At 49.1% G+C, this 60,948-nt stretch overlaps 1 protein-coding gene and 1 non-coding gene across 2 annotated transcripts; one reads left to right on the top strand and one right to left on the bottom strand.

Annotated features, from left to right (window-relative positions):
- Window positions 1–1,670: 1,670 nt before the first annotated feature.
- RNF180 (ring finger protein 180) lies at window positions 1,671–44,110 on the bottom strand (the record flags this gene model as incomplete). Its single annotated transcript, XM_029047101.2, has 5 exons — window positions 1,671–3,139; window positions 9,393–9,518; window positions 11,880–12,105; window positions 40,888–41,850; window positions 44,060–44,110. Coding segments are annotated over 5 exons (1,566 nt in total), but the record flags the coding sequence as incomplete, so codon positions are not given.
- Window positions 19,233–19,370, top strand: LOC114817340. The gene has a single exon (XR_003765198.1). It is a non-coding gene; the product is annotated as a small nucleolar RNA SNORA7 (small nucleolar RNA).
- Window positions 44,111–60,948: the final 16,838 nt, after the last annotated feature.

Below are 60,948 nucleotides of genomic sequence, written 5' to 3'. Positions count from 1 at the left end.
GTAAGCAAGGAATGTGTCTACCAATACTGTCATACTGAACTCTCCCAAGCACTTAGTACGGCAAGTACTCTGAATACAGTACCTGCTCAATAAATATCATTGATGATCATAAACACCTCTGATGATAAAAGGCACACACAGTTACTCCCATTTTACAACAGAGCCCACCAAAGGCAGAGAAAACATAGGCATCGCGCCCCACCACTGACCTGCAATAAGGCCTGAGAATGTCTAAGTGCCCAGGGTATGGGCCATGGTGAGAGAAAGTGGGGCTCCAACTGGGTGACCATACTCAGGTAGACAGAACAACCATGTTACTGGCAGAAAAATTATACACTTTTTAAGGGGACTGAGAAATGATTTCCCGAAGGTCTTTTTCAGAGCAAATACCCATACTTATTACTCCTGTGTGTGTGTGTCTGTATAGATATAGATATGTCTATAGATATCTATATGTCTCTATAACTAAATATACCTCCATACATACACATAGCTGTAGATGCATCTGTATCTATGTATATAGACACATATATATATATCTATGTATATGTATGGAGGTATATTCATTTATACAGCGAGTCATTTACTCTGATCCCACTGCTGATGATGGTGGTGGGTCTACCTCCCCCAGTTACAATGGACGTTCCTTGTGGGCCGGGAATATGTCTCCAGCTTCCGTTGCACACCCCCTCTCTGTTCCCCCTGACACTCAGTAGAGAGCATCACACTCAGTGAGCATTCAGTACATGCCAAAGTTACTGCTACGGGATGGAGAAAGGACCATCTGCTGAGTTGGACTGTGATTCCTGTATCGGGACCAGTCTCGGTGTTAAAATGTGTGGCTGCCCCCGGCGCTGATCTCTGGGTCCGCTTCCATACGTGAGGCCGGAAGAATACCTCAGGAGGGGATGGCGGCCCAGTTCACACACCTGAGGAAGTGGTGGCTGGTTACCAACAGGTTCCACGCCAGTGAAGGGGAAGTCATTGTAGCATTGACCATTAGCGGGAGAGCCATTAGGGGAAACTTTCCTAACAGCAGAGACTGTGACTGTGTCTGTCCCTCTGGCTTCCTGAGCCCACTCACTGCTCACTGGACCCCGGAACGATCTGTTCCTCAGCATCTGGCGTACCGGGAAGAATTTTTTGTTGGATCTTCACAGACGCAGCCACTGCGGATGGAAATCTGTGGGTTCGAGAGTGGCCTCCAGGCAGGGGGTGATGGCGTTCGGTCTGTCCTACCTTTCACGGATCCCAGAATCCGTCCATCCCAGTCATGTCTGGCTTAGCTTTCTGGGGCATTTGTATTTCCAAAAATGGGATCTCCAGAAAGGCAACATTCTGCGGGAGTCTTGTGGCAGGCGCCTGAGGTCGATGGGAGGAAGAGTTGACCTGAATTTGCATCGTGCTTTTCTTTTTCCACTGTTCCTCCCGTCTATTTTCTAAGCAGCACCCTGATTCAGTTTGCCCACCTGCAAACTTGGGAGTGCTCGCCCCCAACTCTCACAGTTGTCGTGAGGACAGAATGCAGTGTGTGTCAGAGAAGAACAGTGAGTCATTTTTGACTTAGTTCCAACCACTGTGCCTCATTCTACCTAGTGCAAAAGAGGGCCCCTCACACTTGAAAAATGACACAATTCAGAACCCAATTCAAAAAATGAAATGAAAACGCATTTTCTTTTCAAGCTCTTCAATGTTCCGCTGGACACTGCTTCACCACTATTTTCTCAGATTTTACCACAAAACAATATGGTTACTTCAGAAGCAAGAAAAAAAACCCAGGAATATTAAAAAGAAGCATGCAAGGGCGGTGTCCTGGCTTCCTCCCTTTAGGGGAAGAGTTCTGCATGGCGTTGCGGACCCAAATCTGGGCTATGGCTGGCCAGGGGTGTAGTTACTTTGGGCTGGGCCAACCTCCACTTCTTAAGGGCCTTCAATCCTTGTCTGTTGGCCCCCTCGCAAACGAACCAAAACTGCTCAGAAGCCTTGTGTGAAATTGAGTGATTTGGAGAGGGAGAATGGAGGGTCTAGGCCCTGCCTGGCCATCCGCAGAGCAGCTTGAGTCCTTCCCAGGCCACGGTGCCTGCCTTATGGGCTGGGAAAGAAGTGGTGGCTGGGAGTCTTGCCATCAGGAGCCCTGGTTCTGGTCCGGAGCTCTGGTCAGGCCTGCAGAGGGACTCTGGGCCGGGCCCCTAACTCTTCTGGCATTTGGTTTCCGCGTCTGGAAATTGGGATTGTTCCTGCCTCAAAACCCTCCCCGCTTCCTGTGACACAGAGAGGATGAATGTTTTGAACCAAGAGGCATCCTTTTACCCTGTGGGAGAAGATGATGCATAAAACAAAGCGTGGGCGGTGGTGTCAGGAAAGGGCTCGGGCTACACGATGCTGGAAAATCCGGCTGGACTGATCCTGCCCAATTCGAGGAATTCCTGATGCCCAATGCCTTGGCTCCCTTGAGCCTCCGGGATCCATTTTCCCTCCTGGTGCCTGGAGGGAACCAAGGGATGAGTTTGTCCCTGCTCCTGGCCAGAGGCAGCCAGTGGTTTGGGCCACTTTCACTGCGGGGAGACAGCCGAGCCAAACCTGGCCACCAATGTCATCATCACAAGACACTGCTTTGCTGTGGCCCGAGCCACTTAAAACTTGAGAAAAAACATCTATTCCAAAGAAGAGCAGACCTGGCAAAGAAACACACTTAATAGTACCAGGTAAGGGTCCAAACAGGGCTCTAAATACTTCAGAAATGAACCACCCTCATGAAAATGGCGGGCACTCGCGCTCTCTCTCTTTCCTCCCTCCTGGTAAACCACGACACACGTTGCTCACTGCTCTACAAAAACCCCAGTCCCATTGGCAAAAAGGCTCTCATTGAGCCACGGCTCACTCCTCCATCCCCTTGGCTCTAGCTGGCTGCTCCTAAATGCCCGGGGGTGGGCAGGATCCTAGAAGGGAAAGAAAAAGTAGCAGAGCAAACAGAAGACCACGAACCCGAGGGCCCAGTTCACAGAGTAGATGTAGATGATGACCATGTCCATGTCAAGCCTCCAGCCCCGGCCATCCTCCTCAAAGTGCAAGTAGTCCATCCGGTGGGCCCCGTGCGGGAACTGCCTCCTCGTGACCGGGTCTGCCCGCCCGGGGAATCCTGGGACAAAGCAGAGATGCACACGTTAAATAAACCGGGAGCAGAAAGCAGTGTTAGGCACACAGTGGGCCCTCCATACCGAACCCCAACTGCCTGACCACGAAGGGGCCGGCTGGTCTAAAACATCTTGTGTGTCTCCACCAAAAGGACAGGTAGTGCCTCCGTTCTGTCTATTGTATGCAAGAACTGGCACTTGTGATCAGTAGAGAGAGAACGAGAGAATCCACTTGGCTCTCTCCATTTCCTCCATGGCCAGACACCAGAATGCCGAGGAGCACCAAAAGCTCTGTGCAACACATTCGGCTCTGCACAAGTTCAACTCCAGAGAGGAGAAGAGCAACAATGCATTTCACGGCAAGCAGCTGCCTTTCGGAGTGTCTTATACACATATTGCTCTAAATTCACAGCCTAGGCTCTTTGGGCCAGATTTGCGACCTCTTTCTGGCTGAAGTTTAATCAATGAACACGCAGAGGGTAACTAACAGACTCATCACGCAGGAACAGAAAAGGAAAGCTGACACCAGACACGGCGGAAGATTCAGGGTGATTGCCTATCTGAAAAAGGGAAGCACACTTTGTATTTCCAAGGCAAGAGTCATTGTGGAATTGGATGTGCTATCTAAAAACTGCTCTTTGAGAATGCAGAGTGATTACATTATAAAGTCTAATTTAAGATATGTTTAATGTCGGCTTGCTTAAAGTAAATCTCATAGACAGACAGAATCAGGGATTGTATTTATTTGTCTAAATCTTCTAGGCTTCAGCAACTATCCAATCATAACTAATGTCACTAAATGTTTGCATAATTGGGCTCTGATTAAATGATGATGCCAAGTGGTGGAGGCAAAAATAGCCTTCTGGTGGTTTTTTTTCCTCATGTATTTATCACAGGCGGGGAAATAAAAAAAACTAAATCACACATAACAGTCTGGATTAGGTTCCTCCAAAGAGAGAAAGAGAGTAATAAGAAACTGCGGATTTATAGATAAAAAGCCAATAATTAAACTAAATGCAGCATGGCCTAGTGGAAAGAGCCTGGAGACCTGGGGTCTTCTGATCCCAGCTCTGCCACTGGCCTGCAGTGTAATAATAATGACTGTGGTGTTTGTTAAATGTTTACTAAGTGCCAAGCACTGTACTAATTAAGTGCTGGGGTAGAGACAGGATAATCAGGTCAGATATAGTGCCTGTCTTACATAGGACTACTAGTTGAAGGGGAGGAGGGAGAAAAGGTATCATCTCCATTTGACAGAAGAAGAAACTGAGGCACAAAGAAGGTCACATAGCAGGCAGGCGGTGCAGCTGAGATTTGAACCATAGGCCAGCCACTTAATCTCTCTGGGCCTCATTTTTCTCATCTTTAAAATGGGGATTAGATAACCTGCTTTCTCCACAAATTGCAAGCCCTGTGTGTGTTCCGGTTACCTTTTTATCTACCCTGGCGTCTAACACGATGCTTGGTAATTAGTGCTAAATAAGTAACATTATTATTATTCCAGCTAAGATGAAATTTAACAGCAAATATTAAATCATTCAAGCACTAGAAATCACAGTGGAGAAAGCCGGCTTTCAGTTGGGCAGTTAAATTTTTAACAGACAGAAGTTGTAGTATTTACTGATCATCCACTGTACTAAAGTACCTGAAATACCCTCAAACCTCTCCCAGCAAATCCTCACTATATGTTTTTCTACAACATTGTTGGGGAACGAGGGAGCACTTTGCTCACAGCCCGTATCTGCCTTGGTACAGCACGCTCCGGTGTCGGAAGAGATGGTTGTGCCCATACATGCCATTTCAGTAAAGGCGTGCATACTCCAAATTTTCTTTCTTCAAGAACATCACTCCTAGTTAGAGAACTGAATCAGAGCCAGGCGGCACCGGGTGACCAGAAATATCTGAGCTGGTAAAATCCAGCGAGCGCTATGCTATGAGGTGACCGGCTGAAGCCACACCCCACCGGGCACGGCGCAGACCTTGGACTCCGCCAGCCTAACGAATCTGGCTCCGGTGGCTCTGGTTAATGGCTGAAAAGGTGTCGGAGTGGCTACTTGGCATTGATTTTTTTTTAATATAGCCACGCTCTGTAAAAGTCCTTCCGGGATCCCCTGCTGAAGATCGATCTTTTCCATTATAGCATCAATCAGTTGTGTAAAAGGAATCCGGTGGAAGAAAAGTTGGACTGGAAACAGGCACCCGGGGGCTACACGGTTGTTGGGGAACGATGTCGCTGTTACCCGTGCTCCCCCCAAAATAATTTTCTGGGTTTCCAAATGAGCGCCGTGAATCCGAGGAACCCTCTGTGGGGAAGCAAGGCAGGATGTTCTGGGGAGGGAGATCATCCAGCCACCTGCTTTTGGCTTCGCTCCAACCAGGAGAGACTTGAAGTAAACATCCTCACAGTTCCACTACATGTCTCCTCCCCTACCCTCCAGAAAACGGGGTAAGATGCAATGAGAAAGACCTAGACACAGCCTCATCCAAAGCCCTAGAGGCAACTGTTCAAGAATTGCTCTGAGCACCCTACAGGCACAGTCTTAAGAAAACATGTAAATGATTGTAGTAACGGTTTCACCGCCTCAGCCAAATGATACAGGCTGACGATAAATCTGAAAAAAAAAAACTAGGGAAGCCATACGTACAACCCATAATTGGCACTGGGCACACAGAGCTCAACACAGAGTCCTGTGGCAGGGACCGGGTCCTGACCAATGAAGAAATGGTAGGTGCATCTTGCAGTAAAAAAATTCCTGTTCGCAAGGCCTCAACCTAACTCTTTCAGCCCTTCCACGCTGACTAGGACCAGTGTAAAATGCTCTTAAATGTAGCCACTTCTAAGGCAGACCCCGCAGCTGCCGATAAGACCCCCAAGGAATCTGTGAAGTGTTTTCACTGTCAGGCCATTAGTTTAGCCCAAGTTATTAGGCCAGTGAACAGTTCAGCCTGGTTTAAACAACAACGATCGATGTCACAAACTACAATTGGCTTGGCCCTGCACCTCAGAATAGACTTGACTAGACAAATTTATTAGAAAATTGGCCTAATAAGGTTTTTTTTTGCACTAAAGTCATGAAGAATTTCAGGCATAACTAGCCATTGTGGGATTTGTTCACTCAGGAACCCAGTGTTCTTAAGAAATATCATTTTTTATGGAGATTTTTTTTCCAAGAAAGGAACTAACTCTCCCTTCCTCTGTGAGCTTTCTATTCCCAATACTTTATTTCAGGTTTGGGGTGAAGACCAGCTGAACTCAAGAGCAGAGCCAAATCCCTGCTTTCACCAGCTGATACACTAACACTACATTTCCATAAAAAGGTTTATATGCAAAAAATAAAAGCTTTGTATTAAACTATGGCTGCCTCAAAATCTCTTTCCCCTACCATTCTACTCTGGAGAACTTCCCACCACTGAAATCTTCCATTCTTTTGATCAGCAGAGTCAGCGGTGTGGAATAAGGAATGCTTCCTCTCATTACAGTCCGGTTTGGCTACAGCCAGATGAGTCGCCACTCTGCGCTAGGGAGCGTCCTGTCGAACCCGTGGGTGTTGGAAGAAACAGCCTTAGCGCATGAAGGTGGTGTCACTTAGAGTGCACGTACCATAGCATGAGGTTTCCTCAGTATGAAGATTGTCACCAGCACAGACCCCCGGGCCACTGGAGAACTGTTTCTGAAAGACCACACGACTGTGCTCTCGGAGGCCGTGGGAAGGTCAGAGGCCAGAAGTAATGTTTCTTTGCTTCCACACAGGGTGATGCCCCAGGAAAGCTGTCTTCCCATTTGGCTCATTCCAGTTTCCCAGCACTCCTTGTGGAGCTCAAAGTTTAGTTTGGGAAGGAGGGTGGGAAGAGAGGCCCAGCTAGACTCACCATGGGGGCCTAGATCAAGACAGACCCTTGGCTGTGGTGTAGGTAGAGATTTTTCAGAACCTGAATCTACTCAGTATTGAATCTCTAGTCATTTACCCTGACCACTGCCTAACTGACCAATGGCCCTAGAATTGGAAAGCAGTGTGGCCTAGAGAATAGAGTCCGGGTCTAAGAGTCAGAGGACCTGGGTTCTAATCCTGACCCTGCCACTTGCCTGCTGTGTGACCTTGAGCAAGTCACTGAACTATGCCTCAGCTTCCTCATCTGTAAAAATGGGGATTAAATCCTACTTCTTCCTATTTTGAGCTGTGTGTGGGATTGGCACCGTGTCCAATCGCATTATCCTGTATCTTCTCCAGTGCTTAGTATAGTGCTTGGCACACACTTAAATGCTTAATGAGTGCCATAATAATAACAGCAACTTTCGAACCTTGAAAACATCTGATACGGCCAGGGTAGCTAGGAACTCTTTCTCCACCAAAGAATGGCTATTCCAAGCCCGGATCAGTGTCGAGGCTCCAGAGCTGATGGCCGGGAGGATTTCACCGCACTTTGCAACAGTGAAGTAAGATGATCTGGACTGGTCCATTTATGCAGAAGGTAAGAGTGAACTTAACTTCCCAGAAACAAGACTTCTAGATTGTAAGCGCGTTGTGGGCAGGGATTGTCTCTCTTTATTGTTGAATTGTACTTTCCAAGCACTTAGTACAGTGCTCTGAACACAAAAAGCGCTCAATAAATACGAATGAATAAATGAATGAATGAATGACAGGAAGAGAGGAGAAGCTAAGAGTCGTGACATCTGCTGGCAAAATATATTTACAGATTCCAAACCGGGGAGGACACTGCTGACAACACGGGAGCAACAGGTTATCCCTCGAAGATTCAGGCAAAAGCCTGAAATCTGAAAGGAAAGGGGCAGCCCACCACGCAATCAGCAGAAATCGGGTGTTGAGGGGATAGGTCCGGGGGGCGGGGGGGGCTTGGATGAGGCAAAAGAAGAAGGTACCAAAAGGCAGGAGTTAGAGCAAACCAAACTTGTTGACAGGCTTGGGAAAAGGAAAAGGGGATGTCAGAGAGAGTAACTGAGATGTGGACCCCGCCTTCTGACCCCGGCCACCACCCTGCATGCCCCGGGGAGCCATGCCATGGCTCTAGTTGCCAGGGGAGCCAACTGATGCTCTGCCCCCACTGGAATGTGAAGGTGTTTCCTGCAACTGGGAGAGAAGAAAGTTGATGAAAGGTATATGGAAACAGCTCTAAGTTGGCATGGCCCTAAGACCGATAGCAGATAACAGTATTTCCACTAACAGAAGATTGGCACCGAAATCCTAAAATGGACTGCCATGACCCCGTATAACTCTCAGCTTGGCTTGAGTCCAAACCAGGGTATGAGCAGGCTGGGGGAATCACCAAGACATGGAAAGTGAACCAGTGCTCAGGAGAGAGATGAAAATGAATTGAGCCTGGGCCAAGACCTGTACAGGCTGGGGGTCGGGCAAAAGGGTGATGCTCTGCTTACTAGGCCTCCAACTGGCTTAGGGCCTATCCTTTCATCCATTCATTCATTCATTTAATCATATTTATTAAGCGCTTACTGTGTGCAGAGCATTGTACTAAGCGCTTGGGAAAGTACAATGCAGCATTACAGAATGACATTCCCTGCCCACAGTGAGCTCACAGTCTGGGAGCAGGGAGATAGACATCGATACAAATAAACAGACATCAATATAAACAAATAAAATTACAGATAGATACATAAGTGCTGTGGGGTCGAGGGGGAGAGCAAAGGGAGCGAGTCACGGCGACGCAGAAGGGAATGGGAGATGAGGAAAAGTGGGGCTTAGTCTCGGAAGGCCTCTTGGAGGAGATGTGACTTCAGTAAGGTTTTGAACGGGGAGTGAGTGATTGTCTGGTGGATTTGAGGAGGGAGGGGGTTCCAGGCCAGAGTTAGGACATGGGCCGGGGGTCAGCGGTGAGAATTGTTGAATTGTACTTCCCAAGGGCTTAGTACAGTGATCTGCACACAGTAAGCACTCAATAAATACGATTGAATGAATGAATGAATGACAGGTGAGATCGAGGCACAGTGAGAAGGTTAGCACCAGAGATGCCAAGGGTGGGGGCTGGGTTGTAGGAAGAGAGAAACGAGGTGAGGCAGGACAGGGCAAGGTGATAGAGTGCTGGCACTGTCCGGGCACTGTCTCGCTAGGCGATGCCCCCGGCATTCTGCACTTTCTCCAAAGTAGCTCCGTGGGCACTCGGCCAGCCCCTCAGATATGACCCAAGCTATTATACAGCATCCCGACCAGACGTGACCCACTTGACCAGGGCCCGCAGAGCACCGGGTGAGTGATCTGGGCGGCGGATCCGAGCGGGGTTCCTTACCTCCAAACAGATGAAACGTCTTTCGGCAGCTGGGGAGTGGCCATTTTGCTAAGTTTGACTTCTGAAAGCTCTGCTTGATCTTTGAATACTCCTCTGGGAAAACCGCTTTGGTTGCATTGTTCAGATCTGAAGGGAAAGCCAAACGCGCTGGGATTACAGCATGAATTCCTTCCACACAAGGGGCTTAGACAGGGGAGAAATCAAGGCTAACTCCTCGTGACAAGCCCTGCGCGTTACCATCTGTCCTTCGTTAACACCCGACGCTCCGCTGGCTCAAGCTGGCGAAGAGTCCGTTAAGGCCAGCCTTTTCTAGGTCAGCGAATTCAGGGCCTCCACTGCCCCGCACAGCCTGCTGAGAGCCGGGCAGAACACCACCACAGGGAATTGGCTGTCGGCTCTCTCACCTGCTCACAGGTGGTGAGAGGGGTGGCTGTTCCTAAAGAACGGACAGCTCCCGGGAGCGCTGGTCCTCCCGGCACCCGCTTTCGGCTGCCCGATGAGATATCACAATTTCTAGCACCGTGGGCACCTCTGCAAGACTGGAGCCTGGGAAGAAGGGCGGGGAGCGGGTATCTTAGCAATAGAGGGAAGGAAAGAGAGGCCTGCGGTTTGTAGGGAGATACAGGGATACATCTTTGTCCCGGGTTTCTTCATTTTGGGGAGCATCAAAGCATAGGGTGTCCTGTCCGAATTGGCCACTGCCTCTTTTCTTCCAAATTAGTTGGCCACCGACGATCGCTCACAAGATGTGAAATTCCACCTCGAGACCCAGGCGAACAGCTCATTCGCCCTGTTGCCTCACAGGCAAGTGGAAGGGAATCAGCGATACAGGTATGACCCCCTCCAGCCGCAGCCTCCTAACCACGCGCTCTGTTGGGGGAGGAACACGCCCAGGAAGCAGCTGAATCTGTGGGTCTGCCCTGCTGCGAGTGATCACAGACGTCCCCGGGGACGCTCCGGGGGAGTGGGGAACGTGACGTGTGAGCCCGAGGAGCCGCTGAGCTGGGGGCAGAGGGTGACCATAAGGGCAATGGCACAGGCGGGACAGAATCTCCAGAAGAAGGATGGGCTCAGGCAGCTGTGCTGGGATCAAACGCCAGGAAAGCCGGTCCCTGTTACCTCACGGAGCTCAGAGCTCTCGCCTAAATTTTCTCTCGCAAAGAGGCTGGCAGGGAGCACCATTCACTCCCCTGACCCGCTGAGAAACAGAGTGGCCTAGTGGATAGAGCCCGGGCCTGGGAGTCAGAAGGACCTGGCTAATCTCAGCTCCGCCACTTGTCTGCCACTTGTTTGACCTTGGGCAAATCACTTCACTTCTCTGGGCCTCAGTTACCTCATCTGTAAAATGGAGAGTAAGTCTGTGAGCCTTCTGTGGGACAGGGACTGTGTCCAATCCGATTATCTTGTATCTCTCCCAGCACTTAGAACAGTGTCTGGCACATGGTAAGCACTTAAATACCATTATTATTATATAATAATGATAATAATTTAATAATAATAATTTGAAGTTCCATTTCCTCATCAGATTGGGCAACAGGGAACATGGATCTCAGCACCTCAACATCTCACTCCAGGAAGGAGTTTGACATATCAGGTCTAAGAGCTTTAGGAAATAAAGAGTAAAGACTTCATCAACTGTCTCCAAACACACCATTCACTGTGGTTCTCCTCTGTCTGAAAGTTTGCCAGGAAATGTCTGACCTCTCTCAGCTGTTCTGGCTGCACAGATCTTCAGTTCCTTCGCTGAGGTAGGTCAAGAGCCAGTGAATTTGTTTGCTTGCTCAGTGCCAAGCAGGAAACCCACTGTGAGTGGGTCTTGGGGAGCTGATCTTTCAAATCGTTCCTAGTCCGGGAGACAACGGGTAGATGATGGGACTGAATGTAAAATCCTAAGTCGCTCTGACCCATCTTCTAAGGGAACGGAGAGTGTGGATGATTCAGTGCCAACCATCCCCACTAATGCAAAAACAACTCAGGCACCCACCCTGCTGGCACTGGGCCATCCCTTCCCTCTCCTTATCTCATCCCAACCCTAAACAGAAGTCCTAGGACACCTGGGTATTACTACCTGATCTCCCAGTGGGTATTTGACAGCAACCTTGGGGTCCGAGTGAAGCTCACCCCGAGGGGCAAGGGGCCAAGAAAGGTGACGACTACATTTCATGGGCACAGTGTGCAAGAAATTCTCTTCCAAGACACGTGCACTCATGGCTCCAACTTCCCCGTCAACAGTGTCATCTTGGAAGTGAAGGGCAGGTCGGTGTGGGGCGGAGAAAGGGTGACATTTATATAAAGTGAACTGGACTCCGACCACGAGAAATGGGCGAGGAAGGCCACACGAACAGCCGCGAATGCTGGGGACGGCCTTTGACAGTTTTTACAACTTGCTTGAGGCCACTCTAAAATTTTTTTGCACGGGAAGGGGGTGAGGAGGTAGAGCCGCGACCTAGGGGTCTGTAAGAGAGGGAGAAAGTTCGAGACAGCCACCTGTCTGGAAAAAGACCCTGCTGATGATGGTGCGGCACAGAGGGCAGGGCGTGCTGGCGGCGTTGTCCTTGGCCAGGGTGCGGAGGCAGGGCTCGCAGAAGATGTGCTGGCACGGAGAGCACATGTAGGGGTTGAAGTAGACGTCCAGGCAGACCGCACACATGTAGCTCTCTTTTTCCTCCGCGCACTCGTGGTCTTCGTCCAGGCTCGTGTCCTCATTCGATGTCTACGGGACAAAAGGCAAGGAGATGTTTTCGGTTTGGACTGGTTGGGGCCGGTCGGGACTGAATTAAGAAGTGAGTGGTCTGAAGCCCCCAGTGGGGGCTGGGCACCGTACAGAGTAAGTGGGAAGGGTACAGCAGAAGCACAAGAAATAGTCCCTGCTTACAGGGCACTCGGGTGGCCTCAAGCATCGACAACAAATCTGCCCTCACATCTGAAACAGCAGGAGGAGCAGAAAGGCCGTCGGTGCAAGCAGAGGGGAGAAAACAAACGAGGCATGCTAAAGACACACGTCCTCCAAGGGGCCTTCCCTGACTTAGCCCTCTCTGCCTTTTCTTCAGCTCCCTTCTGTGATGCCCTGACTTGCTCCCTTTATTCATCCCCCCTCCCAGTCCCACAGCACTTAGGTACATATCTTTACATATGATCCAGAGAAGCAGTGTGGCTCAGTGGAAAGAGCACGAGCTTGAGAGTCAGAGGTCATGGGTTCTAATTCCGGCTCTGCTGCTTGTCATCTGTGTGACTTTGGACAAGTCATTTCAATTCTCTGTGCCTCAGTTACCTCATCTGTAAATAATAATAATAATGGCATTTGTTAAGCACTTACTGGGTGCTAAAAACTGTGGGGATTAAGACTATGAGCCCCACGTGGGACAACCTATTGCCTTGTACCCATCTCAGTGCTTAGAACAGTGCTAGGCACATAGCAAGCGCTTAACAAATACCATTATTATCATGATCTGCAATTTATTTACATTGGTGTTTGTCTCCTCCTCTAGACTGTAAGCTCCTTGTGGGCAGGGAATTTGTTATATTGCTTGCTCATTCAACTGTATTTATTGAGAGCTCACTGTGTGCAGAGCCCTACGCTAAGCACTCGGGATAGTACGATACTAATTCCAATCCCGGCTCTGCCACTTGTCTGCTGTGCGACCTTGGGCAAACCACTTCACTTCTCTGTGCCTCGGTTACCTCATCTGTAAAATGGGGATTAAAACTGTGAGCCCCACGTAGGACGACCTGTTTACCTTGTACCTACCCCAGCGTTTAGAGCAGTTCTTGACATATAATAACAAATACCATAATTATTTCAACAATAAACAGACACATTCCCTTCCCACAACTAACTTACAGTCTAGAGGGGGGAAGTTACAGTGCTTTTATTAACAAAGCACTCCCTCACATTAATTAGTTCATTTCAACCCTCACAACGACCCTGTGAGGTAGGGAGGCAAGGCAGGTATTATTATCCCCATTTTACAGATGGGGAAACTGAGGTTCAGAGAAGTGATTTGCCCACGGTCACATGGCAGACTAATGGCACAGCTCTCCCTGGAACCTGGCACCTCCTGCTTCTAAACCGGCGCTCGGTCACTTCGCCACACCTCTCCCAAGAGTTTAGTACAGTGCTCGGCACACAGTGAGCACTCAATAAATATGATTGACTGATTGGCTGAATGATTAAGAGGAAACTGCAGTCAAGATGATGACCAGAAGACTTCTGTCTTTCCCCTGGGTGGGGCGTGCCCCCCGTCTTCTTTCTCTGCTGGTGCCATGGGACGTTGCAGCCACTGATGGCTGGGCTCAGGGTGGCCCCGGAACCTGTAGCTAGCTCCACTGACTCTTTTCCCCGACAGTATCTCCATTTCTCAATATTTCTCATTAACCATTTCTCAATAACTCCCCGACCGTCCCTTTTGCCCAGGGTCTGCCCTCCACCAAATGACCGCAAGCCCGGTGGGGGACATGGATCGTCTAAACTGCTCAGATGTATTTTTCTCCAGCCCTCGAGGCAGCAAGCGATATCCAGTAGTAGACGCTTAACAAATACCATTAGCCACCCTCCTGCCTCCCTGCGACCTCGGTTGGGGTCCGGATCCATCCGGCAGCAACAGAGCCGCCCGGCTCAAACCTCTCCGCTTCCTTCATGCTCTCTTACACCCAAAAACCTCCAAACCCTTGAACGCCTTCTATTTTCTCACCATCCAGCAAACAGGTTAAAGCTCTGATCTCTGACCCCTCCTACCGAAGCACCCACCTGGAACTATCTGAGGAAAAAGAGTTTCCAAAGCCTCAAGGTTTATTGGAGCTGCAGAAAATGCATTAACCTCAATGATCTGTTTCTGAAAAGCTGTATTTAAAGTATCGGTTGACTTTGTCTCATTAACACGCTGATTTCTTTTCACGAAAATAGATGCCAAGGCCATGACTAGTCAGAAATAAATTTAAATTTACACCTTTTATTAAGGTTTAGAACAGGAAAATTAATCCATCATGTTGGATCCAAAATATGCCCTTAGAGGGCAAAGCAAACATTATGAGAAGAAACCAAGGGCATTCACTCTTGTTTCTGCACTTGGTGAATGCCGAAACTTACATGAGCAAGAATCAGAAAGATCAAGAAGCAGAAGCTCTTTATTAATCAATCAATCATATTTGTTGAATGCTTACTATGTAGGGCGCTGTACTAAAGGCTTGGCAGAGTACAATATGACTGAGTTGGTAGATACGTTCCCTGCCCGCTATGAGCTTACATTATCCTCCTCACTGCTTCTGTGTGTTCTCAGTAGGTACTGAGAAGCAGCGTGGCTCAGTGGAAAGAACCCGGGCTTGGGAGTCAGAGGTCATGGGTTCGAATTCCGGCTCTGCCACTGCTCAGCTGTGTGACTTTGGGCAAGCCGCTTAACTTCTCTGTGCCTCATCTGGAAAATAGGGATTAAGACTGTGAGCCTCACGTGGGACAACCTGATGACCCTGTATCTACCCCAGCGCTCAGAACAGTGCTCTGCATATAGTAAGCACTTAACAAATACCAACATTATTATTATTATTATTATTACTGTGATCTGTACCCAATAAGCGCTCAGTACTGAAATCTACAACCAGCAGGCACTCAATATAGCAGCGTGGCCTAGTGGGAAGAGCGTGGCCTGGGAGTCAGAGGACTAGGGTTCCAATCCCAGCTCTACCACTTATCTCTGTGACCTTGGGCAAGTCACTTAACTTTTCTGTGCCTCAATTCCCTCATCCGCAAAATGGGGATTAAAGACCTGTTCTCCCTAAACCCTAATCGGGATTCAGCGCTTGTTCTCCCCAGTACTTAGACTGTGAGCCCCAGGGGCCTGATTATCTTCTATCTACCCCAGTACTTAGTACTTGAACAAGCAGCGTGGCTCAGTGGAAAGAACACGGGCTTGGGAGTCAGAGGTCGTGGGTTCTAATCCTGGATCCGCCACGTCAGCTGTGTGACTTTGGGCAAGTCACTTCACTTCTCTGTGCCTCAGTTCCCTCATCTGTAAAATGAGGATTAAGACTGTGAGCCCCACGTGGGACGACCTGATTACCTTGTATCTACCCCAGCGCTTAGAACAGTGCCTGGCACATAGTAAGCACTTAACAAATGCCATCATTATTAGTAGTAATAGTATGGTGCTTGACATGTAGTAAGTGCTTAACAAGTGCCTCAATTATTATTATTACAGTGCTCTGCACCCGGAACAATACACAAAGTTGGTTCCAGTCACATAGTCAGCGTCAAGTGCTCAATACTGTATAATATGGAAACCCAAATGGTATTCCAAATACAAACCATGAATTTTCAAACTTTCAGTGGGCAAGATAAACCTTGTTCTGTCAGTGTGGGTACTACTGAGTGCCAGCTTCCCTTTGAGCCCATAGAGGGTGTCCAGCACGAAGCCCTTCGCTGAGGAGGAGGAGGAGGAGGAAGAGAAGGAGGCCGCCCTCAATGTCACACCTTTTGACCTGGCCGCTCTCCACGGGTGGGAGAGAGAGGGGTCTCAACGGGATTTAATTAAATCTCCAATTCTGCTCTCTTCTAAAGTGCCAGCATTACTGTCGACAGGGCCTCCCACCAGGACCGCCACACATAACACCACATACGCACGTTATTATCACTCCTTCCCCGGTGGGGAGCTGATCCTGTGTGGGGCAACACACCGAGCACCGGAGAGAGCAACGAGGATGTTACTGGATCAGACCGCGGCTCATGGGTTCCCAATCTGAAGGGTGGGAAGGGTGGAGAGCAGGAGAGAGAGGGAAGAGACCCACCGGAAGAGGACTGACAAGGCAGGCGCAGTTGCCGCAGATGCCGAGTGAAGACCCCTACGAACAGAGTTGGTTATGGTGTCTCAGAGCTGGGACAAAGTTTCCCAGCTCTTCCTGCTCCTGGGGGCTGCCCTGGTCTGGGCAGCCACAACTGTCTGACCACCCTTCTTTCGGGCAGGGAAGAGGGGCCTTGTCCCAGTGGTGGTGGGTAGGTGGGTAGAACCGGGCAAAGGGGTCTCCAATGAAGGGGCTGCCTAGGCCACATGGCTGCATCAGCCTTCCCAAAGGTGATGGCCTTCTCCGCGTTCAGCATCCCAGGGGGCAAGAAGGTGTGAGGCGGCTACTACTAACCTCACAGAGCCAGAGAAGCAGCGTGGCTCAGTGGAAAGAGCCCGGTCTTCGGAGTCAGAGGTCATGGATTCGAATCCCAGCTCTGCCACTTGTCAGCTGTGTGACTGTGGGCAAGTCACTTAACTTCTCTGTGTCTCAGTTACCTCATCTGTAAAATGGGGATTAACTGTGAGCCTCACGTGGGACGACCCGATTACCCTGTATCTCCCCCAGTGCTTAGAACAGTGCTCTGCACATAGTAAGCGCTTACCAAATACCAACATTATTATTATTATTATTACGAGGGGTGGCCCCTGAGGGGCGGAGCTTAATTGGGTAGGGCTCACTGGGGCAGGGGGGTTTTCAGGAGGGCCTGAAAGATAGGGAGAGCCATAGAGATAATAATAATTATTATTATTATAGTATCTGTTAAGTGCTTACTATGTGCCAACTACTGTTCTGAGTGCTGGGGTAGATACACGTTAATCAGGTTGTCCCACATGGTTCTTACAGTCTTTAACGAGAAGCAGCGTGGCTCAGTGGAAAGAGCCCGGGGTTGGGAGTCAGAGGTCATGAGTTCGAATACCAGCTCTGCCACTTGTCATCTGTGTGACCGTGGCCAAGTCACTTCACTTCTCTGGGCCTCAGATCCCTCATCTGTAAAATGGGGATTAAGACTGTGAGCCTCACGTGTGACAACCTGATTACCCTGTACTTACCCCAGCGCTTAGAACAGTGCTCTGCACATAGTAAGCGCTTAACAAATACCAACATTATTATTATTATTACTATCCCCATTTACAGAGGTGGTAATGGAGGCACGGAGAAGTCAAGTGACTTGCCCAAGGTCACACAGCAGACAAGTGGAAGAGCCAGAATTAGAACCCATGACCTTCTGACTCCCAGGCCCATGCTCTATCTACTACGCCATGCTGTCTCACCTAATGGAAATAGCACAGGGGCGGGAGTCAGGAGACCTGGATTCTAGTCCCAGCTCTTTCCCGGCCTGCTGGGTGAGCTAGGACAAGTCACTTAACTTCTCTGGGCCTCATCTTACTCATCTGTAAAATGGACGTAAGACACATGTTCTCCCTCCATCTTACATTGGGAGCTCCATATAGGACAGGGACTCTGACTGATCTGACTCTCTTGTAGTGACTCCCTTGCTTGACACATAAGTCCTTAATAAATGTCATAATTATTATTGGGAGGAGGTGACTAAAATTGCCTGGTGGTGGTAACGTTCTTCTTATGGTTCAGACCACTTTTTAAAGAGAGAACACAATCACCACCATCGCATTCAAGGTAAAAATAATGGGGCATATTCATTGCGACTCGGGTTCCCTGCCCATCCAGAGATGGAGAAGCTGTTGCAGATGGGAAGGAACCCAAATCCTTTAAATGACACTTAACCACACCGACAATCTCCTCCGAGACTCCTGCTCTGTCTCCACGTGGCTTTTAATATCTAAAGACCCAGATGTCTTTTGGGTTCGGAGACGGCGCCACTGACCATGAGGTCTTTGTCAGCTTATGTGAGTGTGGATGATGAGCCCACCACTGTCGCCGTCTTCCACCGCAGCGTGGCTCAGTGGAAAGAGCATGGGCTTTGGAGTCAGAGGTCATGAGTTTGAATCCCAACTCTGCCACTTATTAACTGTGTGACTGTGGGCAAGTCACTTAACTTCTCTGTGCCTCAGTTACCTCATCTGTAAAATGGGGATTAAGACTGTGAGCCCCCTGTGGGACAACCTGATTCCCCTGTGTCTACCTCAGCGCTTAGAACAGTGCTCTGCACATAGCAAGCGCTTAACAAATACCAACATTATTATCCCCGGTGCAGGCCTTGGTCCAGAGTTGAGGTTCCAGAAATCCCTTAGCCGGAACTAAAATTAACAACCACCTACAGCATTCAGCAAGTACCGACAGGTTGCTGAGCCCCGTGGGAGGCTGGATTCGTTCAAACTGGGAGTTGAAAGGTGGAAACGAAAGGTGCAACAGAGCGCACACCCTCCAAGGAGTCAACAGAAAGAGTGTGGGATCCCGACAGACTCCCCTCAAGCCGAAGGTACAAGAGCGACTAATGGAATCAGGTGCCCAACCGGCCACCAAGCTCGACCGACTGAGGACTTAGCGTTTCGAAACCGGCTTCCCGGTGCCGGGGATGCTGAACTACCAGACAAGATGGCCATTGCTGCCTGGTTGTTAGGAGTGTGGGCAGCTTAGTCAATCGGGTTTTGAGGTGCGATAACTTGGGTCACTGAGCTGGGGGCAGGCAGAAATGACAAAGCGAGAACTACAAGCTACGAAGTGTGTTGCTGCTTCCCGGAGTCCATCAGATAATGATGTTCTAGAAAGAAGCGTGATGCTGAAGAGGGTCAGTGGGTTCACTCTCAAACCAGAGGCATTATTCAGCGTCACAGGGAAATATTAAGGAGTACAAATGAATAGAACATCATGGCAGCCGAGATTCACGGCGAAAGCCCCGTCACAAGTGAAGAGACGATTTCAATCCTGGCTAGGAGAGAAAGAGCTTCAGTTAATCTATTTGGTGATTTGCAAGAGGGAAATCATTTCTGAACAAAGCCAAGAGATGAGTTGGAAGATTCTGCAGGAGATATATTCAGGCTCGATCTCCCCTCCCCGATTGGGAGATTTGACCCCTGGACACAGCATGGGGAGACCACATGTCCCTGTCTCCAAACCCTGAGTTTAGCCAGTGACACGGGAGAAGAGCCCCTCTCAGGGTGGCACCTGGAGAGTTTCCAGTCCTCTACCAGTCTCGGCTATGGGAGGGAGAGTCAATCAGAGGCCTGTCCATTCTATTCCTAGCTTGGCCAGTGGCTAGCGAGTGGAAGACAATCTGCTACAAGTCAAAACTTACCTGTGCTGGGCAGCAGTGGCACGGGAGAGAGTCAAGGGCAGAGACTCAAGTTTACTGTGTGAAAGGAGGCAATGGTAAACCACTTCTGGATTTTTACCAAGAAAACTCTATGGATCCACTACCAGAACGACTGCAGATGGAGAGCGGGGCATTCTGGCAGAGATGTGTCCGTGGTGTCACTATGGATCGGAAACAATTCGATGGCATCAGACAAGACAGGAGAGGAGCGCCGCAACTCCCTCTGGGGTGAGATGTGGATGAGGGGGGGCACTCCCACACTCCTCTCCCACCTCCTCTGCTCCCTGCCCAGGTGGAACCCCTTAGCCTGGTGGGCTTCTGGAGTCCTAGAGGCCCCTCTCTCTGCTCTCGCCGGGAGCTGGCCAGGGACCAATCAGGGGCACATTTCGCTCTGCGCCATCCTTAGTGTACTAGACTCAACGAGCTCAGGCATCGGCAGGCAGAAGCTTTCCGCTGGGCCTTGACTGCCCTCCAATACAGAGCACCCTTTGGTTTTAAAGCTTTGAGGAAGAAAAGTGTTAATTGTATTTGGACCCCAGCCAAAAATTATCTGGGTCAAATCAACTGTCTGTAGAAAGTGAGAGAGACTGAGAGAGAGAGAGAGCGAAAACACATAGGCTGCTTCTGAATCAATCAATAGTATTTACCAATAGCGCTTCAGTAGTGAAGCAGCATGGCTTAGTGGAAAGAGCCCAGGCTTGGGAGTGAGAAGGCATGGGTTCTAAGCCTAGCTCCGCCACTTATCAGCTGTGTGACTTTGGACGAGTCACTTCTCTTCTCTGTGCCTCGGTTCCCTCATCTGTAAAATGGGGATTAAGTCTGTGAGCCCCACGTGGGACAACCTGAATACCCTGTATCCACCCCAGTGCTTAGAACAGTGCATAGTAAGTGCTTAACAAACGCCATCATCATTATGATTTACTGAGTGCTTACTCTGTGCAGAGCACTGTACTAGATGCTTGGGAGAGTATAATACAACCATAACTCCAATTTCCACCAGAAATGGAGGGCTTGATGAATCAAACATTACCAGAAGATCCCCTCCAAAAGAGAACATTCACTCAGTAGGAACCCATTCAGGGAGCCTGATCTGGGATTACTTCTCCAAGGCCCAGACCCCACAGTTCCAGGTTGGGGAGACTGATCCCATTGGGAGGGGAAAGCCGGGTTGTGAGGCGGGGTCCAGGCCAGGACGTCTGGGTGAGGGGTCGCCCTGAGACCAGGTAAGTCTCCCCTGAGAGCAAGGGCTTCTTCTCCCTGTCCTGCATTGCTTGGCTCCCATTTGGAGGAGGGCAGGGACAGTGTCCATTTATTGTTATATTGTCCTTTCCCAAGTGCTTAGTACAGTGCTCTGCACGCAGTAAGTGCTTAATAAATGTGACTGATTGAATGAATGACTTCGGGACGGTTCCTGAACTAGCCCACACCTGCGATGGCCTGGTGCCTCCTTAGCAGGAAAGTTGGGTAGCAAAGAGGCCACTTGGAGGGCATAGAGTTTGAGGTCAGAGGAACTGGGCCAGGGCGTGGAACTCACTGTCAGTTGGGCCTGGCCGATAATATTAATTGTGATATTTGTTAAACGCATACTATGTGCGAAGCACCATGCCTAGCTTTGGGTATATTGCAGATGATCAAATCAGACACTGTCGCTGCCGGGCCCGAAGCTCACTGTGTAAGGGGTTCACCTCAGGTCTGCCCTTGCTGCAGCCCTGGCCCAGAGGTTGGAGGGCACCTTGTGGTTTCCACTGCCCGAGATGCTTAACAGTGGCCTAATTCAAATTGCACAGAAGGGAATCACCATTTCTGTTCAAGTGAATCAAGATAATCCCCGGTGTCTTTCCTATTTTCCACAGGCGTAAATGAAGTCAAGTGTCCCGGAGGCATACATCATGTGACAGCAAAGGGTACAGGGCTGAGACAATGCTGTTTCTTTAGTGCCCTTCCACAACAGTAAGTAAATTTTAATACCGGTATTTCTTACAGCACTCTCTCATTTGGGTAAGCTGGGCAGCAGCATGGCCTAGTGGATAGAACATGGGCCTGGGAGTCAGAAGCACCTGGGTCCCAATCCTGGCTCTGCCATTTGTCTGCTGTGTAATCTTGGGCAAGTTACTTCACTTCTCTGTGCCTCAATTATCTCATCTGAAAAATGGGAATCAATACTGTGAGCCCCATGTGGGACATTCATTCATTCATTCATTCCTATTTACTGAGCACTTATTGTCTACAGAGCACTGTACTAAGCACTGTACTAAGCACTAATAAATTACAGATATGTACATAAGTGTTGTGGGGCTGGGGGGGGGGGGATGAATAAAGGGAGCAAGTCAGGGTGATGCAGAAGTGAGTGGGAGAAGAGGAATGGGGGCCTAGTCAGGGAAGGCCTCTTGGAGGAGATGTGCCCTCAATAGGGCTTTGAAGGTGGGGAGAGTGTCTGTAGAATTTGAGGAGGGAGGGAGTTTCAGGCCAGAGACAAGATGTGGGCGAGGAGTTGGCGGCAAGATGGGCAAGATCGAGGAACAGTGAGAAGATTAGCATTACAGGAGCAAAGTGTGCAGGCTGGGCTGTAGAAGGAGGTAGCGAGAAGAGGTAGGAGGGGGCAAGGTGATTGAGTACTTTAAAGCCAATCGTGACTTTTTGTTTGATGAGAAGATAGATGGGCAACCACTGGAGTTTCTTGAGGAGTGGGGAAACATGTCCTGAACGTTTTTGTAGGTGACTGTGTTCACCCTGATTAGCTAGTATCTATCCCAGTGTTTAAAACAGTGCTTGGCACATTGTAAAAAAAAAATAAAAAAATCAAAGCCTACCATGGATACTGAGGCAACTACCCCAGCAACCACGTTGGTTCATGGAAATATGGCCTAGCAGTGGCACTAGACTTCAGCCGCCTTGGCTGTAAGTGGGTTCCAAATATTGTGCTGCTCTCCTGTCTTAGTGAGCCCACTGCTCCTGGGGGAACCTGGGCGGTGGAGACAAGAGCGTGGGAATGGGGCCGCGCCCACCGCCAGCATCGCCATCCACTCCTTCTTGCAGACTTTCGTTCCCAGGGCTTCCGGGCCCAGACCGAGGCTCTGCCTCGTGACTTCCATGGAACGACCGACCTTGAGGGGTTTGGTTTTGGGCCACTGTGATCCCACCAGCTCCGCATTGTCTGGGGGCGGGAAGGAGGAGAGAGGAGAATCATGTGCTTTGGGGATGACGCTGAATCCCAGAAACCACGGGAGTCAGGTTTTCTCATTAAGGGCTGGATTTGTTTGGAAAGACCCGTAATGTATTTTGAACTGCCCTCCGGAAGCAGGCTGTTTCACCACTTAATGCACTTCAGAGCCTGCCGGGGGAACCTTGGACAGGCAGACGGCGGCTAAAGCCATCCACAACGCACCAGGGTCTCAGGGGAACAAAGCTGGGGGACGTTAGGGGGTTGGGGGGGGAGCAGCAGATGGGCCTCTGAGCAGGCAGTCGTGAACCAAGACCAGCTTTCATCCCTTCGAACATAAGCTCTTTGAGGGGTTTTTCATTTCTGGAAGCCCAAGCCCTCTTTCCTGTCAAATTCAAAACCAATTTCACATGAAAACTTCCAGTGGGTTTTCTAAATCCCATATTCACTCACATAATTGCCTCCATTACATAATTTCCCTCTCACCGGTTTCTGAGGAGAAAATAGATTATTTTTGTAAGCAGAGATAGAGACGTGCACTGGAGTAGAGTGAGGAGGCCAGCAGATACAGACGGGCTCACGCCGAAACGGTTTCTCCTTTGAAAAGGGCACAAACACACGAGGGTACGAAGAGGAATATGGTCTGAACGCTGAAGTTAGAAGCTCCCAAAGACGTGCAAACTCTGGGACAGGAAGAGGAGAAGGGAGAGATGTAACCATAATTCACAGAGAGCCTAGTACGTACAGCACTTGGAGAGTGCATCAGAAGTCAGAGACATAGCCTCAAGTTTCCACTTACCTTTCTTTTCCTCCCCCCCTCCTTTATTCCGTTTGTTTCTTATCTTTTGTCTACTGCTCCTTACTGTTAGACTTCCATTCCCTTAGCAATTGCTCCTCCTCTGTTTTGGGTAGCAAAATGAGGGGCAATTATATGAGTAAATACAGTAAAACTGGACTTGGTCGGGACTGACATCCAGCAGAGGTAGGGAAAGAGGGGAGATGGTAAACACCCCTCTAGACTGTAAGCTCCTGGTGGGCAGGGAACACGTCCCTGACTCTGTTGAACTGTATTATCCCAAGCACTTAGCACAGTGCTCTGCACTCAAGTGCTCAATAAATACCATTGACCGACTGGGGAGAGGGGAAGGGGATATTTTTGCTGGGGAGGAATTTGTTGAGCGAGGCTCAGTGGAAAGAACCCGCGCTTGGGAGTCAGAGGTCTTGGGTTCGAACCCCGACTCCTCCACCTGGCAGCGGTGTGACTGTAGACCAGTCACTTCAGTGGGCCTCAGTGACCTCATCTGTAATAGGGGGATGAAGACTGTGAGCCTCACGTGGGACAACCTCATTACCCTGTATCTACCCCAGCGCTTAGAACAGTGCTCTGCACATAGTAAGCGCTTAACAAATACCAACATTATTATTTCTTGGAGTATGGAATTTGGGGAGTGGAGCCCTACACAGTCTTTTCCCTCAAATCAATGAGTCCAAAGCCCAAGTCATTTATAGATAACAAAGAAGGCAGGTCATAAAATAGTTATTAACCCCTTCGTATCTTAAAAACAGATAGCCTCCCCCATTCCCGTCCCCAAAAGCTCCTCAAGAGGGGAGCACTGGGTTTTAGTCTATCAATGACTAAGAAATATTTTTACCTGACCAATGAAGCCAAGTGAATAATTCAAGTTGTTCTCAAATGCCACAATTGATACAACAGCTTTTAACTCCACTGAAAAATAATACTTAATAAGCCTATTTCCACTCTTGTTTTGCCCCACACCATACAGAAGAGTGAGTTTATACTCAGAAAGGTCCACCCAGAGCAGAGAAAAAGGCAATGGTGGATGAGAACTTGGAAGAGTGAGACGTCCCTAAGCCTGGATTGAGAGCCCATCCCACGCCAGCCACGGAGCCCAGTGCAGGCATGCACACGTACACACAGAGTCTGTAAATACTTACAGACGTTTACACACACATACAGTGCTTGGCACATAGTAAGCGCTTAACAAATACCATCATTATGATTCACGATGCGCTGGGCAGACAGAAGAGAGTACCGCACGCTCAGATGAACCCAGACTGATCAAGGCAGGAGAAAGCCAGGGCTGGATTTTATAGAAAAACCACTGCCCATCATCTCCTGCTCTCTTTCCCTCTTTGACTGTCTGCTCCACATGGGGCAAGAACTCTGAGCTGCAGACTGAGTTGAGGATAATCCAGCTGCCAGCCCTGAGAGAAAGCAGAGAGCAGAAACAGGCGACATCACTCCTGCTGGAGATGCTGGTGAATTTTCTAATGGTGTGTCCCAGGGGACGGGGGACAGACAAGCTTCAGAGATATCCATGCACAGGGAAGGGCAGGGCAGAGGTTTCCAGAAACTAAAGTTCCCAAAACTGTCCACAGGTATTTCATTTTCCAAAGGCAACATCCCCACCTAAGCTTCTCGTCCTGGTACACGCTGAGGGGCTGCTGCCTAGGCGTCCCCTCAGAGACCCTGAGGTTTCGGACGGGAAGGACGATGTAAACTCATAGTGGGCAGGGAACTTGTCAGCCAACTCGGTTGTATTGGACTCTCCCAAGTGCTTAGTACAGTGCTCTCTGCACCGTAAGCCCTCGATAAATACCATTATTCATGACGGTGGCGATGGTGGTGAGAGAAAGTTCCCCCAAACTTACTCTCTACTCCATAGGCAGGGCTGGCTCGTGCCTGGTGTGTGCAAACCAAGAACACTTGCCCTGCTGCTTCTTCGAGGGACCCTGTTTCCAAAAGCTGGGGCTACCTTGTACCTTGGTGGGATACTGGGTGGGAACGCTTGGTCAGAAGAGAGGCATAGGGAAACATGGTGCAGGGCAGAATGAGAGGGAATGAGAGGGGAAGAAAGATAGGGATGGTGCGGGGCAGAATGAGAGACAGAGCGAGAGAGAGAGAGAGTCGGAGAGGGATCATGAGAAAGAGAAAGAGGCTAAGACAGATAGTGAGAAAGAGAAAGTGAAAGAGCCAGAGAGACAGTGAGAGAGAAAGTAAAAGAAATTGAGACAGATAGTGAGAGACAGAAAATGAAAGAACTAGAGGCACATAGCGAGCAAAAAAGAAAGTGAAGGAAAGGTAGTGAAAGCAAGAGAGGCAGAGGGATGGAGAGTTGGAGATAGACTAGCTCAATTCACTCTCTTCCACAGTAATTCCCAGTACACGGATGCAGGTCCTCCAGGGGAAACTTCCCCCAGGACTTTACGAACTGCCAAAAACTAAATACTCAACATCTTTGGTTGGCAAAGCTCAATTGTCCACACTTTCAAAAAGCAACCAGATCATCTTAATTTCTGAAAAACATTACAGCGGGGAGGTGAGGACTAGAGGAAAATTTGGCTCCAGGTGGGGATAGAGAAGGGTTAGGGAATAATCAATCATATTTACTGAGCATTTACTGTGTGCTGAGCATTGTATTAAGCGCTTAATAGAGTACAATGTAATAGAGTAAACATGTTTCCTAAACACAAGAAAAGGTGTATTGTTGACAACTGGACCATGGATGGATGGACATTTTGATGACTGATTTGTCCAAGGCCCTTTAGGGGTTTGTTTTTTGACCTTGGGTTTTATGGTTCCTGACCTGGCTTTTTCCACCATACCTGGCTGGACTCTCTGCCGTTTTGGGCATCCCCAAATTCAAGCACATGGATACCCAGATACCTCCTGCTGCACTCTTCCAAGCTTCCAGCTCCGCCACCTACCAGTTGCGTGACTTTGGGCAAGTCACTTAACTACTCTGTGCCTCAGTTACCTCATCTGTAAAATGGATTAAGACTGTGAGCTCCATATGGGACAACCTGATAGCCTTATATCTACTCCAGTGCTTAGAACAGAGCTTGGCACATAGTAAGGGCTTAACAAATACCATCATCATTATTATTATTCCCAGAATCCGGTTTGGGGGAGCAAGCCTTCCTCTCTACATTCAGTGTCCTCTTAAAATCCCACTCCAACAACAAGCCTTCCTCCAACTAGATCTCAGCACCCCAAACCGCACAACCCAGCTAACGATTTCCAGCACCTGTCGGCTTATTTGAAACTGTTCTGAACACTGGGTATATATGCTCATTCACTGTCCATTCAATGACTTCCTTTTATTACTCCATTAGTATACCTTTTCATGACCCTATCCCTCTGAGGGAAAGCTACCTGTGGGCAGGGAACGTCACTAGCTTGTTTCAAACTTCCCAAGCCCATAGTACAGTGCGTGGCACTCGATGGGTGCTCAGATCCTAGTACAACGACCACTGCTATCAATCGATCACATTTATTGAGCTCTCACTGTGTACAAAGCACTGTACTAAGCGCTTGGGAGGGTACAATATAACAATATATTGTAGGCCCACTCCTTGCCCACAATGAAGCTCACAGTCTAGAAGGAAGACTGCCGTGTGCAATGACTTTGTGCACAAAGTAGTGTCTGACTACTGCTGCTACTGTGGTTAGCAGTACAGGGTGAGCAGGGGGGGTCTGATCCTTTCTTTCCTCCTCGCGCTTTAAAGCTTCTGGAAACTCCCTAGAGGCCTGGCTCCAGCCATCATTTACTCTCTAAGGAAGGCCGACGCTCTCTGTTGAGAATTTCCAAGTCATTTGTTCCTGTCAGGCCTGACCTACTTTAAATGTTTCCAGCAATGGATCTGTTCAATAGAAACTTAATAAAATGTCTTAATGATTTTAATACGGGAAGATCCTGCAGGCGGAGGCCGCATCAGTGGGGAAAAGGGTCCTTGATTGTACCCTGCCTTGGTGGGCCAGGACCAGCCGACATATCACTGATCCACAGACCAGAGGCATATAGAAAGCACTGAATAAATACCATTGATCAACTGATTGATTTCCTATGAGCCTAGAAAATGAGCAGAGCTTCCAAGTAGCCCATGTCATTCAGCCAATTGGTAATTTGTAGGCAATGGATTTTTCAGGAGATTTACGCATAGGACTTTTTCATTCATGCTGCAAAACAATAATCTTTCCTACATCATGCTGATTTTCTGCCTTGGACATAATTCTTCAGAAGTTTTTCAAGGTTTCCAATTAGCCAATAAATACAAAATCTAAGGTTCTGGTTACCATGGCCCAATCACGTGACTCCAAAAGCAATTTTTCAAACGATGTCATTCTTGAAATTAGGTTTGTGCAGGTGTCCAACCTGTTATCAATCATATCTATTGCTAATTGCTACATGGCCGTGAGGTCCCGAACAAGCTCGCTGGGGGCAGGGATAGCGACTACCAACTCTGTTATATTGTACTGTCCCCAGCACTTAGTGCAGTGCTCTGCACACAGTAAGAGCTCAGTAAATACAATTGACTGATGAGTGTTCTGAACCTGCCCCAGAATACACATCCAAGACCTGGAGCAGCTACATCAGCATCCCCTAAGGACCACTGTCCACGTTCAATGGCAGGAAAGGGTCCCCATCCCCAAGTCAGCCGAGTTTATAACAACACAAGTCTGCCAGGCAGGCCATGTGCAGAGACTGGACGACAGCAGGACACCCAAGTACCTGCTGGACAGTGAGGTGACAGGTGGCACATATAAGCAGAGGGAGCAGAACCAATGACTTAAAAGACACAATGAAGCAACATCTCACATAGAGAAGAAGGATGGTGTAGTGGACAGAGCATGAGTCTGGCAGTCAGATGGCCATGGGTTCTAATCCCGGCTCCGCCACTTGCCTGCTGTGTGGCCTTGGGCTAGTCATTTCACTTCTCTTAGCCTCAGTCACCTCAGCTGTATTTGGAGATTGAGACTGGGAGCCCCACAGGTGACAGAGACTTTGCCCAACCTGATTTGCTTATATCCACCCCAGTGCTTAGAACGATGCTTGGCACATAGTAAGCGCTTAACAAATACCATTATTAATATTATTATTACAACTTAAACAGTGAGGTCCACCCTAATTGTCTTGTATCTACTCCAATATTTTGTACAGTGCTTGGCACATTGTATATGCTTATCAAAATCAATAGTCTGTATCAAGCACTTACTGTGTGCGGAGCATTATAATACCACAAATAATTTCGGATTTTGATGATGTTGACGATGATGGAGTCTCTTTGATTGTTATCCAACTTTCAATCTCAGAGTCCTACTACAACTCTTTGCCTTTAAGATTCCTATTCTATTTTCATTCACACTATTTAAAGCCCTAGTAATGTCCTTTGCATCTAACCTGACCCATAAAATCTAACAGTTCAGACTCACAGGTCTCATGTCCTCAGGGTGGCTAAGATTCTTGACTCAGGCCTGGGGTTCACTGTCAAACATCTTCCTTCTCGGGGAGCTGTGGGTTATCTCAACCACCGCTCCGCCTCCCTGGTTCTTCCACTGGCTGGCTCTGTGGAACCAGGATGCCTAAACCAATGCCCCTCACTCATGGTTTCCATGGTTACAACAGTAGATTGGACTCTCCCCAGGCCCCCAAGTCGCCTCAGGCTCCTAAGCTGGACCCACGGATAAAAGCAGCCCATGTTGGGCTGTGGACAGCTGAGTTTCTTTGGCTCCTCAGTTTAATTATAATGATGACAATACTTGTGGTATTTGTGAAGTGTTTACTAAGTGCCAGGCACTGTACTAAGTGCTGGGGTGGAGACAAGCAAATCAGGTTGGACACAGTCCCTGTCCCATGTGGGCCTCACGGTCTCAACCCCCATTTTACAGATGAGGTAACTGAGGCCCAACGAAGTGAAGTGACTTGCCAAAAGTAACACAGCAGACAAGTTGTGGAGCCGGGATTATAACTGAGAACGATCGGTCTCCCATGCCTGGGGTCTAACCATTATGCTACGTTGGCCCCCTCAGTGGTGGGTGCTGTTTGTCACGGCACGGTGGAATTTCTCAGGGTATCTCACTGATCCAAAACACCTTACTCTGCCAGTAAGATCAGACTGAAACCCTCTCAGGTCATCCCTCGGTCCAGGCCATTTCTCTTATTCAAAACTGCCAGTTTTGAAACGGACAGGGGCCTTACATCCAAAGGACGTGAGCCGAGCGGACACTCCAAGCCCAGCCTTGGGTCTACCGACTCTCTTGCATTGTGCTTTCCCAAGCACAGAGTGAAGTCCTTTTGCGCACAGCAAATACTCACTGACTGATCAACCGAATGAATGAATATGGTGAACCTTGGAGGGGGCTCGAGAGGGAAGAGCGATCCGAGTTCCAACGGTCCGCATCCTCCAACTTAACTGGAACAAGAACAGCAACTACTTGGTAACCGTAGCAACAGTGTGCTGGGCAGGGGCGGTGGGGGTGGTGCCACTCTAACAGCTCAAGGTCAATTTGGGGCTTCTTGACAGAAAAAGCAAACTTCTTGGGAACACATTTAAGTGTCATCCACAGTCACAGGGAATCAAACAATAGCATTTATTGGGCGCTGACTGGTGTGGAGCGCTGTGCTCTGCGCTTAGGATTCTGTACCCCTGCTCCCTTCTACCTAGACTGTGAGCCCCATGTGGGGCACGGACGATGACAACCTGGATTGTGCTCGTCCGCTCATTTGTATATATTTTTATTACCCTATTAAGTTTGTTAATGAGAGGTACATCCCCTCGATTCTATTTACTGCTATTGTTTTTGTCCGTCTGTCTCCCCCGATTAGACTGTAAGCCCGTCAATGGGCAGGGATTGTCTCTATCTGCTGCCGAATTGAACATTCCAAGCGCTTAGTACAGTGCTCTGCACCTAGTAAGTGCTCAATAAATACTATTGAATGAATGTATCCACTATTGTATGAATGTATCTTGTATCCACTTAGCACCGAGCAAGCACTTAACAGATACAGCAAATATTGTTATTAGAAGTGCAAGGGTTCCTCACTCTTTTGTAGAATCTGATTCTGCATTTGCAGGAATTAAAATGCTTAATGAATACAAAAAAATAACGTTCTTCTTTCAATGGCCTGTTGTGAGACCCGAGGCAAGTCCCTTATCCCCATTTACAGTTGAGAAACTGAGGCCCAGAAGGGTTAACTCCTATTTCATTTGATGGTATTTAAGTTCTTACTATGTGACAGACACTGTACTGAGCACTGGTGTAGATACAAGCTTATCATGTTGGACACAGCCCATGTCTCCTCTCTATCCTTCTTAGATGGTGAGCCCTGGGTAGGACAGAGATGGCCTCTGGACTGATTATTTGGCATGTACCCCAGTGTGGAGCACAGTGCTCGGTATAAAGAAAGTGCTGCATATCATAATGCAGAGAAGCAGTGTGGCTCAGTGGAAAGAGTCTGGGCTTGGGAGTCAGAGGTCATGGGTTTGAATCCCGGCTCTGCCACTTGGCAGCTTTGTGACCTTGGGCAAGTCACTCAGCTTCTCTGTGACTCAGTTATCTCATCTATAAAATGGGGATTAATTGTGAGCCTCACGTGGGACAACCTGATCACCCTGTATCTACCCCAGAGCTTAGAACAGTGCTCTGCACATAGTAAGCGCTTAACATTATTATTATTATAACTCTCACTCTAGGCTTCAAGGCTCTCCATCACCTTGCCCCTTCCTACCTCTCCTCCCTTCTCTCTTTCTACCGCCCACCGCGCACGCTCCGCTCCTCTGCCGCCCACCTCCTCGCCGTCCCTCGGTCTCGCCTATCCCGCCGTCGACCCCTGGGCCACGTCCTCCCGCGGTCCCGGAACGCCCTCCCTCCTCACCTCCGCCAAACTGATTCTCTTCCCCTCTTCAAAACCCTACTTAAAACTCACCTCCTCCGAGAGGCCTTCCCAGACTGAGCTCCTCTTCTCCCTCTACTCCCTCTGCCACCCCCCCTTTACCTCTCCGCAGCTAAAGCCTCATTTTCCCCTTTTCCCTCTGCTCCTCCACCTCTCCCTTCCCATCCCCACAGCACTGTACTCGTCCGCTCGACTGTATATATTTTCATTACCCTATTTATTTTGTTAATGAATTGTACATCGCCTCGATTCTATTTAGTTGCCATTGTTTTTACGAGATGTTCTTCCCCTTGACGCTGTTTAGTGCCATTGTTCCTGTCTGTCCGTCTCCCCCGATTAGACTGTAAGCCCGTCAAACGGCAGGGACTGTCTCTATCTGTTGCCGACTTGTTCATCCCAAGCACTTAGTACAGTGCTCTGCACATAGTAAGTGCTCAATAAATACTATTGAATAACTCATCATCCAAGCAGAAAGGATTTTTCAAATGAATTCAGAAATGTCTGCTGCCTGGATCATTTTTCTATATAAATGTTCACTCCATGTTTCCCCGTTCCTCAAGAACCCCCAGTGGCTGTCCATTCACCTCCTCATCAAACAAAAACTCTTTACCACCAGCTTTAAACCACTCAATCACCTTGCCCCCTCCTACCTCACATCACTACTCTCCTACTACAACCCAGCCCGCATACATAGTTCTTCTAATGCTAACCTACTCACTGTACCTCCATCTCATCTATCTCACCACCGACCTCTTGCCGCGTCCTGCCACTGGCCTGGAACGCCCTCCCTCTTCAAAGCTGACACTCTCCCCACTTTCAAAACTTTATTGAAGGCACATCTCTTCCAAGAGGCCTTCCCCAACTAAGCCCTCTTTTCCTCTTCTCCCATTCCCTTCTGCATTACCCTGACTTGCTCCCTTTAGTCATCCTCCCTCCCAGCCCCACAACACTATGTACATATTTCTAATTTATTTATTTATATTAATGTCCATCTCCCCCCACCCAGACTGTAAATTCGTGTGGGCAGGGAATGTGTCTGTTATATTGTAGTCTCCCAACTGCTTAGTACAGTGCTCTACAAAAAGTAAGCGCTCAATAAATACAATTGTCTGTTCGACTGATTGACCGATTTGAGCTTCAGTTTTCTCACTTGTAAAATGGGGAGCAGATACCCCAAGACTGAGAGTCCGGGATGGCACAGGGACCGTTTCTGATGTGATTTTCTCCAACCAGCCCGATGGCTCTAATCAATGTCATACTTACTGACGGAGAGGTGAGCTCTCCTTTGAGACCCCCGGGGAACCATTCCACTCTGGCCTTTGGAGCACCTCTCTTGAATCCCGGCAGATCCGCCAGCTCCCCACGGATATCATTTAATTTTCAGGAAATCAAACGTCAACCCTGCGGCTGGAGGTCCCAAGTCCATCATCGCGCTGACCCCTCTCGGGCCAGGACCGAGGCTGGGGTGGATTGTCTTCCTGGGAAGGCCAAGTGAATCCCCCCTAAAAAGAGTCATGCAGAAAGACCAGCAGGTCCTCGGCCGATGGCAGCAGGGGCCACCGCTATTCTTAAAATCCCAATTCGATGGACGGAAATACTGTCACAATTTGGCTCTGTCCCCAACCTAAAAATACACTGTTCCCTGCGTGCTGCAGCTGGAGGGAAGCTGTCGCCCTCTGGCGTTTACCAAGAGAGTCACACACCTCCGGTGAGAAGCCGGACATAAGATAAGTTGGACGACATCAAATTTTGTTGTCCAAAATTCACCCCTCTTACAGTCTTGGCTCAGAGTCAGTGTCTGCCCTGTTTGTCTCCCTTGGCCTTACTCACGGCTTAATTTAAACACTTAATTAATATGATGACCAACTGAGGTCCACGTATTTAAAACACTCAGTCACCTTGCTCTCTCCTACTTCCTGATTTCCTACTACAATCCAACCACACACTTTGCTCTACTCACTACACATCAATCTCGTCTTTCTCACTGCTGACTCCTCACTCACGTCCTGCCTCTGGCCTGAAACTCCCTCCCCGCTTCGTACCCAGACCATTACTCTCCCCACCTGCAGGGACTTAGTAAAAGCACATCTTCTCCAAGAGACTTCCCCAACTAAGCCCTCATTTCCTTTTCTCCCACTCCCTTCTGCATAACTTTTGTACTCGCATCCTTTATTCACCATTCATTGTTTATATTCATCTCTGTCTCCCCTCTAGATTAAAAGCTCACTTTGGGCAGGGAACGCGTCTACCAACTCTGTTATATTTACTCTCTCAAGTGCGTTGGAAGAGTGCTCTGCACACAGTAAGCGCTCAATAAATGCCTGATTGAGGTCCTGGGAAAACTGTCTGATAGACTCTCCTGTCAGGACCGAGAAGCCTCCATCTGACACTTGAGGACTGAGTCTGTGTGGAGTAATTGATTCAAGTGCTGGTGGTTTGTGCAGTCCCACTCACACTTTTTCATCCCTGCCCGTCGGGTGCCCCTTGGGCGCCTATCGGCGCACAGGGTGTTCAACAAGAGAGTTGGGGTGGGGGGCAACACCCTATCACGGGCGTTTGCAGTCTTCACCCACATTAGCCAACTACTGGCAGATTTGTTTTTTAGTGGCACATTTTACTTAGCACTGGACAGATACAAGATTAATGTTGGTATTTGTTAAGCGCTTACCATGTGCAGAGCACTGTTCTAAACCCTGGGGTAGACACAGGGGAATCAGGTTGACCCACGTGGGGCTCACAGTCTTCATCCCCATTTTACAGATGAGGTAACTGAGGCACAGAGAAGTGAAGTGACTTGCCCACAGTCACACAGCCGACAAGTGGCAGAGCTGGGATTCGAACTCATGACCTCTGACTCCGAAGCCCGTGCTCTTTCCACTGAGCCACGCTGCTTCTCTAGATGATCAAGTTGGACTCAGTTCCTGTCCCACAAGGGGCTCAGAGTCTCAGTAGGAGAGAGTAGGGTTTAATCCCCATTTTTCAGACGGGGAAACTAAGACACAGAGCAGTTAAGTGGAAAGAGCACGGGCTTGGGAGTCAGAGGTCGTGGCTTCTAATCCCGGCTCCGCCACTGTCTGCTGTGTGACCTTGGGCAAGTCACTTAGCTTCTCTGTGCCTCAGTTACCTTATCTGTAAAACTGGGGATTAAAAAATGTGAGCCCCACGTGCAACAATCCGATTACCCTGTATCTACCCCAGCACTTAGAACAGTGCTCAGAACATAGTAAGTACTTAACAAATACCATAATTATGAATTATTATTGAGTGACTTGTTCAAGGTCACACAGCAGATCAATGGCAGAGGTGGGATCAGAACTCAGGTCCTTTGCTCCCACACCCAGGCTCTTTCTACTAGGCCACAATGCTTCCCAGAACAACACCCTTTCAACTGAACGAGTGGAGAGGGCAGGACTGCACTGTTAAAATGCTCTGCCTGCCTGCCTGATCCTTCTAAGGAGCGACTTGAATAACGAATATTCACAAATAAGAGTGTGCCAGAGGCTAATTGACTGCTGGGCACCTACCTGCTGTTGAATATTAAACAGGGTTTCCTTCCTGTGCACCCAAACCCAGAAAGCCCAAACTTCCTCTGAAATTATGACTTATGTGAGCATAAACTGAGCAGGGAACATGGATCGGGGTCCACGGCAGCCTGGAAGGTTTGAGGGTGCAGGATAGGAGGCAGGGAACACCTCCCGGGGAGGGCTGGCTGCCCTCGGGAAGGAATTGGGCAGGGGCGGAGGGAGCCTGTGATGGGGGAAAAGTCAGGTCAATATTCTCTTGTCTTTGGGCCATGAACTTGGGGTTGTCTCCTTTGGGTCAGGCCCACTCCTTCTAAACAATGCAGCTCCCAACTCGCTTCCCACGCATTTCCCGTGGCAAGTGGATCTCGGCAGAGAATAAGCCTAATTGAATTAGCTGGTTCAGTGATGGCGAACTGCAAGACCCAAACGAATGTTCCAGATCACGACTTGGACTCGATTTACATAAACACAAGTGCAAGTGATTTCTCTTTCTATTTCAGCTGTGGCTTCTTTGTAAGTGGGCGAAATATGCTCAGGTGACGCTTCTGCTTCAAGCAGAAACTCCTGACCACTGGATTCAAGGCAGGCCAGCAGCTCTCTGCCTTCATTTATCCACTCTTCTCCCACCCCACCCCAGCTTGTCCACTTTGCTCCTCTCATGCTAGTCTAATTGACGGCACGTTTCCTCCAAGAAGCCTTCCCTGACTAAACCTTCCACTCCTCTTCTCCCACTCCTTTCTGTGTTGCCCTGACTTGCTTCCTTCATTCATCCTCCTTCCCATCCCCACAGCTCATATATGTATATCTGTAATTTATTTTTGTATATTAATGTCTGTCTCTCCCTCTAGGCTGTGAGCTTGTTATGGGCAGGGAATGTGTCTCTCAAGCACTTAACACACTGCTTTGCACACAGTAAGTGCTCAATAAATGCAATTGAATCAATGACCCTGCACACTGGACTTTGCTCTCTTTTCTTGCTTCCCACCCATACTGCAGGAAGCTGTATGGTCTAGTGGATGCAGCATAGGTCTGGGAGTCACTTGTTTGCTCTGTCATTTGTCTGCTCTGTGAGTTTGGGCAAGTCACTTCACTACACATCAGTTACCTCATCTGTAAAATGGAGATTAAGACTAGGAGCCCCATGTGGGACAGGGACTTTATCTAACTGAATTTGCTTGTATCCACCCCAGTGCTTAGTACAGTGCCTGGCACCTAGTAAGCACTTAGCAAATACCACAACTATTATTATTATTATTATTTTTACCCCTTTCTCTAACCTTCCCCGTTTATCTCCCTCCCTTTTCACATTCGGCAGATCTCTTTTATCCCCATATTCAAAATTCTTTGGGAATTACATCTTCTCCAGAAGCCCTTCCTGGATTATTTTTTCTTCTCCCTGCTTCATATTACCCATTTAATCCCACAGCACTTCTTGACTAACAGTGAATGTATGCACTCACCCCCATCCAGAGCTCTTTGGTCCGCATCGGCTTACATATCTTACCATTTAAGCACTTACTCCTGTACATATCCATTTCTTCTCTCTCTTTTATCTGTAAATGATATTACTGCCCGTCTCCCCTATCTTCTAACTCTATTGTGGTCTCCCAACAATTTAGGTGCTCAATAAATACTAGTGAGTAATTGAGAGGTGAAAAAGATCAAAGAAACAGTCTGTTCTCTCCTCATTTTGAAGAAGCGCCAGCATTTAAAACTATTTCCCCAGCACCACATACAGCCCAATCCAGCAGGGAAAGAAGAAAAGAAATCCTTGAAAATGAATCTGCTAATGTCTTTGCTGCTGAGAAACACGTGGGATCCACACACTGTTTTTTAAACGGCATTTCTCCTCGGGTGGACCTATTCAGTGAGGGAGTAAATTCTGGGCGAGTCGATAAGTCTGAAGGAAGGTGATGAAGCACTGGCAGGGTTAATCCATGGACAATCAGCTCTAGAGCCATCCAATGACGGTGTTTGGATAATTTTCACATCTTCTAGTGAAAACTATCCAAATATTTTCTTTGAAAGGCCCTCTGCCAGGCTGGTTGTGGGTTCTAATGTCGGCTCTGCCACTTATCAGCTGTGGGACTTTAGGCAAGTCACTTAACTTCTCTGGGCCTCAGTTACCTCATCTGTAAACTGGGAATTAAGACTGTGAGCCCCATGTAGGACAACCTGATTACCTTGTATCTACCCCAGTGCTTAGAACAGTGCTTGATACATAGTAAGTGCTTAATAAATGCCAACATTGTTATTATTATGGGGTCACACCAGGGCACTCTTCCTGTAATAATAATAATGATGGCATTTGCTAAGCGCTTACTATGTGTCAAGCACTGTTCTAAGCCCTGGGGCAGATGCAAGTTAATCAGGTCAGAGACAGTCCTTGTCCCAGTTGGGGTTCACAGTCTAAGTAGGAGGTGGAACGGGTAATGAATTCCCATTTTACAGTTGAGGAAACAGACACGGAGAAGTGAAGCGACTTGCCCGGGGTCACACTGCAGACAAGTGGTGAAGCCGAGATTAGAACCTCTGACTCCTGGGCCCCTGCTCTTTCCACTAGGCCTCACTGCTTCGCAACACCTTGATGGTTTTTGCCCCCTAACGGGGGAACAGATCGCATCTGCTTCCCACCCATCGGCGTTTCCTTGGATTTGTGCTAAACCTGCCCTCGCTCAAGCAAGTGTCAGTGGCTGTCCTGCATCCTGCTGGGGTGAAGCCTGGGGCATAACATTTCCAAGCTTTTTTTAGAAAAAAATTGTATTCGTTAAGCGCTTATTATGTGTCAGGCTCTGTACTAGGCACTGGGTATAAGCTCATCAAGTTGGACACAGTCCATGTCCCACATGGGGCTTGCAGTCTTAATCCCCATTTTACAGATGAGCCAGCTGCGGGTCAGAGAGGTGAAGTGACTTGCCCGCGATCGCCCATTCAAGTGACAAGTTAATCAGGTTGGACACAGTCCAAGTTCCATAAGGGGCTCACAGTCTTAACCCCTATTTAAGTGACTTGCCCAAGGTCACGCATCAGACAAATGGCAGAGCCAGACTCCGAACCCAGATCTTCTGGCTTCCAGGCTCATGCTCTTTCTACTAGGCCACGCCGCTTCTCATAGGCCATGCCGTTTCTCGTGCTTGCCTTATCTTCACCCTCAGGGATTCTGTTCCCTTCAATGAGAAGCAGCATGGTACAGTGGAAAGAGTGCGGGCTTGGGAGTCAGAGTTCACGGGTTCGAATCCCGGCTCCGCCACTTGTCGGCTGTGTGACTTTGGGCAAGTCACTTAACTTCTCTGTGCCTCAGTTACCTCATCTGTAAAATGGGGATTAAAAAACTGTGAGCCCCACGTGGGACAACCTGATTACCTTGTATCCACCAGCGCTTAGAACAGTGCTTTGCACATAGTAAGTGCTTAACAAATACCACCATTTATTTATTTTTTTATCCCTACCCCTCTCGGCCTCCATCTCTCCACACCACAGAGTCTTTGCCCCGCAAGGCCGGACCATCCTGGTGAGCCTCCTCCATCCATCTCTCGAATTGCAGCCCAGAGTCCATCTTAGGTAGACGCTCAGTGGAAAGAGCATGGGCTATGGAGTCAGAGGTCATGAGTTCGACTCCCAGCTCTGCCACTTGTCAGCTGTGTGACTGTGGGCGAGTCACTTCACTTCTCTGTGCCTCAGTTACCTCATCTGTAAAATGGGGATTAAGACTGTGAGCCCCATGTGGGACAACCTGATTCCCCTGTGTCTCCCCCAGCGCTTAGAGCAGTGCTCTGCACATAGTAAGCGCTTAACAAATACCAACATTATTATTAGACTTGGGGTGGAGACAATGGTGAATCACGTGACCTTTTGGTTTGCTTTCTAGCCTCTTCCTGATGAGGCCCAGCATGGGGTTGGCCTTTTCAGCCCCTGCTACCCACAGACGAGTGAAGAGAACAGCGATGTAAAAGAACAATCCAGTCAACACAAACCCACCAGCAACTTCCAGCCCTAATTTTCCCCATCCTGAGCAGGTTTATACAAATGATACACAATTGCAGATTCAACTACTTGTTTGGCTCATTCTGTAAATATTTTTATGCCTCTCTTTGCCATTAGAGAGCCAGCGACTTGTGGGCAGAAATACATCACTTCTTAGTGTGAATCACTGTACCCAGTGGACACTCAGCACAGTGCTTTGCTCCCTGGTGGTGTTCAGCAACCATTATTATCCCAGCCGCCGATGACTCTGCGCTTTCCCCTCCATTTTCCAGCGGGCCCTCGGGCTGTCTTCCCCTGGCCCGTCCCCAGCACTAGCTCCCGCCGGCACTGATCCATCACCCCTCAGCTCGGACCCGTGATATTTCCCTCAGTTTGTCTTGTCCATCCCCCCGGCACGGAAGGCCTTGGTTTCCCGACACAAATTGGAGCCCTCTCCGTGCATGACCTCTTCCAGGGGGAAGAAGCTGTTAAACAAAACCCGCACTAGTCCCCCTCTAGACTGAAGCTTGTTGTGTGGGCAGGGAATGTGTCTACCAACTCGGTAGCATTGCATTCTCCCAAGAGCTTAGCACAGTGCTCAGCACACAGTAAGTCCTCAATAAATACCATTGATGGATTGATTGATTGACTAGCATGGTTCCCGGGGCTCCTTTGTGAGTCCTTTCTTTATCCCCTTAATCAACCTGAAGTGGCCGCTCCCATGCCATCCCCTTCCGCTTCCCTTATTCTTGTAGCCAGTTTCTTCCCTAGTCAGAAGAAAACCACTGTGACCATCTTATAGAAACTTTTGGTGTGGGACCTGGCCCAAGGCTATTGAGGTAACTGGTTTCCCTCTCCCCAGGCTTGATGACCTTTTCCCGTAGCTCTATCCAGCAGAGTAGTGAGGCCTGGTTTCCCCTTACAGAATTCCCAGTGCCTTCCCAATGACAGGTAGAGTTTCTACGTGATCCCAGATCGTAAATTTGATTGCTGAGCCTACCAATTTCCCAAGGGTAGAAGTGACATTGTCTGGTCTATATTCCATTCATTCATTCAGTCGTATTTATTGAGCACTTACTGCGTGCACAGCACTGTACTAAGAGTTTGGAAAGTATATCTCCTAGGATCATCCCTGGAATGTCCCTTATTGATGCCTGGGAGTTATCATGGGGGGGGCTCCCAATCCGGTGGTCCAGGGGCCATTGGTAATTATAAGTTGTATTTTCTGGCTTAGAACAGGGCTTCCTATACAACTGGCACTCAATAAACACTACTGACTGACTGATTAGCCAGGAGCTCACAACTTCTCCTCAGAGCCCCTTGGAGAATTTTAAGCTGATGCCCTAGACCCCTGATGGGTTCAAATTCTTTTTAATTCCTCTATTTATCAGTTAGGTCTGAAGCAGCATCCTAAGATGTCAACACAGTTTGATTCGTTTCCTCTAAGTGAACTCCAAAATCACAGCTGGGGTGCGGGAATCCGTTTAACATCTTTCTCTGGAAAGTCTGAACCAAAATGAATCGCGGTAGACATGAGGCTTCTCCTTTTCATCCCCGAGTGCACCTTTTGCCCCATTAATAACAATAATTACACTACTGATTCAGTGTTTACTATGTTCCAGGCCTTGGGCTAAGTGCTGGAGTAAATACTAGGTAATCAGACACCGTTCCTGTTCCTCTGACTTGGAGGGAGAGAGAGCAGGTAAATTACCTAGTAAAAAAAGCAGGTAAATTACCCAGTAAACCAGAGAAGGAATGATGACTTAAATTAAGGACTGACCTCAGGAAAGGCCAGAAGCAAATGTGGCCTAGTGGAAACAACTTGGGCCTGGGAGTCAGAAGCCCCGGGTTCTAATTCCGACTCTGCCACTTGAGAACTGTTGTAAGCTATGGCAAGACACTTAACTTTTCTGTGCCTCAATTCCCTCAGTTGCAAAATGGGGATTCAATACCTGCTCTTCCTCCTACTTGAGGATGCAATTACCTCGTATTTACCCCAGCGCTTAGTACAAGGCTTAGCACATAGTAAAGGCTTAAATATCACAGTTGTTATATTTTGCACTTGTGGACTCAAGTTTCTCAAAAGAAACTCCTCAGAGGCCCAGCAGGCCCCAGTCCCAAATGGCAGATTTCAAAGCAACCTTACCTGCTTCTCAAGCCACCTCTCCCGTCGCTGCCGCTTCCGACTCAGACTCTTCCACTTGTTCTTATCTCTTTTACTCAGCCTCTGGCTCATGGTCCCCAGGGGACACCCGTCTGACCGCGGGACACCGGTCGGGATGACTTCCTCCTGCCGGGAGCCCCCGGCCCCACCGGCGGACGGGACGTCTATCAGAAAGGGCAGTTCCCCCACTGGGCCGTCGTCTGGATGCCGCCCGGCAGCATCAAAGCTCCACTCAAGTTCTCCCGCTCTGGGAGTTTGGGGTCCGCAGAGAGCCCCCGAAAGCCTTTCCAGCGGCACGCTGCTGTCCACCTTGGATGATCCCCACAAGGAACAGTGACCGTTGCCACCGGGGCTCAGTTGTAAGCCACAAGGAGGCTCTGAAGGCTGGGCTCCCCACTGCCGAAGGTGATCCGGTTGCAGGCAGAAAGCCCCGCAGGTCTCTGAGGGGGCGGGCAATAAAAGCCACCTCGTTCCACCGTCCAGGTCCCAGCTCCAGGACTTCCTGTGAAAAGCTCTGCCGGGGCATCTCTCGGCAGCTCCCAGGGAAGCAGGGAGGCCGCATTTTGGCCGAGAGCCTTTCCACCGCTGCCACTTTCTAGTCCACTGCCAGCGGCACGGGGATGGCGCCTCCAGACACAGAGCCTCCATCAGCCTCCCGGGAACGTCGTCACTGTCGGCCATGGCCCGGAGCCTCGGGGCCACCCCAGGCCCCGTGAGCATCCTATCCCACCTCAGGCCAGCCCCGGCTTCGTAGGGGGACGCGGTTGACGCTGGCCGCCCCAGGGGTCGAACCGCCGGCGAAGGGGGGTGGTCGGGCCAATCCTCGCACTGACGCGCGGCTACAAGCTGCCCCCAGGAACCCTCTCTGGCACCGCCTAAGTCATAGCTCCCAAAGCAGGCCCCACAGGAGGGGCATTTCAGCTCGCCACCAACCATCCACTGTGCCTACAGGTAATAAAAGCAAAAACACTGGACAATCACACCACTGTGACCCGACAAAAGAGGCAGCCAAACCGCGCTTTCCCACAGAAGAGGCGAACTTTCCGCATCGTGATTGGTAAGCAGGACGATACATCAAAACAGAACTTTCTCAACCGTTAGCTAGTAAACAGCCTGAAAACAATTCCAGAGTTCTGGAAAGATAAAACGGGACTGTCAAAGTGAAACTGTTTAACAATACTCTTAAGTATTCCTCAACAGAATTGTTCACCAACAAAGGACTGAATGTGGTTACAGTGTGTGCTAATGAAAGAAGGGGAGGGGAAAAGAAAAACTGACCACTTTAGAACTAAGAAATAAATCAGTCTACAGCACTTAATTTGCAAGTAAAATTTTCCAGTAAAGTTTCTCGATTGTTACACTTCCTGAATACTAAGCCAGCAGGAGCACCCCCAACCTCAACCCAGAATGCATCTTTTGGCCTATCTCTGACATTGAGCTCATGTGTGGGGAATGGTGTGGGGGAGGAGGGGTGGCCTAGGGGGCAGAGGGAGGTTTATATGTTAAGGAGCAACCTGTATCCAACTTAGATTCTGAAATCAGTAGGTTGTGAGTTGGAGGGACATGAGCCATTATGTGGCATTCAGAGGCCACTTGCAATTTGGGTTCACCTCTAAAGAGGGAATGATAAACTTCCCAGGGAACAAATACCTTAATTCATGAAGATTTGGGGTGAAGAAAAGACTATCAAAAACCTGTAAACAATACATCACCTATTTTGAAATATATAAACAGAAAATCCATGAAAAGCCAATCTGTGCTCTAACAAGCAACTTCCTGTTCTAACAGGGAACCCCCAAAAGCCAGGGGATCAGAGGATCCTGGTTCTTTATGAAAAGAGGTACTCTGCCCCTCTTCACTGGCCAAAAAACTAAGGCCCTCCCTCCACCTCCCTGGAGAGATGTCAGCAGTTCTTCCCAGATCATGAGTAAGCGCTTAATAAAAACCATCATCATCATTATTATTACCACCATTTTTCCTCCTCCAGGAACCATCTCCAACACTGCCCGCCTCACTGCTCAGGAATGGTGTCAGGGAAGGACTCTGAGACCTCAATCCTTCCATTTCCTAGCACACCCAGCACAGGCTAGTCCTCCAGCTGAAACTCTGGGGGATTAATGCTGCTCTCTGATGGACACCACATCCCTCAAGCAGGCACACAACAGCCCCACGAGAATGGGATCTGGGAAAGGAGCATGGATCTGGGGAAGCAGTGAGGCTTAGAGAAGCAGCGAGGCTTAGAAGATAGAGCATAGGTCAGGGAATCAGAAGGAACTGGGGTCTCATCCCGGCTCTGCCACTTCTCTGCTGTGTGAGCCTGGGCGAGTCATTTAACTTCTCTGTGCCTCAGTTACCTCATCCATAAAATGGAGATTAAGAGTGTGAGATCCATGTAGGATAGGAATTGTGTCCACCCTGATTCATTCATATCTATCCAGCACTTTGAACAGTGCTTGACAAATAATGAGCACTTAACAAGTACCATAATTATTATTATTGTTCTTCTTATTAAATGGGAGACCAGGGTTCTAATCCCACCTCTGGCTTTGGCCTGCTGGGTGACCTTGGACATGTCACTTGTGCTCTATGAGGCTCAGTTTCGGCTGTAAAATCCTTCCACTCCCTTACCTCTTCAACTGTGAGGACTATGGGGCACAGGGACTGTGTCTGGGCTTGTACCTATCTTGTTTGCTGTATCAAACCCAGCGTTTAGCATGGTGCTTGGTACACTGGAAGTGCTTAATAAATTTCAGAATTATTACTATGCCCCATGAGTGGAGAGGATGTGGTGCTCAGTACAGTGCTTTGCACACAGTAAGAGCTCAATAAATATGACTGAATGAATGAATGTGACCTGATTGCTTGTGCTTTAAAAACATGAAAAATGAAGAGGAGAGGGAGTATGCACACTCCCTGGTGGAGTCTGGGCAGGAAGTCCCACCCTGAACCACCCCCCGACACAACCTTTGGTGTTCGAACTCGCAGAAATCACAGTCTTTGGAGTCTCTGCCAAACTGAGAAAATAACTCCCCCACCATGGCTACCAGGGAACTAGACTGGGTGACCAGAGTCCAAACGGTCAGTCACCTGAGACCTCTGCTCCAAAATAGCCCTCGATCAGTGGTGGAAACCACGGGGCCAAATCGGGACTCACCTTCTCCATTAAGCAGTTCATCCACTGTGGAAGCGCTTCCGCCTTCAGGTGTCACTGGCTCCAAACGTTCCGAGATGCAACAGGGTCGGGGCCTCTCTGAGGAAGCGGAAAACATCATGTCATCAGTCCACCCATTCCACCACCTTTCTGCTCTCACCGGGCCCCTCTGGGTCTTTCTCTGGCTCCCGCTCTTTGTACATAAATGTGTGTAGGTTCTTTGGCGGGCAGGGACCGTGCTGTCCACTTCCCTTGCGTACTTCCAAGTGCCCAGCATGGCAGAATATCATCAGTGGATTTGATTGCTCAGTACCCATGCTTTACTGAAAGAGTCCGAAAATCACATGTTTAAGTGTAACACAGGTGGATCATGCTTAGGGCAGTGCTCTGCACACAGTAACTGCTCAATAAATACGATTGAATGTATATTCCAAATCAGCCGGCAAACAGATGCCATTTCTTTCTCTTTTTCCAAACTGAGAAATTTGCTGGCAAAGTTGGGGTGGGGCAGGGGATCTTATTTGCTCCAGTTTCACCCAGGATAAGTCTGAACCAGCAGTGCTCAGCAGGACAATCTGAATGACTAGTTGCACTGGGGGTCTGCATTTTGGACTCAGGCAATTTTTCCTGGGAGCTTAGCAGACTGGAAGCTCAGGCAATATTTTGAATTCCTGCAGGCTTCGGGCCTCTGTCAAAGGGAGTAGTATCTGGCAGTGTGGCTGGAAGGGTGCCCTCTTGCCCCATGAGCCCCTGCTGCTTCACCAGAGAAATGGCCCCAAGGTTGGAGATGACTGTTTTCCTCCTCATTTTCTCTATCCTTCCTCTACCTCCTCTCCTTCTCCTCCTCCTTCCCTCTTCCTCTCCCCCTCCTCCCCCTCTCTGTACCCTCCCCCTCATCCTCCCTCCTCCTTCCCCTTTCTCTTCCTCCCCCCTCCTCCTCCCTCTTCTCCCTCCTTCTTCCCCTTCTCTCTTCCCTTCCCCTCCTCCTCCTTCCTCCTCCTCTCTCCTCCTTCCTCCTCCTCTCTCCTCCTTCTCCCTCTCTCTTCCCTCCCCCTCCTCCTCCCCCCCTCTCTTCCCTCCTCCTCCTTCCCCTTCTCTCTTCCCTGCCCCCTCCTCCCCCACTCCCAGAACCTGGCAGGGTCATGCAGATCTCTCCTCGCCAGGATTTTCCCAGACATTTCTCCCTAGGCTGACAACTGATTGTAATTTATTATTCTGATATCTCTGAGAAAGTTTCTTGGGAGGTAGGGGGCAGCCCGCTTTTTTCTGACTGGCATTACTTCTGCATAGTTCTCTCTGTGCTGCGTGCAGAGCATGGCACCAGACTGCTACATGCAGCGAGCAGTGCCATGACCTGGGGGCCTGGGAGAAAACCAGAACATTCAGAAATGCAGGGCCTGCCCTTGAGAAACTCCTAATCAAATGGCCAAGAAAACCAAACTCACAGCAGGCACTCAATCAACACTACTGAATGGATGAATTGTGAACTCCTCTAGAACAGAAGTATCACTTGATAAGTAAGGGGACTCCATCGGGTACTTTTCCTAGTTCCACATCACCAATTACGGGAAGACACTTCCTGTTTTTTTAAGCCACACCTTGAGAGGGGCAAACCAGGTGGCCCAGATGCTCATTTCTGACAAAGCTGTGGTGCCAGAGACTATAAAAAGGCAACTAGAACAGTGGGTCCTAAGCCAAGTCATTAAAGGCCACATGCTGGAGCATGTTGGCCAGGCCGAGGCTCAGGCTATGAGCCGGCAGCAGCCCGGCTCTAGGGATGGCTATTTACTGGACGCCTTGTACCACCCCATTCCAGACCCCGGGGTGCAATCCTACACAAGGGCATTATAATATTGAAGATGAAATGTGAGCTGCTTTCTGTTGGGGGCTCAGGTTGGTTTTTTGGGGATGGCATTTGTTAAGCACTTACTACATACCACTTATTACATACAGCACTTACTACTATACTAAGCTCTGGGGTAGACAGACGTTAGGTTGGACACAGTCTTAATCCCCATTTGACAGATGACATAACTGAGGCACTGAGAAAATAATAATTATTATGGTACTTTTTAAGCTCTATGTGCCAAGTACTGTTCTAAGCCCCGGGGGAGATGTGAGTTAATCAGGATGGATGCAGTCCCTGTCCCACATGGGGCTCAGTCTTCATCCCCATTTTACAGTTGTGGTAACTGAGGCACAGAGACGTTCAGTGACTTCCCTAAGGTCACACAGCAGACAAGTGGCAAACCCGGAAATAGAACCCAGGTCCTTCTGACTCCCAGGCCTGTGCTCTATCCACTAAGCCATGCTTCTTTTCAGTTCTTCTAGGGAGACAAGTCAGCTCCCCAGAGGGACACTGGGCCTTTCGGCCGCCTGCTGCCCAGACCAGATACCTTGGCGTGGGTTTACATGAGACATATCTAAGCAGGGGCAGAGCGGACACAAGAGTCAGGCACACAGCTGGTGCAGAACACCCTTTTTGGCTCATTCAGAGCACCCTTTTTGGCTCTGAGTGGGGCTGGCCCGGCCCAGAGACCAGGCGAAAAGGCTCAGAAGTTTCTACAGCAGGGAAAACTGCTCACTCCACAGGACCCCTACAAAGGGAATGTGGGTTTTCATGGGATGTCCGTCACCCCTCAGATGACAGCAGTGGGAGCACAGCCAATTAAAGAGGAGGAAGCAGGTCAAAAGGAGGGGGACGGGTTAGCGGGAAGAAAGTCCACTTCCATCTTGGGTCAGCGGGACAGCTACCAAGGGCGACCCCGTGGACGGCAGGGAACGTGTCTGCCAACTCTGTTGTAGTCTATTCTCCCAAGGGCTTAGCAAAGTAGCTTGGCCTAGTGGATAGAGCACGGGCCTGGGAGTCAGAAGGACCTGGGTTCTAACCCCCACTCCACCACTTGGCTGCTATGTGACCTTGGGCATGTCATTTCACTTCTCTGTCTCAGTTACCTCACCTGTAAAATGGGAATTAAGACTGTGAGCCCCATGTGGAACATAGACTGTGTCCAACCTGATTAGCTTGTATCTTCTCCAGCGCTTAGAACAGTACCTGGCACATAGTAAGCTCTTAACAAATACTATTTTAAAAAAGCATCCCAGAAGTGGTGAGGACAGGAGATTATAAATCAGTTCTTCCACGTCACCCATGTACTTGGATCTGAACCATTTAAGCACTTGATATTCACTCCTTCAGCCCCCAGCTCTTGTGTACATATCCATAACTTGAATGTCTGTCTCCCCCTTTAGACTGTAAGTTCTTTGTGGGCAGGGAGAGTGTATACCAACCCGGTTGTACTCTCCCAACTACTTAGTACAGTGTTCTGCATCCAGTAAGTGCTCAATAAATACCATTGCTCGATTGACTGATGAAACCTACCGCACCTCGCTGCTCTCCCATTACAACGAACCCATATACTTGGCTCCTCTAATGTTAACCTACTCAGTTCATCTCCATCTCATCTACCTTACCACAGACCTCTCGCCCACATGCTGCCTCTAGCCTGGAACACCCTCCCTCCTCATACCCAATAAACAATTACTCTCCCCCTTATTGAAGGCACATTTCCCCCTCCTTCCCTACCTAGCACTGTCCCTGTCCCAAGTTGGGCTCCCAGTCTCAATCCCCATTTTACAGATGAGGTAACTGAGGCACAGAGAAGTGAAGTTCTTGCCCAAGGTCACACAGTAGACAAGTGGCAGAGGCAGAATTAAAACCCATGACCTTCTGACTCCCAGGCCCATGCTCTATCCACTACGCCATGCTGAATCCTAGGGGTTCCCGGGTCTTTCCCGGGATTGCACCCCACTGGACTGTGAGCCCCACGTGGGACAACCTAATTCCCTTGTATCTCCCCCAGCGCTTAGAACAGTGCTCGGCACATAGTAAGCGCTTAACAAATCCCAACATTACTAAACATTACAATCCAAGAGCCAAAGGATAGTGCAGAGGCTACTAGGTCATTTTGGGGATGCACAATTAGAGTGGACCTCAGAAAGCTCCCTGCCACAGCTGAAAATAGAAAAGGACACTAGGTCCCTGAGGTTACCCCCAAGGTCCGAACTCAAAGACCGACTGAAGAGTTGCTTTGTTAGGTCACAGAGCTTATGGGTTTTTGGTGTTTTTAATGACATTTGTTAAGCACTGGGTTAGATACTGGGGTAGATATAAACTAATCTGGTTGGGCACAGTCCCTGTCCCACAGGGGGCTCACAGTCTCAATCCCCATTTTACAGATGAGGTAACGGCTGCAATAGGTCACAAGTTCCTCGATTTCACCCAGTACTGACTTTAGCCAACAGCCCAGCACAACTTGGAAACACTGGCTTCTGGAGACACAGAATGACCCAAGAGTCTGAAAAACAGAATGAGCCTTCCTTACCGCAATCAACTGGCTTCCAAGACACTGTGAGCTGCAACCAGGACCTGCGACACATTGTCCACATTTCCTGCACCGAAGAACAGCTGCCTCTCCTTGGTTTGGCATCTACCACCTGGTACAATAACTCCTTTCACCTGGGGGAAAGAGAGACCCTTAAGAAGTAGCATGCAGCGTGGATAGAGCACGGGTCTGGGAGTCAGAAGGTCATGGGTTCTAATCTCCCTTCTGTCACTCGTCTGCTGTGAGACCTTGAGCAAGTCACTTCACTGTACTTCAGTTCCCTCATCTGCAAAAGGGGGATTGAGACTGGGAGCCCTCCGTGGGACAGACACTGTGTCCAACCCGATCTGCTTGTATCCACCCCAGTGCTTAGAACAGTGCCTGACACATAGTAAGTGCCTAACAGACACCATAATTATTATTACCCAGCACTTCCATGCTATCAGGGCCTGGGTGTAGGGAGTGTGTGGTTGGAGCTTGCTTTGTCAATGATAGAGATTTCCCATGCACTTAGTTCTGTGCTCTGCACACATTCAGTGCTCAATTAAAACAAATGATTGTTCCCCCCCCAGGTGAGATTCCTCCATAACAGCACTTGGAACACTTTAAGTATACCCTTTCACAGACCGCCTCTTCAACCCTAACACATCTATACCTTTCCCCTGATGACTAATGATGAGAGTCTAGCAAAGCACCACACTCATTTGGGCAAATGATCAATTTGCTTTGATGGACAGGAAACACCTGTGTCCCTGCCACCCCCAGCTCTCTCTCTCTTGGCAGGGTGGTTCCGTACCCATTAATAAAGAGACTCTCATTCTCCCACACATCTCCCTTCTGTGGAAGAAATGTGCAGTCACTGACGGGTCCAGAGAGGAACTTTCCAAAAGCTTTAAAATCTCCGTGGCCACAGATCTCGCCCGCTCACTTGGGTCAGGAGGGCAGCCCGTGGCACTTGCTTGGGATCCTGGTTAATAGATCACACCTAGGTGGACTGACTGGCCGGCTAGAAGCCCGGTAGGGAAGGCAGACACCTTCTCGTTGGACTGGCCTGCGGTTCCTCCATTTGGGATGGATCTCAGAGTGCCTCAAGGCCGAGAACTGGGCAGTCTGAAGCCTCCCTTGGCACAGTTCTGCCTTGGGCTGCCCCTGGGCACCACAGGGCATTGTGAGATCTCACCCAGAGCCTGACCTCTCAAGGGCATTTAGCTGAGCTCCTGCTGCTCAGGCATGCCTCAGGACTGCCAGTAGCAGAGTGGCTCAGAAATGCCTCTGGAGGGTTGGTCTAGGGGACTAAAAGAGGAAGGGATAGTAGGAGGAGAGAGGGGAGGAGGAAAGAAATTGCCCTTCAGACACACATGCAGGGCAGCAATGGTCCTGAGCATTTCTAGGGCTGGAGAAGCAGCATGGCACAGTGGCTAGAATATGGGCCTGGGAGTCAAAAGGTCATGTGTTCTTATCCTGGCTCTGCCCCTGGTCTGCTGTGTGACCTTGGGCAAGTCACTTCACTGTGTCTCAATTTACCTCATCTATAAAATGGGGATTGAGACTGTGAGTCCCACATAGGACAGAGACTGTGTCCAACATGACTTGCTTGTATCTACCCAGCTCTTAGTACAGTGCCTGGCACATAGTAAATGCTTAACAAATACCATAGTTATTATTATTATTATTATTAGGGGAAGGCTCCCAGGCACTAACTATACTTACCAGGCTCTAAGGGAAACTTCCCTTGGTAGCCCACTAGACCCAGAACCTCTTCACAGTAGGGTCCTCCTCACATCTTCCCTCCCTCACTGCCATCTCCCACCAGCCCACTGCCCTCTGGTTGGTTTGCCCACCACCCACGAGGGGCAGAACGGGCAGCAGCTGTGCCTCCTGGCAACAGGCAAACTGGGGAGGGGGCTAATCAAAGCTGGTGAGGAGCAGGTGAACACCTAGAGTGGTCATAATGGAGTTCACTGAACACAATGGATGGTATTTATTGAGTGCAAGGCACGTTTTGGTCCTCTTCCCATTAACCCCACTAACCCGACCCTCGTTAGCCTAGACACCACAGCAAGGAGCCGGCTCCAACATGAGGAGTAATTTTCTTAGTTTTGGGAGAAAATCAATCCTAAACTTTAGTGTTAAATTCATAGAACCAGAAGGGATTTTGAAAGGTCAACCAGTCCAGACCTGAGCCTTCAGGACAGGACACTTAAGTAACTCAGGGCAAATGGCTGTCTCTTCTTTCCTTGAAGATGAACCACCTTCTCTGACAGGTCTTTGAACTGCTAACCACTCAGAAGCCAGTGTACTCCTTCTTTATGAGTAACCCAACTCCCCTCACAAACAGCAATCAGTCGAATTTACTGAGCTCTTACCGTGTACAGAGTGCCGTACTAAGTGCTCGGGAGAGTACAATGGACGGAATTGGTAGACACGGTCCCTACCCCCAAAGTGTTTACAGTCTAGAGGGGTATCATAATACCAGTACCCTGTCCCTCTAAGATCTCTCCTCTGATAAGCTTACGGCAGCAATGATACCTTGAATCTGAACCCATTCTGTTTTTCCCAAGCGCTTCACAGTGATGATGAATCGATCGATCGATGGTATTTACTGCGCTTACTATGAGCAGAGCATTTTACTGGACACTTGGGAGAGTGCAATACAACAAAACTAAGACAGCTTCTGGCCTGTAATAAGGTTATAATCTAGAGGAGATCATTCCCTCACCACAGCCCAGTGAGGAACAGAGGCGCAGATATTATTCTCCCTATTCTATAGTACCTTGCCTGAAGTCTCTTTCACGGGATCCTCCTCTGCTCCTCACTGTGGGAGTCCCTCAGGGCTCAGTTCTGGTTCCCCTTCTATTCTCTAACTACACTTACTCCCTAGGAGAACTCATTCACTCCCACGAGTTCAACCGCCATCTCTCTGCAGATGATTCCCAAATCTACATCTCCAGCCCTGATCTCTCTCCTCCTCCTCCTCCGCCGTCTCACATTTCTTCCTGCCTTCAGGACATTTCTACTTAGATATCCTGCTGACACCTCAAACGTAACATGTCCAAAACAGAGCTCCTCATCTTCCCGCCCTGTCCACCCCCTGACTTTCCCATCGTTGTGAACAGGCACCATCCTCCGTCTCACAAGCCCATATCCTTGGCATTACCCTCAACTCATCTCTCTCATTCAACCCACATATTCAATCTGTCAAGAAACCTTATTCAGTTCTACCTTCAAAACATCTCTAGAATCTGCCCTTTTCTCTCCGTCTAAACTGTTACCAAGTTAGTCCAAGCATTTATCCTAACCTGCCTTGACTACTCCGTCAGCTTCTTGCTGACCTCCTTGCCTTCTGTCTCTCACCACTTCAGGCCATAGTTCACTCTGCTGCCCAGATCATTTTTCTACAAAAACATTCAAATCCCTCTTTCCCCACTCCTCAAGGACCGCCAGTGGTTGCCCATCCACCTCCACATCAAGCAGGATCTCCTTATCATTGGCTTTAAAGCACTGAGTCACCTTAATAACCATAATAATTATGATATTTGTTAAGCGCTTGCTATATGCCAAGCACTGTTCTAAGTGCTGGGATAGATACAAGGTCATCAGGTTGTCCCACGTGGGGCTCACAGTCTTAATCCCCATTTTACAGATGAGGTAACTGAGGCACAGCGAAGTTAAATGACTTGCCCAAGGTTACCCAGCAGACAAGTGGCAGAGCTGGAATTAGAACCCATGTCTTGCCATTGTTCTCGTCTGTCCGTCTCCCCCGAGTAGACTGTAAGCCCGTCAAACGGCAGGGACTGTCTCTATCTGTTGCCGACTTGTTCATCCCAAGCGCTTAGTACAGTGCTCTGCACATAGTAAGCGCTCAATAAATACTATTGAATGAATGAATGAACGTCTTCTGGCTCCCAAGCCCATGCTCTTTCCACTAAACCATGCTGTTTCTCGTTGCTCCCTCCCACCTTCCCTCTCTGATTTCCTACTACAACCCAGTCCACGTACTTCACTCCTCTAATCCCAACCTGCTCACTGTACCTTGATCCCATCTATCTTGCCACCAACCCCTTGCCTACATAACGATGGCATTTGTTATGCGCTTACTATTTGCCAAGCACTGTTCTAAGCACTGGGGAGGATACAAGGTGATCAGGGCCTCAGTTTCCTCATCTGTAAAATATGGATTAAGACTGTGAGCCTCACGTGGGACAACCTGATCACCCTGTATCTCCCCCAGCGCTTAGAACAGTGCTCTGCACATAGTAGGCGCTTAACAAATACCAACATCATTATTATTATTATAGGTTGTCCCACGTGAGGCTCACAGTCTTAATCCCCATTTGACAGATGGGGTAACCAAGGCCCAGAGAATTGCCCAAGGTCACACAGCAGACGAGTGGAAGAGCCAGGATTAGAACCCACGGTCGATTGACTCCCAGGCCTATGCTCTATCCACTAGGCAACACTGCTTCTGTTATACTGTATTCTCCCAAGCTCCAGTGGCGGGAGGGGAGATTAGAACCTAGGTCCCCTGACTTGCAGGAACAGGCACTTTCCACTCGGCCTCACGAGGCCGGGATTCTCTCTGTTCCATGTCCTGATAAATCAATGCTTTTGCATAGAGAAGTAGGGTGGTTTAGTGGAAAGAGCATGGGCTTGTGAGTCAGAGGACGTGGGTTCTAATCCTGGCTCTGCCACTGCTGTGTGACGTTGAGCAAGTCACTTCACTTCTCTGTGCCTCAGGTACCTCATCTGTAAAATGGGAATTATCACTGTGAGCCCCACGTGGGACAACTTGATAACCTTGTATCTACCCCAGCTCTTAGAACAGTGCTTGGCACATAGGAAGCCCTTATAAAATACCATGATTATTATCATTATTATTATCTGCCTCTCTATTAGGGTGTCAGCAACTTGTGGGCAGGGAAGGTGTATTCTCCCCAGGAATCTAGTACAGAGCTCTGCACGCAAAGGACGCACAAGAAATATTATTAACACTACTATTACTGACTACTGCTGATCACCTGAAGCTCTTTTGCTGGCCTGGGGGGCAGCTGTGCCCCAGCTCAGGTTGGCCAAAGCCCTCACCAGTCACCCCGTCCATCAAAGGATTCAGATTCATCACTGGGAAGTCATGAAAGCAGTTACAGTCTGCGACAGAAAGACAGCGCAGGAGCCAGCTAGCAAAAACAAATTAGATTTGGAAGGAGGTGAGTATGTGTGTGGGAAGTGGTGAGATTTAACCATTGTCTCTAAAGCACTCCATTAACTCGTTCATGTTCATGCTCTTTCTCTCCTCCTTATCCACTCAATTCTCCCACTCCACCCCACCTTACACTCTGTTCCTCTCAAGCCAGCCTACTTGTTCTCCCCCATAGCACCTCGTTCTCATTTATCTTGCACCTCTTCCTCATGCCCTTCTTCCTGCCTCAAACTCCCTCCCCCTTCACATCCACCAGCTCACAATTCTTGTCTTCAAAACCCTTCTCAAATGGCTTTTCTTTCAGGAGGTCTTCCCTGATTAATTCTTCTCCCCCGCAAGTTACATGCCTCCATCTACCACTGAAACACCAACGAATGCACCTAAAGCCAGTTCTGTAATGATGTTGGTATTTCTAAAGCGCTTACTATGTGCAGAGCACTGTTCTAAGCGCTGGGGGAGATACAGGGTGATCAGGTTGTCCCACGTGGGGCTCACAGTTTTAATCCCCATTTTACAGATGAGGGAACTGAGGCACAGAGAAGTTAAGTGACTTGCCCACAGTCACACAGCTGACAAGTGGCAGAGCAGGGATTCGAACCCATGACCGCTGACTCCAAAGCCCTTGCTCTTTCCACTGAGCCACGCTGCTTCTCTGTACATGTTATAGTATATTCCCTAATATTTAAGCTCTAACCCACCTACTTCTTCCTATCTGTAAATTATTTCAGTGCCTGCCTCATCCTACTAACACTAAATGATACTAAATTCCACCGATGGATAAGCAAAAGGGGAAGGGGAGAGTTTCCATGGATATACAGAATCCCTAAGCAGGATCCCCATCCCAAAGACTGTGTTTGGACCGGTGCCCAATCCACATTCTCCTAAAGCAACTGCGAACCAAGTAAGAAATATAATGATCTCCTGATTCGGTAAAATACTCGATTTAGAACACTCCACTACCAGAGACCGCAAGCGATGTTACTAAAACTTTGGTATCTTCCACTGAATTGAGCGTGGTATGGTGGAAATCAGAAAGAAACATAGTTACTTTATTGGTGCAGTATGGATTTGCGGGGTGGGAGAGGTTTTGCTTTCTACCCCTATCCCCACTATGTCTTTCATTCAAAATTACAATTAAACTCAACCAATCAATAGTATTTACTGAGTACCTTACTGTGTACAGAGCACTGACTTAAGTGTTTGGGAGTGCACAAGAAAATTAGTAGACATGACCAATTACCTGTTTAATCTCATACTTTAAGTATGACCAGGGACCTGAATACTTTGTATCTACCCCAGTGTTTAGTACAGCGCTTCACACATAGTAAGCAATTAACAATATCATTATTATTGTCATGATCCCTGTCCTCAAGGAGTTTACCATCCCGGCTTCTCGTTATATCCCGGCTTCTCGTTATATCCCGGCTAGACTACTGTGTCAGCCTTCTCTCTGACCTCCCTTCCTCCTCTCTCGCCCCGCTCCGGTCTATTCTTCACTCCGCTGCCCGGCTCATCTTCCCGCAGAAACGATCTGGGCGTGTCACTCCCCTTCTTAAACAACTCCAGTGGTTGCCTATCGACCTCCGCTCCAAACAGAAACTCCTCACTCTAGGCTTCGAGGCTCTCCATCACCTTGCCCCTTCCTACCTCTCCTCCCTTCTCTCTTTCTACCGCTCACCCCGCACGCTCCGCTCCTCCGCCGCCCACCTCCTCACCGTCCCTCGGTCTCGCCCATCCCGCCGTCGACCCCCGGGTCGCGTCCTCCCGCGGTCCCGGAACGCCCTCCCTCCTCACCTCCGCCAAACTGATTCTCTTTCCCTCTTCAAAACCCTACTTAAAAATCACCTCCTCCAAGAGGCCTTCCCAGACTGAGCTCCTCTTCCCCCTCTACTCCCTCTGCCATCCCCCCTTTACCTCTCCGCAGCTAAAGCCTCATTTTCCCCTTTTCCCTCTGCTCCTCCACCTCTCCCTTCCCATCCCCACAGCACTGTACTCGTCCGCTCAACTGTATATATTTTCGTTACCCTATTTATTTTGTTAATGAATTGTACATCGCCTCGATTCTATTTAGTCGCCATTGTTCTTACGAGATGTTCTTCCCCTCGACGCTGTTTATTGCCATTGTTCTCGTCTGTCCGTCTCCCCCGATTAGACTGTAAGCCCGTCAAACGGCAGGGACTGTCTCTATCTGTTGCCGACTTGTTCATCCCAAGCGCTTAGTACAGTGCTCTGCACATAATAAGCGCTCAATAAATACTATTGAATTTAGCAGAGGTAACAGATGACGATCTCACCAGAGTTTAAACTCCATGAGAGCAGGAAATGTGTCACTTATTTTGTACTTTTCAAGTACCTGGTACCGTGCACTGTACCGGATGGACGCTTCATAAATTTTATGACTAATCATAAGAAGCAGTGTGGTCTAGTGGATAGATCAAGGGCCTGGGAGTCAGAAGGATGTGGGGTGTAATCCCACTTGTCTGCTGTGTGACCTTGGGTAAGTCACTTAACTTCGTTATGCCTCAGTTACCTCATCTTTAACGGGGAAGAAGACTGAGAGCCCCATGTGGGACAGGGACTGTGTCCAACTCGATTAGCTTGTCTCTACCTCAGTGTTTAGTACAGTGCTTGATGCATACTAAGAGCTTAACAAATACCATCATCATCATCATCACCATGACTGGGCCCAATCTCCCCATCACACATCACTGGGCAGGGCACCCTTTCAATCGACAGAGCTGTCCATGTGAAGACGTTACTCCGGGGGGGGAAGTAAGCACAAGGACAGTAGGTCCTGAGGGTTAGAAGGACGCCCCTGGTCCTGCGGTCACATGACTGTTGGGGGACCCAGGGCAGGGCAGCCGAAAGGACCGGGTAGGCTGAGTGTCTGGGGAAGCCTGGGTGGAGGCCCAGCAGGGGAGGAGAGTCCTGGGAACCCTCAGCTATGCCTCTGGAGTGCATCAAAGAACCATCAAGAAGGGGAAGATAAAAGGGTTTTCTGCTCATGTTTCTTGCCCACAAAAGGGCGGAGGGAAGCGGGCACAATAGGGCCCAGCAAGCCATTTATCCAGGAGGAGGCTCCCTGCTGGGGGACTTGGAGGAGAGGGAACGGGGAAAGGCCAATGGAAGTTGGAAGGAGATGACACGAGTGGCCTCCGGGTCTTTATTAGTAACCCGCCACGATCCTGGAAGCAGCCCCGCTGAAGCACCATCTCGGGATTTCGGCAGCTGACTGGCCGGCCAAGTAGGAGATCCAGGCCTCCACGGGGCAGGACGGGGGTTCTCCTTCAACGCTTCTAATACTTCTGTGGTTCTCTCCCAAGCACTTTGTCCAGAGTTCTCTTCAGAGTAGGTCAGTAATTATATTATTAAGTGCTTACTGTGTGCCAAGCACTGTACTAAGTGGTAGGGAAGATACAAGGTAATCAGGTTGGACACAGGCCCTGTCCCACGTGCCTCACAGTCTTAATTCCCATTTTATAGATGAGGTAACTGAGGCCCAGGAAAAAGTGAAGTGACTTATCCAAGGTCCCACAGCAGACAAGTGGAGGAGCCGGGATTAGAACTCAGATCCTTCTGACTCCCAGGCCCATCTAGGCCACGCTGCTTCTCAAATACCACTGATGGGCTTTCTTGGGCTGACCCTACAAACACACAGGCCGCTGGCAGGTCTGGCCGGGGACAGTCTCATCAATAAGAGAGGGTAACCCTTCCCTACCCTGTCGACGGTCCCAAGATTGGTCAGACCCTGCAGGAAACAGCCAAGAGGGAGCAGAGCCGGAGCTTGGAGGACTCAGGGAAGGTAGACAGCTCCTGAGTTCTGGGGTGGCGGGGAGGGGGCACTGACCGGGGTTCTCGAACGGAGTTTTCACCAAGCATTTGAGCGTGAGGCTCCAGATTTTGGCACAGACTAGATGACCGCTCTCCTTATCTTTTCTCTTTTTTTAATAGCATTTGTTAAGCACTTACTAGATGCCAAGCATTGTACTAAGCACTGGGGTAGATCCAAGCAAATCAGGTTGGACATAGTCCATGTCCCTTTTGGGGCTCAGAGGCTTAATCCCCACTTTAGAGATGAGGCAACTGGGGCACAGAGAAGTTAAGTGACTTGCCCAAAGTCACACAGCAGAAAGAAGCAGCATGGCCTAGTGGATATAGCATGGGCCTGAGAGTCAGAAGGATGTGGGTTCTAATTTCACCTCCACTTATCTGCTGTGGGACCTTGGACAAGTCGCCTCACTTCTCTGTACCTCAGTTACCTCATCTGTCGATAAGACTGTGAGCCCCAGGTGGGATGTGGACTGGGTCCAACCTGATCCAGCGCTTAGAACAGTGCCCAGTGCTTAGAATAGTGCTTGGTACATAGTAAGCACTTAACAAATACCAGCATTCTTATTAGCTTGTATCAACCCCAGGACTAAGTACAGTGTCTGGCACAACATAACCAGTTAAATAACGTAAAAAAAAATAAGTAGCGGAGCTGGGATTAGAATCAGGTCGTTCTGACTCAGGGGCCCATGCCATCGCCCCTAGACCAGGCTACTTGACAGAGAGATATAAGGGCTGGGAAGGTGAGGCAGGTTACGAAAGCAGAGTCAGTGGAGAGTTCTGGCCAGGTTAGCACCCGGGCTCGGTCCAAGCGAAGCCCAAGCCTGAAGCCAGCACAGCAGGAGGGCAAGGGAGAAGCTAGCTGGGCTTGGATTTAGTGCCCCTGCTCAACCCCAGGGAGCCAAAATATTCTCCAGCCTAACACCCAGGGGGACCCCCATCTGTCCCCAAATTCCAATATGGCCAAGATGGACACGAATGCCTTAAATATTATTTAATAATAACAATAATGGTATTTGTTAAGCGCTTACTATGTGCAAAGCACTGTTCTAAGAGCTGGGGGGATACAAGCTGATCAGGTTGTCCCACGTGGGGCTCACAGTTTTAATCTCCATTTTACAGATGAGGTCACTGAGGCACAGAGAAGTTAAGTGACTTGCCCAAAGTCACACAGCTGGCAAGCGGCGGGGCCGGGATTAGAACCCATGACCTCTGACTCCCAAGCCCGGGCTCTTTCCACTGAGCCACGCTGCTTCTCTTAAAGTCCCCTATTGGTCTGACTGCAGGGAGCACTAAGTGCCTAACTTACTACAATCAATGTATTGGCCGCCTGCCATGTCCAGAGAGCCTGATTGGGTCATCCATCATAATAATAATGACAGTATTTGTTAAGCGCTTCCTATGTGCCAAACACTGTTCTAAGCGCTGGGGTAGATACGGGATAATCAGGTTGTCCCACGTGGGGCTCACACTTTTAATCCCCATTTTAGAGATGAGGTAACTGAGGCACAGAGAAGTTAAGTGACTTGTCCGAGGTCACAGGGCAGACAAGTGGCAGAGGTGGGATTAGAACCCACGTCCTCTGACTCCCAAGCCTGGGCTCTTTCCACTAAGCCACGCTGCTTCTTCAGGCCCCGCTGCTGCTTCACCTTCTTCATCATGCCCAGAGCACGGTATTAAATGCCTGGGAGAGTACAATGGAGGAAGAAGACCACAGTCTCTGTCCTCAAGGGGCTTACGATCTAACTGGAAAGAAACCTGGAGACCGGGAAAATTGGAATCACTATTTTATAAGAAAATTCCTGCACGCTGTTTAGTTTCCATTTAAAACCGCTTATCATTTTTAAGCGCTGCCTTAAAAAACAATAAATCCACTGAGTGATCAGGTGGCAAAGCAATTCAATCACATTATGAGCCTCTGCCACCTAGTATCCAAATGGGCCGACTCTCAAACCCTGCTTGGAAAACTTTTAACACCACTCGTTCCTGAGCAAGATTATACTTTGGGTTAAGTGCCAAGGGAGTAAGAATTCTCTCCAAAAGGCACGGCCCGGGCCTGAATTAACTGATATTGTATTCGCCCCAGCACTTGATACAGTGCTCGGCACAGAGTGGGCATTTAGTGAGCACTTGGCTACTGAGAAGAATCAGCCTGCAGAAAAGAAAACGGGCATCCTGCCCCTTCTTGCCAGCCTCCTGCTTGCTGCCGACAACTTCCAAGTCAAGGGGAGGGAGAGGATCCCTGGCACAAGACTAACCACCCTGCCGAACTCTCTCCCGGGGAAAGGATGCACCCCTTTCCGATCTAGGCAAGCTAAGGGAGTTTTCCCTTATATTTACATAATAGGGCAGAAACTATAGCCGATCCCAACAGCGACCACAAAGGCTCTTTGAGGTGGTAAAGACCAAGCACCTCATGGAAATAGACACAAAGTACAACGCAATGATGAAACTACGTGAATTGGAAAGAACGGAAGCCCTTTTTAACCCAGAAGCGATCCTCCTTTCATTCTGGTGAAAAAAAGTCAAAAACTCCAGCAGCCTGGGTGAGAGGCAGTGTGGCCTAGTGGAAAGAGCACGGGGCTGGGAGCCAGGAAACCCAGGGACTACTCCCAGTTCAGCGGGTGGCCTGCTGTGTGACTTCAACCAAGTCGCACCCTCTCAGTTTCCTCATTTGCAAACTGCAGATTGACACTCATTCATTCATTCAATCATATTTATTGAGCGCTTACTGCGTGCAGAGCACCGTACTAAACCTTGGGAGAGTACAACGATAAACGGATACATTCCCTGCCCACTACGAGCCTACCGTCTAGAGTGGGAGACAGACATTATTAGAGATACCTGTTCCCCTTTCTCTCAAACTCTGAGCCCTAATCAATCAACAGTATTTACTGAATGCTTAGAGCACTGTACTAAACGCTTGGGAGAGTACAGTGTAACGGAGTTGGAAGGCACAGTACTCTGCCCCTAATGAGCTTACAGTCTTTGTGGGAAAGAGCCTGTATCTGATCTCATTGTCTTGTACCTACCCCAGTGCTTAGGGCGATGCTTAGACGCCTAAGAAGCATTTAATCAATACCTTTACTCGCTCAGAATGCTTCCAAGTACTACCTGGGGCAGGAAACACGGCTCGCAGAAGGGCAAAGCCAGAGGGGTGGGCTTGAGCCAGATGAGCCTACGAGGGTGAGGAGGAGCCTGCCCCATTCAGGCTCCCTGGGACCCGATTATTATTATTATTATTATGGTATTTGTTAAGCGCTTACTATGTGCCAAGCCCTGTTCTAAGAGCTGGGATAGATACAGGATAATCAGGTTGTCCCATGTGGGGATCACACTTTAATCCCCATTTTACAGATGAGGTAACTGAGGCACAGAGAAGTTAAATGACTTGCCTAAGGTCACTCAGCAGACAAGGGGCGGAGCTGGGATTAGAACCCACGACCTTTGACTCCCAAGCCCGGGCTCTTTCCACTATGCTA

The sequence above is a fragment of the Ornithorhynchus anatinus genome, chromosome 1, assembly GCF_004115215.2.
Source record: "Ornithorhynchus anatinus isolate Pmale09 chromosome 1, mOrnAna1.pri.v4, whole genome shotgun sequence".
Lineage (NCBI taxonomy): Eukaryota > Metazoa > Chordata > Mammalia > Monotremata > Ornithorhynchidae > Ornithorhynchus > Ornithorhynchus anatinus.
This window is presented reverse-complemented; position numbering and strand designations above follow the sequence as displayed.